Here is a 70363-nt window from a genome sequence, read left to right on the forward strand (position 1 = left end):
AACCTGACCACCTAAAATGTTTTCTTGGGCGCGTGGGTAGCTCAGTCAATTAAGCATCTGCCTTTGACTCAAGTCATGATCTCAGGGTTCTGGGATAGAGCCCATGTTGGGCTCCCTGCTTAGTGGGGAGTCTTCTTCCTCTCCTTTCTGCCACTCCCCCCTACTTGTGTGCTCGCTCTCTCTCGCTCTCTCTCTCTCCAAGTAAATAAAATCTTTTAAAAAATAAAGTACTTTCTTGTGTTCAAAAGGAGAAATCTTGTCCGAACCTGTGGAAAATTTGAGGTTGGAGATTAATCACTCAGATATAATATCATACCAGTTTGTGATGAAGAAAAGAAAGAACACATCTTTAACCAAGAAACTCAGCCAATCCCTCTAGACAGATGGGTTGTCTATAAAGAAGCGCTCTGACGAGCCCTCCCCCCAACCCAGGGCTGCTGTCAGCGTTCTTGCTCATAGCCAGGCAGTCTGAAGGCTTGCGTTGGGTGGAAAAAATTGCCTTGGCCTTGGTTCAAGTCTCTTCACTCTCTCTCGCTGACAAGTCTTAAAAAGAAATCAAGAACCAGAAAGAATGAAAGGATTACCCATTTTTCCCGATTCGAAGGGTTTACTGCTTCTAACATGCATCCTGAAGTTCTACTTTCGATCTTTTTCCCCCCGCACAAATCAATAGTTATTTACAAAATGCAAATAGTAATACCATTAATACATTAATAATTAGTTTTGGCAAATGATATCAACAGGGTGAACAAGTGTATAAATATATGTGAAAAATATATAAATATAATGTCGTATGTGTTCATGTGAAGCAGCAAATCAGCCGATTTACAAATACCAAATGCCAACATGAAATCAATTCAAGTCAGTCCAGCCATGAGCCAGGCTCCATGCTGAGGACAACTAGACCCAACCCAACGGATCCGCCAGTTCTGCAGGCAAAATAGGGTCAGATACTGGCATTTGACTATGATTCAACCTCAACAAAAAATGAAAGACACAAACCCGAGGTTCAAGGGGTTTAGAGGTCAGGAGGAATGATTAAGATGTTAAACACCCGGGGCGCCTGGGTGGCTCAGTGGGTTAAGCCGCTGCCTTCAGCTCAGGTCATGATCTCAGGGTCCTGGGATCGAGTCCCGCGTCGGGCTCTCTGCTCAGCGGGGAGCCTGCTTCCTTCTCTCTCTCTCTGCCTGCCTCTCAGTGTACTTGTAATTTCTCTCTGTCAAATAAATAAATAAAATCTTAAAAAAAAAAAAAAAGATGTTAAACACCCAAGATTGAAACAAGGACTTAAAAAGTACAAGCAATGTGCTAAGGGGCTGATGGAGGAAGCAGAGAGATGTCCCAAGGAAGTAGATTTTCAGCCTTTTATAGAAAATAAAATAAAATAAAATAAAATAAAATAGTAAAATAAAACAGGGGTGCCTCATTCGGTTAAACGTCTGACTTGGGCTCACATCATGATCCCAGGGTCTTGGGTTGAAGCCTACGTTGGGCTCCGTGCTTAGCAGAGAGTCTGCTTCTCCTTCTTTCTCTGCCCCTCTCCCTGGGCTCATGCTCTCCCTCAAATAAAGAAATAAAGTCTTTTAAAAAATAAATATTACACAAGTATCAGAATAATGAAAAAGTCCCTCATAGTGCGACCCTCCAAGGATAATTTACTTTATCAATAGTTTAGTATATTTCTAGACTTTCCCAACGTGTATGTTTCTATTTCTTCTACTTGTTTTTTAAGAAAATTTGTTCATACAACCCATATTGTTTTACTACCTTTTTTTTTTTCCATTTAAGTATATATCTGGAACATCTTTCTGTGTTGGATCCATCTCATTCTTTCCAAACTGCTGCACGGTATTCCACGGTGAGGCATTGGAATTTATTTCACTCTTCCTCGTGAATGGACAATCAGGTTGCTTTCACTTTTTGACTTTTAAACATGGTTGCAGTGAATATCCATGAACTTAGATCTTTGACTCCTTAAAATCACTGTTTTCTAGCTTAAAACCCTAAAAGTAGAATCGTTAAATTGAAAGATACAAACCTTTTACATCTAACGAACATTGTCAGATTAGAGGAAATGGATTTTATACTTCTTTTTTTTTTTTAAGATTTTATTTATTTATTTGACAGAGAGAAATCACAAGTAGATGGAGAGGCAGGCAGAGAGAGAGAGAGGAGGAAGCAGGCTCCCTGCCAAGCAGAGAGCCCGATGCGGGACTCGATCCCAGGACCCTGAGATCATGACCTGAGCCGAAGGCAGCGGCTTAACCCACCCAGCCACCCAGGCCACCCTAGCCCCTAGAGGAAATGGATTTTAAATTGACCTTGGAGATCAGGAGGAAAAGGGGGCTAGGGTTTCCAGACTGAAGTCGCTGCCTGGAAAAGGGCGCAGAGCTCTAAGAGTAAGCAGCATGCTGATTCCTGGAAACTATGATTTAGGGCACTGGTAGCTTGGGGCCGATTGTGCTTGGAAGGACCAGGCAGCCACAGCACCTCAGTAGGTCTTAGTTTCTGTCCCTGTGATTTTTTTTTTCTCAAACTCCCACCCATCTTTGTTGTCGGTGACCGAGCTGTGACGGTGCTGAGGACAGTGGCTGGACAGTGGCTGTGGCTATGGCCCTGTGTGAAGTAGTGTCTCTCTACTTCTAGGCAAGTCAGTAGGAGGGGGACTTCCCCATCCCTCCACTTGATTCTGAGCCACCTGAGCTCTGGCCCTTGGCTGCCCATCGGGAACCAGATGGCCAGGGCTTGAATCCAGCTCCGGATGCTCACTCCCACTAGGACCTCAGGTCAACCCGCTACCTCCCATGTCTCAACTGATAAGTGAAGATAATATCAGCCTTACACCCTGTGGTGTTGCCACAAGGACAGCATGAGATTTTACCTACAAAACCATCAGAAGAGGGCCTGGCATTTACAAGAGCTCCTGGACTGTAGGTTCCCGGGGTGATGATTCAGTGACAGGTCACCTGCAGCCCCTCTCCTCTCCAATGACAGTGCTCCAACATCTCTCAGTGTGCAGGGAAGGGAAGAGCAGGGGCTTTAGCAGCCAGTGGCCTCAGATGTAAAAGGGAGAAAACAGTCTCGATTTCTACCTTCAGGCTTGTTGCAAGAATCCAGATGAGCTACGTGAGGGACCTTGCGCCCAGCTGGAACTCAGTAGCGCCTAAGGGGAAATATTATTCCTATTGATGTTATCAGAAGTGCCAATACACTGTTGTGTACGTGTCTCCTTCGTCTTCAAGGAGTTATTAATTCCCTGAGCCTCTCCAAGTTGTTAGGCAGAACCAAAGTCCATATGTGATGCTACTGACCAAGCAATAGAGCAGAAATGTTTAAGGTGGACAAGAGCTATTTGGAAATCACAGAGGCAATGATAGGAACAGAAGCGAGGGGCCATATTCCGTGATGGTTAATTTTATGTGTCAACTTGACTCAGCCAAGAATATCCAGATAGCTGGGAAAACAAGGGAGCTGTTTCTGGGTGTGTCTGTAAGGGTATCTCCAGAAGAGACTAGCATTTGAATTTGCACACAGAGTAAAGAGATCACCTTCTCCAATGCAGGTTGGTACCATCCAATCCCAGAGCTTGAACAGAAAGACAAGATGGAAGAGAGATGATTTTTTTCTCTCTGCTTGAGCTGAGACATCCATCTGCTCCTGCCTTTGAACACTGGACATTGGTGCTTCTGGTTCATCAGACCCTTGGACTCAGACCAAGATTCTTGGACTTGGACTTACACCATCAGCTTTCCTGGTTCTCCAGCTCGCACAAGGCAGATTGTGGGACTTCTCAGCCTCCATAATTTCATGAGCCTATTCTTATAGTAAATATCCTTTTTTATCTATCTGCCTGTATCTATATCTTTACTATACTGGTGTTTGTTTCTCCAGAGAATCCTGACTAATACAAGAGCGGTAGGCAATAATGATAGAATTAAGAGAGACAGATGGAAGCTTACCTTCCTTTTGCTTGGAGGCTGTGGAAAAGGTCTTCCCTTGAATCCGAAGGGAGAGAAGCTGTTGAGGAGGAAGGGAATGCCCTCAGAAGTAGAGAATTTCAGAGACAAAACATATGTGGAGAGGAGCAATGTTTAAATGAGAGAACCTGAGCCCAGGAGTACACAAAAGCTTTCCAAAGTGTATGTGGGCACAAATGGCTCAGAGAAAATTAAGTTTCACATGCTCCATTTCCTTGCAAAGTCTCTCCTAGAATTAATATTCCCAAGAACACGTCTGTGGCCAAATGTCCCAGAGATTTTCCTGCCCTACCTTTCCTTTAACAAACACCCATTCCCCATTTTTAGCTATTATTTTGTTGTGGTAGTTGACTATTCCCTAGCTTTTCTATGTTGGGGCATAGATTTTGCCCAGAAGGGAGTCTTGTAAGATTCTCATGGGGAGATGAAGAAAAAGATATGATCAGTCAACATCAGGAAACTGGGAGAGGTGTCCTAACCCCTTGTGTGTGGTGAAAGATAGCCAGACCAGAGCTCTCATTACACTCGGTTTAATCCATGTATCAGAAGGGATCCTGATACACGGTGGGCTGTATTCTGTAACCGATGGGAAATCGTCAAAAACGATTTTTTCAATAAATTGCTGATGACATTGCGCTTTGAGAAAAATGACCCTATGTTCAGAAAAAAAAAGAATCTCATTTTTTAAGAGAAGCAATTGCAGTAGCTAAATATTTGAACGTAGTTAAATATTTATAGATTCACAACGTTAAATATTCAGGTTACCTCTGGTAGGCAGATGCTCCCTGGCATCAGTCACGGCCTCACAGATGCGTGTCTCTCTCATTACCTACTTCTTTCGTTATTCTTTTAAGCCCTTTCAAGTCACCTAATTGCTCCAGCAGCCAGGACATTTTTTTATCAACCCCTGTTAATTAAAAGGCTTAACTTGCAGTGCTCTGTGCCTAGAGCCAGAACTCGTCTGGAATTCTTCATCTTGGTCCTCGGCCAAGGACCTACTACCATGACCACCCACAGTACCTCCAGCCCCGTCCCTCACCTGTTCATTCCTGGCCCCCTCTGAAGCGCCTACTTCCCCTGCCCCCGCCATCTGGAAAAGAAAGGGGCAGGCTCTCCCTGTGGGTCTGCTTCCTCTGTAGGAAATAGAGGACAAATTAGGGATTGTCCTGTAAACCTTATGGGTTGGGTCAAAAGTAATAGGACAGAGCTCTGTCATCTACTTAATCATCTTCTGCGACCATAGGTGACTCGGAGGATTCTCCCCCTTCATCCCTCCCACTCCTTATCCTCCCCCCTAACCTTATATGTGCTGCTGTAGCGAGTGCTCCTTCCACCTTACCTCCAAGTTGACTCCCAGACAGAAACTAAATGGGATCCAAATAATGCCTACACAACACACAGAGCTGTCGCTCTCTGTCTCTGAGGTCCTTGGGACTACCCTGGATAGTTCGTCTTCCTCCTCAGTTCTACAAATGTGTGTCCTTCCAACAAACCCTTTTCTGTCTCAGCTGGCTTGCACTGCGTTTCTTTTCACACACACATTCATCCATGAACATGCCTACAAATATAGAAATTTCCGATTCTTTATCATCACGTTGGTAGAACAAGGGGCCGCAGTTCTATTCTTCCATAAAACGATAAGGCTGCTCTGATAGGCAATACATACCAGGAATGCACAGATGGATACCATGGCCATTCACCAGAATCAACAGATGTTTTTGAGTTCCAGATAGAAGTCACTGCCCCCACGAATTTGCTATCCAAAGAGGGCACTCACCACTAATTTTGACAACTGTTATGGAAGAAGGGCCAAACTCTTGCCATGATGGTTCAGGACAGGAAGAGTATTACCCCATTTGGGGACAGGGGAAAGCCTTTGTGAAAGAGAAGCCATCTTTGCTGTGCACTGAAGGACAGTGAGAGTTCCAGCCGGCCAAGATCCCAGAAAGGAACATTCCAGCCAGAGCACTAGATACAAAAGCAGAAGAGCAACTAAAGGCAAGTAGGGAAGCAGCGGCCATGGTGTGCCTGCCTTGTGCGAAGCCAAAACAGCGTTCTCTTAATTTAATAAACAACCAGAAAAAGTCATAAAATGTTTCTGAGCCAAAGAATGACACGATCTGAGCTACACTTTAAGAAGATTAATCCAGTGGAATTATGTGGGATGATCTCAAAGGCAGAGAGAAGGCAGGCAGAGAAAGGAGTAAAAAAGCCAAGGAAATCATCTTAGGCGGCAGATAATGAGGGATTGAATTAGGACAGTGGGAATGGGAAGGAGGGGGTTGATGGACGGAAGGCATCCGGCAGAAGTAGCAACTGACAGGCTTTGACAAATGTACGCATGAAATCTTTCACCAAAGTGTATATCGCTCTTATTTGGTGTTACTTAGGGTAGTCGAGATTATAGACCATCTGTCATCGATGCTAAGAAATGAGACAGATTTGGGGCACCTGGGTGGCTCAGTTGGTTAAGCAACTGCCTTTGGCTCAGGTCATGATCCTGGAGTCCCAGGATCAAGTAAGTCCCACATCAGGCCCTCTGCTCATTAGGTAGCCGGCTTCTCCCTCTGCCCCTCGCCCCTTTCATGCTCTCTCTCTCTCAAATAAATAAAATCTTAAAAAAAAAAAAAGAAGCGAGACCGATTTTATCCCCATCGAAAGCTGGCTGTTAGACACTCAGGGGCCCGTGCTTACAGGGGGTACAGCTGGGAAATATCACAGGGCAGGGCATTTCCAGGGCCGGCCACCGACTCAGTGCGATGTCAGGGATCACATCAGACTCCTAGGCCCCCAGCACCTCCAGAAGCGGAACAGCCCATAGGCAGCTGAATTATCACTGAATTCCTAAGTTGGCTGGGGATCCTGTTGGGCTGCACTGCACTCAGAGACTAGCCTGCTTCACGGTGCCCCCTGGGAGCAGACCCAGGACTCGGGACAGGGACAGAGTTTCTATGTTAGAGGACAGTGAGTGAGGCTGCCTGTCTCTCACTGGCATCCCAAGCACCCAGCACACAGCCAGCATATACATAGAGACGCCCAATAACTGAACACATTAGGATTTCTAGAATGTCCAACCCTACTATGGAGTCAGCACCCCCAGCTGCCACCCCTCTCCTTCTGCTAGCATCCTGTCTGCCCCCGCTCCTCTCCTGAAGCACCCCAGAAAAACTGAGCTTCCTATGGCTTCCGCTGCAAGCTGAGAGGGGCCAGAGCACAACCCCCACTGCAGGGAGAGCAGCAGCGGGAGCAGCAGCGGGAGCAGGAGAGAGGGCTGGGAGAGGGCCGGCTTGCAGAGACAGGAATCCAATGCAGCCCCACCCCCGTCAACTGGGAAGGCCATAACAGTCGCTCTCTCAGGAGCAGACTGAACAACTGAATACATTAAATAATCATTTTTTTAATTTGAGTCGGTAAAGCATTTGGGAATAGCAACAGTGTGAACAACCCTCACAACCCAATAACATTCCAGGCGGACACCGCGGTGACTGCTTGTCTCAACACTTGTTTCCCCCTCTTATCTCTCTATTGCTTCCAGCCACGATTTGATGAATCTCTGTGCCAGGAAAAAAATAAAACTTATTAAAATTATGCTGTCAAACTGTTGTAATTTTCTTTTATCTTGCTCTCAGCTGTTTAAAAAAAAAAAAAAGAAACAACAAACTGTTCCCTCCCAGGCCCCGGAGACCTTGGAAACAGTATGGGTTTCAGGTCCTTCTGCTTCTGCCTTGCACAAACAGGGGGATGTCTCATGTTCTAATGGGGGTCTACAGAGGTCTAGAGAGAGAAGCCCCTTGTGGTTCCCCTCCCCACTGCTGACTCTATGTGAGTCGTCATTACATATGTGTGAGGCATTTTGAAATAGAGAAGTTATAATGATCAGAATTCTGCCCCCTGCCCCACACACAAACATACGCATGTTCAGGCAAAAAGCCTTGACCTCTACTGGGCGGCAGTCATGCCCATGATCTTGGTCCTACAGATGAGGTCAGTGGGAGCTACTCAGGAACTGCTGAAGCAATTACCTGGACTGTGGAAGGTAAGGGGCCTGCCAGTCTTCTTTGGGGGACAGGCACCTTCATCAAGGATGCCCTCCCTGGAGATCACATGGCCTGGTGAGCCTCAGCCTTTCGTGGCCAGTGAAATGAAGACCACAGAGGTGGGACCTGCCTCAAGAACGAGCTGGTGAAAGCACCTCCGGGAAGCACTTTCAGCCACAGGCAGGGAAAGAAACAAAAGGTTTGGGGTCCTGGCAAGCAGCAGCAGCTATACCGGTGGAGCGCAGACCTTTCCTGAAGCTAAGATAAAGAATCGACTCTCTGTGGTCACATGCATCGCCTCAACTCTTGTATTTCTGGGTTGTATGCTTTGGATTCACCGCCCATGCATTTCCTCATAAGATTCTTTGGGGGACGGTCCATCCTCACTGCAGCTGAACAAAGGGAGTAGAGGGTATAGGCTGCTGGACCAACGTACCCATGGGTGATCAGGCTACTGCTTGGCCACTTGGAGGAGTGGTGGCCAGGGCAGGCGCCCAGGTGGAGGCCAGGTAGGTGGGCGGGGGAGTAAAGTGAAATGTGGGGGCTGGAGGTCAGAGACCCGTCCTCCTGGAGACAGCCTCCATTCCCGCTTTACCTCCTCTGCCTTCTCACCTCCATTGGCTGTGCTGGAGAGTGTGGCTGGGGACTGGGGAAAGAGGCGTTTAGATCAGGGACTTGCATTTGGACAGAAGGGGCGCAGCAACTCACTCTGCCAGGGTTGGCTGAGGGACCTGGGACAGGATATTGAATAGCTCGAAGCCTCAGTGTTTTCATTTGTTAAAAGGGAATAATGTTTTTGTTGCTGTTGTTGTTGTTGTTGTTGTTTTTAAAGATTTTATTTATTTATTTGACAGACAGAGATCACAAGTAGGCGGAGAGGCAGGCAGAGAGAGTGAAGAAAGCAGGCTCCCCGCCAAGCAGAGAGCCCAATGTGGGGCTCAATCCCAGGACCCTATCATGACTTGAGCCAAAGGAAGAGGTTTAACCCACTGAGCCACTCAGGCGCCCCAAAAGGGAATAATGTTAATGCCTACCTCAGGGGCAGGTTGGTGCTGGAATTCAGTGAGATATTCTATGTAAAAACTGAGCAGGATTTCACTGCCCCATCAGCACATCACCCCCTCCACACCTGAAAAGCACCCTTCCTCTTTCAGGGAACTGCCTTTCCTGACCCCTTCACTCGGGTGGCCACATGCGAGTTGCTACCTTTAACACGACCTGGACCGCAGTGACTGATGGAGAGGCAATCACCCTTTTTCAGCCATGCCAAAGCTAATAGACACCCTACAACTATAGTCATTGGTCCAGAGAGGGTGTGTGTCCCTAAGCAAGTCATTGGAACTCTTCAAAAGGAACAGGGAGTACAGATGTTCAAGTCCTTGGTTCTAGTCCCCCGCCTTCTGTGATTTAGCTCTATGCTAATTCTTTACTTTTATTATTATTATTTCCAGTTAGCCATTGTATAGTATGTCATTAGTTTTTGATGCAGTGTTCAATTGTCGTTAGTTGCACGAACAACCAGTGCTCATCTAATCCAAATCATGTCAGGATCAACCAAAGAATCCTATAAAAACCAGAAGTGGGATTTTTTTTTTTTAAGATTTTATTTATTTATTTGACAGACAGAGATCACAAGTAGGCAGAGAGGTAGGCAGAGAGAGAGGAGGAAGCAGGCTCCCCGCTGAGCAGAGAGCCCGATGCGGGGCTTGATTCCAGGACCCTGAGATCATGACGTGAGCTGAAGGCAGAGGCTTAACCCACTGAGCCACCCAGGCGCCCCATTTTTTTTTTTAAGATTTAAATGTCTTTAGTAGTTCTTTGCTTGTAAATTTTGACTCTCTTTAGCACCATGTTTATTTTAAAACCTCTTAAACAGTCTGCTTACATAACCGTACAAAGAAATTTCTATGAGAAAAGTAGTTTTTCGTAAAAAGGAAGAGGTTGGGAACTAAAGGATTCCCAAAAGGGTCACTGGGTGGGTGAAGGTCAGGAGAGTGGTTTTGACATTCCCTTGAAACTGGGCCGGTCTTGGTGACTGTCTCCACAAAGCAAGTGGAACGGAGATGACACTTTGATTTCTGAGTTTGGGATAGAAAGAGCCACGGAGCTCCTGCAGGTTTATCTTGGGACACTCAGCCTGGGAGCCTTCAGTTGCCATGTACAGAGCCCAGAGCGCTAAGGCCACCAGATGGAGACGGCTCAAGGAGAGAGAGTTGCCTGAGGAGCCCAGCCATTGGAGTCTTCCCAACCAGGCAAGCTTGTGGGATGAAGAAGCCTTTGAGATGACCCCAGGCCCAAGTGCTGTCTGAGGCCGTGGTCAAGAATGACCCAGTTGAGCTCAACCTCCAGAACCAGGAGCAAAATAAATAACTGTTATTGCTGTCACCACTGAAAACTGAGGTGGTTTACTGTGTAGCAACGGATGGCCAGAATGGCAAATGGAAGGCAGTCAGCATCCCTTCACTCTGCTAGAGATCTTACCTGAAGAGTCAAGTAAGCTATTTGTTACCAGATTATCTGCCAGGTCTGGGGACTCAGCCCACTGAGACCAGAGCTCTAGGGGCTTGAGTCAGTTGAGAAAGAGTAATTGTTCATACTGCCTGTAAGTTTCAGAATCACAAGAAGCTACACCTGGGGCACCCGGGTGGCTGAGTTGGTTGAACGTGTGACTCTTGATTTCAGCTCAGGTCATGATCTCAGGGTCCTGAGATTGAGACCCACAGAGGGCTGCCTGCTCAGCAGGGAGTCTGTTTGTCTCCCTCCCCTTTCTGCCCCTCCTCCTGCTCATGCTCACTCTTTTCTCTGACTCACTAAAATAAATAAATCTTAAAAAAAAAAAAAAAAAAAGAAGCAGCAGCAGCTACATCTAGAACTAATGAAAAGGAATGATGTATAGGAGTGGACATGACTTTGAAACATTGCAGAACGTGAAGGAAAAAAGCATGTTTGTGGTTTTGCACAGGTGGATGCATTTTGTGGTTTTGCACAGATGGTGCACATGCACACCCAGGTACCGAAGAGCCAATGGCATATGATAGCAGACTTCCCTACCATGACCAATCAGGAGATACAAACGTGGCCCCCCCGCGAGCCATCCCAGGGCCTTCCTGGCCATTGTTCATGCTTGAGCTGGGATGAGACTAGTGGGGCAGAGGGAAAGACCCTTCCTGTCTAGACGCGAATCTATAAAGACAGAGGATCAAATCTGACCGTGGAAGCGGTTCTAGCCTCATGAAGAAGGACGCCAGCACACAGAGAAGAGAACTGGTGCAAACCGGGGAAGCCCATCTGGGGCTTGAGGACCTGCGTTTTCCACCATTATTTATGCCGGCCAAAAATTCACTGCCAAAGCTGTTTAACTCAATCATCTGCAACCAAAAGAACGTTTAACACCATTCCAGGGACACAGAAAGCCCCAATAAATGCTTTTCACACGTAGCTGTTGCCCATTGCTGTGCTTCTAGCAAGAAGGGTAGAAGTCAACTATGTATGAGGAATGTATTCAAAGCCGCACCCCATTGGGGCTCAGTGGCCCATGAAGTCAGCTCACCTCATCCCCCTACTGGGAGCCCGTTAAATACAGGAATGCCCGGATCCCGTCTCACACCCCTTAATGAGAATCTTTAGGGATGGGGCCTCGGTGTCTGTATCTTGTTAAAATTCCATTATTGGACTTCTGATTATATAAACACAGGTGTTTATCTCTACTTCCTCCCCAAACCTGATAAAATGACAGCAAAAGAATTAAAGAGCTAAAAATATGCAAACAAACAACAAACAGAAGAAGACCAAACAGATGAGAAATGTCAATAACATTTTGTACGGTGGAAATTGTATGGGAAAGGCAGCAAAGAAAGCCGAATCCAAGTGCCTGCAGGGGAAGGCAACCAGAGGCAAACCTATTTATACTCCAGGACCCCGGAAAACTCAGGAATTCATAATACTAGGTTCTCCTGAAGGCAGAGAGGCACAAAGCAGGTCCCCATGAGGAGGTCTGTGTCCCAGGGGCCTGCCCCACCTTGGTAGCCAGGCAGGAGCCCTTACCCTGCCAGGAAGAAGATGAGGTTCATTCGGAGAGGATCAAGGAGCCAGGTGCTGGAGTCTGGGCCTTAGGCACACTTGAGGGCAAGAAGAGCTTCATCCAAGAAAAGAAGAATGAAAGGAAACACCACACAGACTCTTAGAAGCAGAGAACCAGCTGGTTTCCAGAGGGGAGGGGGACCCAGGGAGAGGCAAAGAAGGTGAAGGGGATTAAGAAGTAGAGTCTTCCAGTTATAATATAAATAGGACATGGGGATGTAATGCACAATATGGGGAATACAGTCAATAACACTGTAAAAACTATTTCTGGTGACAGATGTTAACTGGACTTACCAGGGTGACCATTTCTATGTTGTACACATGAAACTAAAATAATACCGTATGTCAATTACACTGCAGTAAAAATTAAAATAGGAGGCTTGAGGGCTCAGTTAGCTGAATGTTCCACTCGTGGTTTCCATTTGGGTCACGATCTCAGGGCCATGGGATTGAGCCCCAGCTCTGTTCCACACTCAGTATGGAGTCTGCTCCAGATTTTCTTTCCCTCTCTTCCTCTGGAGCACACCCCCCCTCAACTCCCTGGCACATTCTCTCTCTCTAAAAAAAATTTTAATAATATTAATTAATTAATTAAATTAAAAATAAAGGCAATACTGCAGGCTGAATGGAGAACCTTCTGCCCCCTTCTATTCTTGCTCCTCGAGCTTAACTGAAACTCTGAAGGCAAGACTAGAAACAGTGTTCCATTCTGAGAAAACTGCTAGGATCCAGAGAAGGACGCACAGAAGAAAGCGTTTTTATATCCCCAACAAACAGCCAAGTCCCCATCTGTTGACCATACCAGTTCGCAGTCCTGCCCACGCACAAAGAGCTATCACTTCGCTTGTGGGGGCCTCACACTCCAGTATCGGTGACAGTCAGATAAGTGAGGAAAACCACTGCAAGGGAAGAGAGGCCAGAAGCAATACACAAGACAAGGAAACCTGGAAGAAATAAAGACAATGCAGAGACTAGAAGAAAGCTTCTGTAGTATTTACAAGCATGTGTGTGCACACAGGCACACACATGTGCACGCGCACACACAGGGATTGTCCCTTCCTCTCACTTCTTCAGTAGCTGCTAACAAGTTTTACTAACTGCTTTTTTGGGGTTGTTATTTTACTTTTCAGAAAGATTTTGTCCTTTCTGCCGCTTCACAGTCTCAGTTTTCAAATAAATTGACCATTTTCTGCTTTTCATTTGGGAGCTCTGCACACAGAAAATGTCAGTCCTGGAGTCTGCCATAACCACTCTTATGGCCCTTTAACCTCCCGTCATTCTTTGGAAGTCAAAATCCCTAGAAGAGACATGCCGGCTTTTGTCCATTTGACTAGGTAAGGACCTGCTCGGGAGGGCTCTGCGGGGACACAGACAAGCACAAACGCGGGTACCTCACCTCCTCTGTGAAATGCAGAGACCAGCTTGGGAGCCAATATTGATAGATCTCGGGATAGGAACAAGACCACCTTTCACCAAGGAATGTTTCATTTGAAATTACGAAGACAATGCCAACAGTGCCTGTCTGTGGGCTTTTTCTGAAGAAATGGTATATATTCAGCTGGGCTGAGCCAACCCTCTCCTCATAAAGGCAATGACAGAAACTTTCAAGATGCGTTGGCTGTTAGGCACAACATAACTGTGTTAGAGCACTCATAAAACGCCCCTCAAAGGGTACAATGTTGCTGCACAGCAAGAAGAGGATTTTCTTCAAAAACGCAGATATATGCGATTTCTTAAGTTCTATCTCTCCCTCTACGTGATCTCAACATGTTGGTTTCGACAGTGTCTCGAATGCCCCCCTCCCGCTCTGCAGAGGTCCTGAGCAGCTAATGCCCAGTTTCTAGCAGAGATCACCTCTTCCAGAGGAGCGATGACAGAATTAGGACTGGCTCCAGGCCGATGTGGCCACCTGTATGTCGCTGAAGCAGACAGTAGAGAGATTAGGAAGCAGGGAGACATAACTACCCAAAGGAGAACTGATGGGTACAGTGACGGGCCAGTGTTCATGAAGCGCTTCTCCTGCGAAGTAGTTAAAAACAACTCTGTGGTAACATGAGAATAGTATTTTCTTCAGCCATTAAATTGTATTTATGCCGTAAACCACTTTATAGATTATTAGAATACCGGAAACCACCTGTTGATCAAAAGAAACAAATGGCAACATTCAACAAGCAGTAGAAATCATTAACTCATCCCAAAGTGGATAATATTCCAGGCGTTTCACTTGACTATTTTAAAATTGTTCTCAATTGCTAAAATAGCAAAGTCTTTTGTCATACGCCTAGTTTTTTCCCCATCATTTCATTTTAAGCCTTACCATACTTTTAGGGAATGAATAAGGCCTGCTATTACGCTCCCCAATTTACGAAGGAAAATAAGGCTCAGGAAAGCTAGGAGGTTGTCAAAGGTCCCGCAATTAGCAGGAATAATACCTAACTCGGTACAGTACTTTGTAAGACGCAAAGCACCTTCGAAAACATCAGAGCCCCTGGAAGCCTCCCAACAGTCCTGTGAGAAAAATGTTACTAGTAGGTTCATTTCTCAAGCAAACAGAGGCTCTGAGAGGTGAGAATGTTCATGGGGGCCAACCCTGTCCACAAAGACCCAGATCCCAAATCCTAATCTCACCCTCTTCCACTTGAACTCAAACCCAGGTCTATCGCCCACAAGGCAATTGCCCTTTCTGGTAAGTCATCTGCCCTTGAAGAAGATAAAGAAATAAATCCTTCTCCTCCTTGACTGGCAATAGTTTAGCCAAATGCTTTGAAAGCCTTAGCGTTCTTGGGTGCTACGATGACTCTTTCAGCAAAGTCCACCCAACAGTCCGTGTAAACTGATTTACAAATAGAGGACTCCTGAGAACTTGTAGAAGTCTTAACATGTCCATGGATAGCACAATATTTGGCATTTTAGATCCAGCCAAGAAAGGCTGTGGCTTTAGAAGAGCTAAGTGTGTCTTGGCATGCCATCGCTAAGCCCTGAACCAAGCCTATGTCCTTGAAAAAGCATAGGTGAGGTAATAATAGCAAACCAGGCTATATTAAGTGTCCACCTGCAAAATGTCGAGCTGTCTGTGTGCCCCAGACACCCTCCCTCCCCTCTTCACGGTAATCTCAGTCAAGGTCCCTGTGGGAGACAAGGTGGCGGGGAGGGGGATGCGTCTACTCACAAAGCCCAAAGGTCATTAGTCTTCACTTGGCATTTGGTTCATTTGGTTACTTCTCTTATTTTTCCATTCAAAGCTAACCTTAATTTGGCACTGATTTGGGTGTCTAACATATTTTCATTTTTCAAGCAAAATTTATTTATTTTTAATATTTTATTTATTTATTTGACAGAGAAAGAGATCACAAGTAGGCAGAGAGGCAGGCAGAGAGAGAGGGGGAAGCAGGATCCCCGCTGCACAGAGAGCCCAATGTGGGGCTCGATCCCAGGACCCTGAGATCATGACCTGAGCCGAAGGCAGAGGCTTAACCCACTGAGCCACCCAGGTGCCCCTCAAGCAAAATTAAATACTGCCATTTCTACACCCCTTGTCCCCAGTAAGAAGCAGCTTCAGTGACAACTTTTTTATGAAAGTTCCTCATGACCCAACAATGGTGCTTCATTCATCTGACTTGAAAGACAGGGTTGTCAGAAAATCTGTAAGCTGTTTCCACAGAAATCCCCGAGTGCTGTGAATAGTATGTCTGTCCGGCTCCAGCTTCAGCACAAAACTTGGCTTGGTGGAGTTCATAAAACCAGTCTTCAGATGCCATAAATGCCCCATGGGTTTTGTGTTGACTCTGGAAATGCCATACTCTGTATTTAATCTTTCCACACGACGTGCTCATTAGTTCAGTTTCCACATTCCTGAAATACCAGAAGTTTCTCATGTGTTTAGGGTGCACTTTTAGGAAATCAAAATGGCTTACTGCTTTTTAAGTTTTGTATAAATATTAACTACTACTTCTCCTTTCAACATTTTTACTTTTCCTAAACAAAGTGAAGGCAAAAAGAAAGAAAAGAACTGAATACTGCTTTGCAAAAAGTCCAAAGTTTTTCCGTTTTAGTTTATCGAATTCTGATGTCACTAAGAAAGTAGTCTTTGAATTAATACTGAGTCTCAATGTCAGTGGAAATCTTGGTCCCAAGAGAATTGCTGGGGCTTTAAAACAGAAAATAGTTCACATGATAGATGTAACTGCCATAAATCTGAGAAGGCAGCTTATTAGGGAAGCTTCTCTTTGAATTGCAGCATGAAAGACTGATCTAGTTAAGAGAGAGATCTTGACTTCGAAGAGAGAAGGTAGAGTCGGTGCCTATGGTGATTCTCAGATTATGCATTTGATTTTTTTTTTTTTTGCAATTAAATAAAAATGTAGGAGCCTCTTGATTGCTCATGTTTGCTTCTGTTACAGCTGCTCCCTGGGGAAACGGTATTTTCGCCATCTGTAAATTGGCAGTAACTCCCAGCTTTTCTTTATGTCACAGCATATGTTATCAACAGTTTTCTGTTTCGCCTGCACTGGATCTGCTCCTTTAAATCCTTACTTAAAACTCACTTTTCCTGTGCTTCCCTGTGTTAAGGCCCACCAGCCTCCTTCAGTCTGTCACTACCATGTGTCTCGTTCCTTCCCATTTAAGTTAGCACCTACTACATGCCTGCTTATCACCCAGCTCTCCACAACCTTCATGGTTCTGATGTCCCAATTTTACAGATGACCAAACTGAGGTCCCGAGAGATGACAAATAACTCATCTACAGTCACAAAGGTTATTGGTGGGAAAAGTAGGGGGGCTATAGACCACAGAGCCTGGCCCATTCATTCCAATGTGCTCTATGTTAAATGACGTGCCACGTCACAGCACATGAACGTCTAAGACCCTCAACACCTTATAGAAAGGTCACACTGATCATGGGTGAGACTCATAGACTCAGCAGGTCCTTGAGATCATCAAGTTCAGACTTCTGATCAGCACTCCAATCAGCAATTCTCTCTGCAACAAGCCAGATATATGATTTCCCAGTCTGTGCTTGAGCTGTTTTTAAATTAAAAAGAAAAAAAGTGGAGAATCACTGTGGATTGGATCGCATTTATGTATCAATATCCATCCAGTGGTTGAGTTTCCGCAGCAACGTTGCGCTTGGGAACAATTGTGCAAATGGCCCTGCTCAGGTTGGATCAAAATATTCCCACCAGCAGAGCCAGGCACCCAGGAGAGACCTGGCAAGTGAGTGGACAGCGACACATGTAGCTGTTCATGTGCCTTCCAGGGACCGACGCTCTCGAAAGTGGGCCCCCAAAGAGCTAAACAGCATCCTTTCAAAACGGCACAAACAACGTGATAAACACCAGTTCCAGAAGATGAGGAATCCCTCACGATCCCACCAGCCGAACTAATCTGTTTTCATTCTTCTTGCTTCCTGCTAGTCCTTACCCACATGTAAACACGATGTTTAGAGTTGTAATCAAGTATACGTGCAATTTGCTCTTCTGCTTTGCGTGCTTGACATTATATCATAGCCATTTTCTGTTGCTACACAGTCTGCATAATTATAATTTTTAGTGACTGTACAAGAGTCCATCAAATTGGCACAACATAATTTCCTTAACTGCTCTTGTTTTAGTTTTTCTTTATTATAAATTACTCCACTATGATCATCTTGATTTTTATTGACTTTTCCCCCTTCTTTCGGATTATCTCCTTGGAGTCAAAAATTAGCATACTCTTTAAAAAACAAAGTCAGTGCAAATGGCCTCTGTTTTGAATTTTGTGACATGCTAAAGATCCCTGTCCTTAGCAGAACTGACATCAGGTATGGCTGTTCTTTTATGTATTAATACTTAGGTGTCCCACAACTTTGTGTCAGAAAGAGATAAAACTTTGCACTCCATGAGCATACTTTCTAAAAGAAAATAAAAAGAGAACTTTTTAAAGAAGAGTAAAATTATTTTCACGTCTTCCCCAAAAGAAAGTTTTTCCAAAAGTTTTTGTTATCTTGGGGTGCCTGGACGGCTCAGCCATTAAGCATCTACCTTTGGTTCAGGTCATGGTCTAGGGTCCTGGGATCGAGCCCTGCATTGGGCCCCTTGCTTGGTGGAAAGCCTGCTTCTCCCTCTCCCACTCCCCTGCTTGTGTTCCCTGTCTCACTGTCTCTCTCTCTGTCAAATAAATAAATAAAATCTTTAAAAAAAACTTTTTTTTTATCTTTCCCTTTTTAAAATCTGCTACATTCACCTCCTATACTCTTCAAACATGAGTTTTTAAGCAGGAGCTTGAGGTCACTGGATTTGTTATTCAAGGAGATCACTTGGTCCCCAACATAGGAGGTGGCTTAGACAGAGTTGAGGCATAGCTGGGGTCCGGTTGGGAGATCCCAGCAGTAGGTCAGTTAGGATGGCGTGAGGCTCCGAGGTAGGCATGGTAGATGGAGTGGGGAGGGCCAGAAAGGGGCAAATGCTGGTGACACTTCTTAGAATGGTCAGGACTTGAAGATCAATTTGGTGTGTGCATTGGACAAGCACACCTGTTGGCCAACTCTCTGGAGATTTTCAGAAGAATGATCCTGTCCCAGGCTCAGGTTAGGAAAGCTAGATCACTGCTAAGTCAGAATCATTTGAAGCACTTGCCCAAAATGTCTCTAGAGAGAGTCATTCATTGAAGGTGACATCCTGCCTCTCCGTGGGCCTTCAATTACAAGGCAACCTGCTCCTGAATGAATGACGCACTGTGACATGTTTCCCAATGTGGTGAGGAGGAAGCACTGGGCTGGGGAGTCAGAGAATGGAGTCCTAGTCCTTCCTGTGTGGTCATGGTAAGTCACTTGATCTTGCCAGGCCTCAGTTTACTTAGCTGTAAAGTGGGGATAATGAGGACTGTCCCACCTGTTTCGCAAGCTGTTTTTGAGTATCATGTGAAATCACCTGTGTGAATCTCTTTGTAAACTCTGATGTGGGATGGCCTGGGGAGTAGAAAGAGGCAGGAAGTTGATCACATCACCGGTTGTTGCTGACTGATAGAAAGCAAGGCCTTAAATGAATGGGACATGGGACAAGTAAATTTTGGTGAGTGTGCCTGAAGGGCTGTCTCTGTCTGCTTGGGCTGCCATCACAAAATATCACAGACTGCATGGTTTAAACAACAGACATTTATTTCTGAAAGCTCTAGAGGCTGGAAAATGCAAGATCAGCTTGCTGGCAGATTCAGTTCCTGGTGAGGGCCCTTTTCTCTTCCTTGCCAACAAACACCTCTTGCTGTGTCCTCATAAGGTAGAGAGAGTGAGCTTTGATGTCTCTTCCTCTTCTTATAAGGGCATTAATCCCAACATGGGAGCCACACCCTCGAGACTTTAATCCAAACCTAATTACCTCCCCAAACCCCTACTTCCAAATGTCATCACACTGGGGTGGGGGGGATGGGGGTCAAGGCTTCAACCTCTGAATGTGAGGGGGACACAACATTCAGTCCATAACAAGGGAGAACACAGCACTGACAGGAACAGACCCACACAGGAGGCTGATGGAACTCGGAATACCTAGTACAAGAGGATGCCTGAGGACAGTGAATGAGGGTGTGAGTCCCAGCTCTGTCCCTTTCTAGAGCTCCATGATATGGACAAGTTACTAACTTTGTCATACCTCAATTGCCTCAACCAAAATGAAGCCTGGTTCCTTCACCAAATATTTTATTGAGTAGCTACTATGTGCCTGACAATGCTCTAGGTGCGAAAGATGAAACGGTAAACGAGACTGGCCACATCCCTGCCCTTGCGAGGTGCCCATGACCATGGGGGATAGGGGTGCTCTGGAGTCCTGTGGGGGTCCTGTGGGGGTACTCTGAGGAGTTCCTGGTATAAACTACATGGCACGGTGGTTGTCAGAATAAGTGTTCTAGAACTGTTAGGTTCTATTATCATGTGTCATCATTTTTCCAGGGTTGGTCCTGTGAAGACACTATATGAGTAGAACAAATGAATAGAAATCAGGGGCATTAACCCCGAGATCCATTCATATATTCCCCTCTGTTTGTATTTGCTGTCATGGGTAGAACTTGCAGGGTCACCCCCACACCGCTCCTTCCACTGGGGAGCCAATATCTGCGCTACTTAACCATTCATTCTCTGTGCTTCCTTCTCCACTGAGTCCAGAAGGGCATTGCTTATTTAGAAAATGACATGTTCCGAGTTATTAATACATTCCAAATATTAAAATTTCAGTGGAAGCACTGGGAAAATCGTGGCAGGATCATAATTTAGGAAGGCCAGGTGGCTAATGAATGCTTGGTGCCCAGGAATATCTTGATTCCTCTGCCCCTCTCTCCCAATTAACAAAGGCGCTGATGATCTCGGGGCTGCTTCTGGCCAGCTGGGATAAATCAGCCTGCTGGCAGCTGCCCAAATGATGTATTTTAAGGGCACGGGCCATGTGGCTCTCTATTGCAAAGCAATTGGGGTCACCGTGTTTGCATATGGATTAACTTGCTGTGCAAGGATCCTACGCACTTACTGAGCTCGCTGTGGGTTGACATGCGGTAGCGATTCAACAGTGATAAAGAGGAGGCAGACCTAACGACCCTTCAGAATGCCCCCATTTTCATTTCTCTCCATTCCTATTTTTAGGACTTCTAGCAAAGAGAATGCAATTGACTTTCCCTATCTATTTTCTCAGCCCCTATTCTTAGAAAGAATTTCCCACAATTGACAGAAAAAGGTATCTGGATGAGCATGGATGGAATAAAGAAAACCCATAAAGATCCATACAGATGGGACTTGAAAATTATCAGCATGGCCCATATTCCTAGTGATTCTAAAGCAAGTACGTTAAAGTTATGGTCATGTTGAATACACTATTAACTGGAGGAGTCATTCTCCAGGGGTCCCCAGGGCTAATCCCAGTGGGCTCAAGTGGTAATTGCTCTGTTGTGAACAGTCTAGAAGTCCCTGAATATTTTGTCTCTATTCCCCTGAGCAATCATGTGTGACACAGGGGAGATGACTAACTTAGTCCTTATTTAGCCATTCAAAAAACTTTTATCAATGACCTACTATGTCCAACACACCATACTAAACATTAGAAGGATCCAAAGACATAGGAGGCAGTCCCTAGCAAGCCAGAAACCTGCCATCATAGAAGAGCAATTAGGAATTCACAAAATAACCACCACACAAGGTCATACAGATCGCATGCCAACTTTTCTGTGATTCCTGGGACCTGTGATCATAGGTCCCAGATTTTCTGGGCTAGTTCTGACAGTTCATGATCTATGTCATTTTCCCCTCTAAATCTTGGAGGTACTCCCAAAGTCAGAACCCAGCCTCTATTTCTCAGACTGCCTCTTTGATCTGGAAGCAAGGCAAAAATCCTCTGATTCTTAGCTAAAAATTGTGGTCACTAAACACACGAGTAGCTTATACCATAAGGCGACTGACCGTTATTAATTCTGCAACAAGCACTTAATGAGGAGCATGAGCCCTTTCAGCAAGGTTTTCTGAACCATGACTTGGCAAATGTTTTCGATGGCCCTTGTACTGCTTTTCTTTTCATTTATTAATTAAGTATGCATCTGCAAATGAACAACAGTGAATAAGACACAGTGTTGACCTCGCAGAAGCTTAGGTGATAGTCTAGTGAAGAAAACAGACTCCACACACACACACCCCAAAAAATAGGGAACGATGTTCCTGGGGAAATGGCCAGAGCATCTTCCATGCATTCAAGGACTTTTTTTTTTTTTTTTTTTTTTTTTTTTTTTACAGATTTTATTTATTGGTTTTTTTGAGAAAGAGAGAGAGAGGGCATGAAAGTGGGGGGAGGGACAGAGGGAAAAGCAGACTCCCTGCTGAGCAGGGAGCCTGATGGAGACCTTGATCCTGGGACCCCAGGACCCTGACCAGAGCCCACTGCAGACATTTAACCAACAGAGCCACCCAGACGCCCCTCATTCAAAGAGTTTAGACTTGACTCTGATGGCACCGCCAGCCACTGTGGGTTCCTCCTAAGCTGAGGTGTGAAGGGATATGAGTTGCACTTTCGAAGAGCGGATCTTGAGAGGGTACCAAGAGAGAAGCGGGCAGGGTCGGAGGGAGGTGCGAGGTTGGGGAGGACTCTCTCGTATCCTCCTGGGGATGACGGCCACAGAAAGCTCCACTGAAAGGGACAACAGCTCATGAGAGCGGAAGGCCGAGGTGGAGCCAACCAGCCATGAAACAGCCCCTGGGGGGGGGGGGGCAGGAGCAGCTATCCCCCTAGTTACTCACCCACAGTTCAGTATCACTATGCTCTGAGCACTTTCCCTACACTTCGGCATTTAGCTGAGGAGAAGGAAGCAGCCGCAGAGGGATGAGTAGTTAAAGATAACTTGAAAATTAACTGATCTATGTGGGCGGACACAAATTTGAAAGCCTCAACATTGGCTAAATTGAAGGGAAGGAACCCTGCTTTGATAATCCCCAAAGGCAAACAATCCCTGGTACTTAGCATTGGAAGAGGACGCTTTTTTTCCTCCAGTGCATCTACCATCAGTGCAAATGCTTTTTATTATGCCGATACAGGAGTACTTGCTATATTCACTCCAGACTGGCCAGGTAGCAGAAAATGGGAAAGGAGAAACAATAGGACCCGCGAGCCAATTAGTTCATGAGTGCCGGGATACAGGGACTCTAGAATAATGCACTAAAGTTAATTGTCCATGATAGCTTTACGTCAATGTCCTCTTCGTCTCTCTAAGCTGGGGAGTGTCACCATCAGAAATTTCTAGGGAGAATCCTGCCACCTGTGTGGAGTAATTCCGTGTTAGTGGCTCTGTGGAACCCCCCTTCTGTCTTCGACGACTTGTCCCTAAACCGCTTGCCTTCTCCTCCTAAATGACCGAGTGTACAGAAAGAAGCCGCGGCAGAACTAGTGGGTATGATGCCAAGCATAATAAGTCCGTCAGAGAAAGACAATTATCATATGATCTCACTCATATGCGGAATTTAAGAAACAAAACAGAGGAGCGTAGAAGAAAGGAGGGAAAGATAAAACAAGATGAAATCAGAGAGGGAGACAAACCATGAGAGACTCTTAATCATAGGAAACTAACTGAAGGGGAGTGCGGGGATGGGGTAACTGGGTGATGGGCAGTAAGGAGGGCACTGGGCATTATGTAAGACTGATGGATCACTGAATAGTACCTTTGAAACTAATAATACACTATATGTTAATTGATTGAATTTAAATTTAAAAAAAAAAAAAAGAAGTAGTGGCAGAAAGCTGTATGTAAAGTCCTGATGTCAGAGCTCTGTGCCCTTTTTCATGCCTCTTCTGGAGGAGGGAGGCTCTGCGGCCTCCATGCCCCAAAGACAAGAGCAGGTTCTGATTGCCCTTGTCCATTCCAGAACTTCGTCTCACCATGTTCTTGCCACAGGCTTTTCTCCTAAAGTTCCCACAACCGTTCATACGGCCTTTGTCATGCTCTCGTCTCTGGCTAGGGAGTCCGTGGGGAACATTCTCCTGTTTTCCTTAACTACCTCTGCAATTCCTTCAGGGTTTTCCTTTGCCATCGAGCCTACTTGCAACTTCAAAACCCACAGGGACTCTGAAGCCAGACTTCAGTAGCCTCAGGTCCCGGAAGCCATCTCTCCCACCCTGCTTCGTCACCAGGCCTACACGTTAGACCATGTTCCCACACGGAGCCGGTCCGCCTATAAGATCTCAAAGTTGATCTTTGAGTTCTCCCTCTGTGGTTATCTCTGGAGCTCTTCCTTCTCCTGTCCCTCAGACCACCGCCATCAGGCCAGCTCTCCCCTCTCCTCCCAGTTCACCAGCCCGTCCCTACTTCACAACCTCCCCTCCCAGCCCACACCCTACAATCACCAGGCCCCCCGACCTTCTGCCCTTCCTAAGACCATCTTCAATACCCAAGGTGATGGTTAATTTTTTTTCTCAGCTTTACTGAGGTACAGTGGACATATAAAACCGTAGAATATTTAAAGTGTACAATGTGAAAATCAAATAAATAAAAACTAAAGTGTACATTGTGGTGATTTGATATACATATACATTGCGAAAGGATCCCCCCACCCCCACTGAGTTCATTAACACACTGTGATGGATAATTTTATGTGTCAGCTTGACTGAGCTTAGGGATGCCCAAGGGGGCCAGGTAAACATTTCTGCCTGCGTCTGTGAGGACATTTGCATAAGAGATTAGCATTTGAATGGGTAGACTGAGTAATCATTGTGTGAACCAATTCCTCATAAGGATCTCTCTTTCTGTATTCCTATAGGTATCTTATTGGTTCCGTTTCTCTGGAGAACCCTGGCTAATACACCCAATTTCCCCCAACATCATCCATCATCCTCTCTCTTGCTCTGAGTTTGTTCAGTGCCAGTTGGCCAATAGCCAGTTGGTGCCAATGTCTTGTTCTCCAGACGCAGAGGATCATTGCATTTGTAAACTCCATATTGTAGCTCTCATATGTTATCAATTTCTCCCATACTTTGTAAGCCCTGCTTGGTCCCCCACCTTTCCATCTCAGCAGATGGCCTTCTCTGCCTCTTTACTGTTACTAGGTATGACATCTCCCCTTGAATTTTCATAGCTCTCAAACTTAATGGACCCCAAACTTAGCCAATGCTTCCTATTATCTACCTAGTTGTTTGTGCTTGAAATGTGAGGGTCATCTTGACATCTCGCTCTTCCGTGTACCTCACACTCCTCAATCTCCAGAGTTTGTTGATTCTACCAATTAAACAAACCTCAAGTCTGTTCTTCCCGCCTCCATCACTTATGATTGTTTTAGCCACCATCATCCTACTCGGATGCCCAAATGATGCTTTTAAAATGCAAATCTGGGGCGCCTGGGTGGCACAGTCCGTTGAGCATCTGACTCTTGGTTTCAGCTTGGGTCATGAGCTCAGGGTCGTGAGATCAAGCTCCACATGGGGCTCCGCACTCAGCACTGAGTCTGCTTAAGATTCTCTCTCCTTGGGGTCTGGTGGCTCAGTCAGTGAAGCATCTCCCTTCCGCTCAAGTCATGGTCCCAGGGTCCTGGGATCAAGTCCTACAGCATCAGACTCCCTACTCAGTGGGGAGCCTGCTTCTCCCTCTCCCTCTGTCTCTCTCTGTCAAGTAAGTAAATAAAATCTTTAAAAAACAAAAACAAAAACTCTCTCCCTCTCCCTCCACCTCTCTCAAAATGAATAAATAAATCTTATAAAAAAATGACTTCCCATTATTAGGAGGAAAACATTCAGTATTTTTAACATGCCCTAGCAGACCCCATTTGCTCTCTGGAGCCTGCTATTCTTTCCTTCTCTGCAATGCACACTTCTTTCCTTCTTTCCAGTGGCAAACTCTTCACCACCACATGGTAACACTCTGTCTCTCCACACTTCCCACACCTACACTCATCTTCCCCTGGAAAATTCCTATTTGTCTTTCAGTTCTCTGCTTAAATGTCACTTCCTCAGGTGCCGCCTGCCTTCCTCACCCAGTGGAGTTAGATGTTATTTTGTCTTCAGTACACTGGGCTTTTCTCTCACATTGTTTATCACAAATGTAATGACACCATTATTTTGTGATTACCTGCTTAATGACTGTCTTTTCCACTGCCCTAGAGGCAGCTCAAGAGCTGGGACCCTGTCTCATTTGCTTGTTGCTGTGTCCCCAGACCTGACACAGTGCCTGACACAGGGCAGAGTTGGGCTGTCACCTCCAAGGAAAGAGCCTATGAATCAGGTCCATCAGGAGGTGGGGGAGAGGAGCAAGTCTATGAAATGGGCACCCTTTGACCCCCTTCTCCACAGGACTCCCCTGTGCTGCTCCTCCCATCTTCTCATCACTGTTGACCATCTTCATGTAAACATATTTCTTTAAAATTGTTGAAAATATGCCACTTCAACAGAATGAGCTCAGAGGGTGCCAGTGGTCTCCCCACCCACTGCTTACCCCCATTTGTTGTAAGAATGAGACAGAAACTTGCATTTCAGGGGAGGAGCAAGATGGCGGAAGAGTAGGAGACCTAAATATCATCGGGTCCCAGGAGTTTAGCTAGATAGTTATCAAACGGTTCTGAACACCTACAAAGCCAACAGGAGATTGAAGAGAAGAAGAGAAGCAATTCTATGAACAGAAAAGTGACCACTTCCTGGAAGGTAGGATGTGCAGAGAAGTGAATCTGAGGTGATATCAGAAGATAGACCACGGTGGGGGATAAGGGGGAGGTACCAGCTTCCAGTAAGTGGTGGAGACCCAGAGCACAAAATCAGAACTTTTAGAAGTCTGCTCCACTGAAGGACGTCACACCAGGGGCTAAGCGGGGTTGGAGCCTTCACGGGGACAGTGTGGTCTCAGGTCTCCGGGGGTCACAGAGAGACTGGGGGTGTCTGAGTGCAGTAGAGCACCCAGGTATCGGAACAGGGAAGCCAGCTTCAGAGACAGAGCCAAGGAGTGACCTTTCAGCTCGGGGTTACCTTAAACTGTGATCCAAGGCACAGTCACGCCACTGCTCTTTGGGCAGGGACCCTACAAGCGGCAGAACCAGGGAGACTCACTTTCCTCCTCCAGAGGCAGGGAGCGGCGCATGAGCAGGCTACAGGAACCGGCAGGGGTTGGAGACTCCCAACGGGGCTGTGTGCCTGTGATAGAAACCCTCAGTCACAGGCCAGGGGAGCACGGAGCATGGGCCGCAGACCACAGAGGCAGGAGGGATTAACCACTTTTCTCCAAGGGCACACTGAGGAGTGGGGCTCCAAGCCCTCAGCTCCTCCAAGCCAGAGATTGGGAGGCCGCCATCTTCATTCCCGTCCTCCAGAACTCTACGGAAAGTGTTCAGGGAACAAAAGCTCCAAGAGCGAACCCAAGCAGATTACTTAGCCCGGCCCCTGGCAAGGACAGTGCAATTCCGCCTTGGGGAAAGACATTTGAGAAATCACTGCAACAGGCCTCTCCCCCAGAAGATCAGCAAGGACAACCAAAAAGCAAGCTCACTCATGAACAAGAACTGCAGAACAGCAGTGTTCAGGGAAAACACCACATAGAATTCATGACTTTTTCCCCAGGGTTCTTTAGACTTTCAAATTTAATTTTTTTTAATTTAAATTTTTAAAATGTTATTTTTTTCTTATCCTATTCTTTTTTAATCTTTCCTCATTCCTGTTTTAATGTTTTTTAACTATTTTATCTTATCAATACATTTTTATAAAAATTTTAAAATTTTCATTGTTATAGTCATATTTTATCCCTTCATTGTATTTAACTTTATTTTTTGTATACATATAGGTTTTTCTTTCTTTAAAATTTTGGGATACGATTTCTTCTAATAGATCAAAATATACCATAAATCTAGAGGACGGCTTTATTCTAGTCTCCAGCCTGATCACATTCTTGTCTCTTTTTTTTTCCCCCTCTCTTTTTTCAACCAACTTCTTATCTTACCAATTCCTTTTCTGAATCCTTTTTAATTTTCATCTTTACAGTCATATTCCATCCCTTAATCATGTTTGCCTTTATTGTGTGTGTGTGTGTGTGTGTGTGTGTGTGTGTGTTTGTATGATGTTTTTCTTTCTTTAAAATTTTGGGAGGTAGTTTCTACTAACAGACCAAAATACACCCCAATCAAGTGTGCGGCTCTGTTTTAGTCACCAGTCTAATACACACACACACACACACACACACACACACACACACACACATATATGTTCCTCCCCCTTTTTTCTTCTCCCCCAGTTTCAGTCTCTTCTGATTCACTTAGTATCTATATTTTTCTGGGGTCGTTGCTACCCTTTTAGTATTTTCTCTCATTCATCTATTCTTATCTGGACAAAATGACAAGGTGGAAAAACTCACCACAAAAAAAGAACAAGAGCAGTACTGACGGCTGGGGACCTAATCAATACGGACATTGGTAATACATCAGAACTAGAGTTCAGAATTTTGATTATCAAGGTTCTAGCTGGGCTCAAAAAAAGCATGGAAGATACTAGAGAATCCCTTTCTGGAGGAATAAAATCCTTTCCTGGAGAAATAAAAGGACTAAAATCTAATCAAGTTAGATTTCAAAAAAATCAAAATCTTGCCATTTGCAATGATTGCAAATGGAACTAGAGGGTATTATGCTAAGCAAAAGAAGTCAATCAGAGAAACAGTTATATATGATCTCTCTGATAAGAGGAATTCGAGAGGCAGGGCAGGGGGTTGTGGCGGGTAGGCAGGGAAAAAATGAAACAAGATGGGATCAGGAGGGAGACCAACCATAAGAGACTCTTAATCTCTGGAAACAAACTGAGGATTGCTGGGGTGTTGGGAGGCAGGGAGAGGGTGGCTGGGTGATGGACATAGGGGAGGGTATGTGCTATGGTGAGTGCTGTGAATTATGTGAGACTGACGATTCACAGACCTGTACCCCGAAGCAAATAATACATTACAGTTAATTAAAAAGGGGGAACTCATTAAAAAAAAAACCCTGCATTTCTCCCCTACCCCTCACTGTTCCCTAGTGCACCTCTCTACAGAGCCCATGTGTCCCCAGAACATCCCTGCCGTCTCTTACTCCTACCAGTCCCTCTCTCCTCAAGCTTTATCTTCCTGCTTGCTTTGGCCTCACCCTCTCCTTCCCTATCTTTCTGTCATCTCTTTCCCTGTGGCCTTCAAACGTCTTTCCAGCTTCGGGAGAACTTTCTTGATCCTCTAACTCCTTTTTTTTTTTTTTTTTAAGATTTATTTATTTATTTATTTGACAGAGAGTGAGAGAGGGAACAAAAGCTGGGGGAGTGGGAGAGGGAGAAGAAGCAGGCTTCTCGCTGAGCAGGGAGCCCCACAAGGGGCTTGATCCCAGGACCCTGGGGTCATGAACTGAGCCAAAGGCAGATGTTTAATGACTGAGGCACCCAGGCACCCCTATCCTCCAACTCCCTTGACCCAGCCCCCTTACTTTATTTTTCCCCAAAGTTCTTGAAAGAACTGACTTCGTGTGTTACGTGCACTTCCTCCCCACCTCGCAGTTATTTATTATTTCATTCACTCATTTTTTGAAGTAAGTGAGTGTTCTCAATACAGAATTTGAACATTCCAGAAGACACACAATGAAGTATCTTCCTTTCATGGTGTCCCCAAGCCACCCAGATCTCCTCAAGGGCAACCCCTGCTGTCAGTATCTTGTGTATCTTTTTAGAGAGCATATACATACATATAATCTTGTTTGCATTTTTTTTGATACAAAAAAAGGCATTTATACATATTTCCAACTCTTGTCTTTTTTCACGTAAAATATGTTAGGAAGTGTTCTACATCAGGAAATCCAAAGCTGCTCCCTTCTTTCAAATCACTGCCAAGAACCCTCTGTGAGGATGCGCCATAAATTCTCCACTGTGGACACTCAAGATGTTTCCAGTCCTTTGTTCTAATGAAGATGCTGCAATGAATATCTTTGCATATATAGGATTTTTCCACCCTTGTGAGTGTGTCTGTGGGATGAATCCACAGAAATGAGACTGTATTTTGCATTTTGGAATTAAATTATTTTCCATAAGGGTCGTACCAGTTCACTCACCCACGACATTAGATGGGAGACCCTCTGTCTCTCCAGCCCAACAGCTGCCAAGTCCTACAGATATCTTCTGTGGGCGCCGCTTCCATTCTTGCCTCCTTTCCTGGCCCCACTGCACCCTGCTTGGCACACGTCCTCCCTCTCCAGCATCCCAGAATGGAACACTTCCTCCTGCTGCCGCCCTGCCCATCCAATCTCCCTTCGGTCAGGACACCTGGGTTCCTCTCCTGGACCCTTGCACCTGGTGACTCAGCCAGCAGAGGCCTCTGCACGAAGCTAGAACTCAATATGAATTAACGAAGCTTGGCTCCAAAATGAGGTGCTTTGTCATCCTAATACTGGCAGATAGCATTTCCAAAAGTGAAAAATACTTTCACTGTTCTGCTTTTTAAAAAAAATACATGTTTTAGGTATTCCTTTGGACATAATGTTTTCGAGGTGTGTGTGTGTTGCCGTTGTTGATTTGTTTAACTCAGGAAGTCGACCAAACATTGCACTGTCATTCTGGTCTCCCCAACTCCTTCCCTCCAGCTTCCTCTGCTTGGCTTTTGATTTGGCTAGCGCTCTACCCTCCTCCTAGACCTTCTAGAGACATGGGTGACCAGGGCCATCTCCCAGTCCTGCTCAGTGCTCTAGTCCCAGGGACCCTCCAGCAGTGCCAGACTCTCCTCTCCACTCTGTCCTGTTCTACCAGCTTCCAACCCACACACAAAGTCAGGAAAAGCACCTCCAGCACCATGTCACAGCAGGGTCCTCTGACATTGAAAGAGATCTTTGGATGGTAGAAAGAGTCTTGGCACTGTCACATTTTTGCGATTGCAGGACTCAATATCCTCTACCCAACCCTCCCCATCTCCATCCCCACCGTGACACACTAAGGGCGCTGGGGCGGGGTGGGGTGAGAGGTAGGAGACTCAGGAGAGGGTCCGGAATGCAGGATGAGCTTAGAGCTCACACAGCGGCTGGGGCGGGAGAGGGAAGGGAGGAGAGAGGTGAGGCTCTGGAAGGGGTGGGGACCGCTGGGCTGGCCCGGGCGGGACAGGGCACTGTGTGTGCACGGCGTTGAAATGCCCAGCACGTCGGGGCAGCGGGACAGAGCCCAGGGCGCGCGCGGAGACTGCCAGGGTATCGCTCCTCAGACCACAGCCATGATAGAAAACTCCGACAAAGTTCCCATCGCCCTGGTGGGGCCTGACGACGTCGAGTTTTGCAGTCCCCCGGTGAGTAGGGCTCGGGATTCCCGGTCCCACTGCCGGGACAGTGGACACGCAGGGCCCGGCTTTTGCGCGGGGGTCCGAATCCACTGCCCGGAGTCAGGGATTCGCGCCACCGAATCTGGGAGGCTGGTGCCCAAACCCGCGCGTGTGTAGGGTTCTCGGGGCCCCAGACGGCCGTGAAGGGGAGGGTGGGACCGGACGCAGGAGCAGGCGTCCTGTGGCGGGCGGAGCGTGCACAGCCGCGGGGCCCTGGCCCTCCTCGGGCAAAAGTTTGCTGATCGCACATCCACGCCTGAGTACAAGGGACCTTCGGGACGGAGCGCGGCGAAAGGGGACGCGCCGTTTGCCACCTCCACGGGAGGTGCGGGGGTGCGGGCGGCGCCGACGTGACCGGTCCCCCCTCCCCGACCTCCCCGCCCCCGGCCCGCAGGCATACGCCACGGTGACCGTGAAGCCCTCCAGCCCCGCGCGGCTGCTCAAGGTCGGAGCTGTGGTCCTCATTTCGGGGGCGGTGCTGCTGCTCTTCGGGGCCATCGGGGCCTTCTACTTCTGGAAGGGGAGCGACAATCACGTAAGTCCAGAGGCGGCGCGCGGGCTGCGGACCTGAGTCTGGGTGCGCGGGGCGGGGAGGCGCGCGGGGCAGCGGCGTCCTCACTGTCACCCGCATGTCCCCCCCTAGGTGGAGCCAGAGCGCTGGGCCGCGGGGGGTCGCCCGCCGCTGCCCGCGGGCCCTCTCGCCCCTGCCCCCGCTTTTCTCTCGGTCCCCCGGGGCACCTTCTCCCTTCTTCATCCAATTCCACCAGCTGCTTTCCGCTCTTGGCAACTTCGTTGAGAAGCAAGTCAGAGTTTTAAGGGAGAATATTAAAACATAGAGTAGCGGGAGAACGCAGGGGACAGTTGGAGGAAGGCCCTTTCCCGCGGATCTCAGCCTGGCGCTTGCCGCCAGCTGCCCTGAGACTGTCGGTGAGGCCCCTCACCTGTCTGGCCTTGGCCTTGGCGAAGAAATGGAGCTAAATCATCTCCAAGGCCCTTCCCAGCCGAGAAAGGCTACTAATTTAAGAGCCTAGGACAAAGATGGACCTGGGGAATAGTCAGAATAGTCAGCAGGGATGAACTTGACCTTTCAAGAGTTTTTGTTTCTTTCACTGCCTGTGACCTGTCCATGAATGCGCCCTTCTCTCTTGCGCTGAGGAAAAGAAATGGGCTAACTTCGTTAAAGGTGGCAAATCTCTTTAAAAATCAATTCTGGCCTAGTCACGTGTGATTTAATGGTAAATGTTTCACTAACTGCTGTCCTACTTTCTTTGAATGTAACTATTTATTTTAAAGCTCCATTGGCTCTCAAAGCATATACAAAGCGCTTCTAACATGACTGGGCAGAATTCCAGGGTGTTCTTAAAGTACTCTGAATTTTGTTCACCTCTCTAAAGGGGCCGGGGTGGGGGGGCATTTTATCTTGATGACCATTGCCAGGCCTGGTATAAGCTTATTTTCACTAATGGAAAAGAATTCCATCTCCAGGATGCACACAAAGGGCTTTTTCTTAATCACTACCCTCCGAGGATCTGTGACTGCTGTTTGTCACCCCACCCCTCTCTCCCACCATGAAATTCAAAGCATGAACGAATTCCAGTACTTAGAGAAAATGGTGCTGAAAGCAATTCAACCATTTTACACATCACATCTTCTGCAGTCACTGCATAATTTGTATTTTTAACTCAAATGCCTACTGTAGATAATCATGCCATTTAGCACTGAGTCTGTTTGAGAGACTATATCAAATTTACGAGCATCGATTTGTAAGATCAGAACTGCACAGTATTTTGTGTATATTTGAAAAGTGCCTTAATGTATTTGTATTTTAAATATAGAAGTTAGGCCAGATTCTCATGTTTGAAAGCAGCAAATCCGAACAGGAGAATGATTTCAAGATCTCCATCTCCATTAATAGCAGGGTTGAGATTGTCATCCCTTGGGAAATTGTATGGTATTCCACTGTAAATGCTATCTTTTAGATGACAAAGCCTCAGTGGTATAGGTCATTTGGAGATAAAAATAGCTTTGCTTTTTGTGGGGGGGCGGTAGGGATTTTAGACATGCTGTAAATTCAAATGAATACTATTTGGCATTTAATTATTCAAGGCAAATACAACTAACTGACAAGCTTCTAAAAAGAGAGACTGAATGATCATCCTAAGTGAGGCTCCGTCTTTTCATCTCATACTTCACCACAAGAGTCTGGTTCAAGAGAGCGGTATTAAATTCTAAGACTACAGAGGAATAGTGAATCACATTTTATTGCCAACAATCAAAGTTATTTCTATTTCCTGTACAGGCAGAAGAATGCAGAAAATCATGTTTTGTTTTGTTTTGTTTTGTTTTGTTTTACTCCCAAAATATTTGGTGCTGCTCTAGATTACTTAAGTCTGAAAAACAAATCACGAAACACGAGATCGGGTCCATTTGGCACCCTCTCCGCGGAGCACACGCTCCGGTGTGCTTTCCCTGAAGACAAGTATAAATAGCCCAAACAAAACATAAATCCAAAGAGGTAAGTCTCCATCAGACAAAAGACATCCACCACTAAATGGACTTCCCCACTCTTCAGGAAGGATCCATGCTCTGCTTTTCTATATTAGTTTTTTTTTTTTTTTTAAGATTTTATTTATTTATTTGACAGACAGAGATCACAAGTAGGCAGAGAGGCAGGCAGAGAGAGAGGAGGAAGCAGGCTACCCACTCAGCGGAGAGCCCGAAGAGGGGCTCGAAGAGGGGCTTGATCCCAGGACGCCGGGATCACGACCCAAGCCGAAGGCAGAGGCTTTAACCCACTGAGCCACCCAGGCGCCCCTCTATATTAGTTTATAGATGAGAACCAGCTGTCATTCCCCTCCTCTCCCTTTCATATGGGCAAATCCCCTCGGGACAGGTTTATGGGACAGCTGGGGGACTAGGAAGCATGAGAGTGCTCACAATTGGGGGACACGTGCCTGAGCTCAAATATTGAGGCCAGGTCTCAACCAAGTGACTGTACATGGAACAGGCATTGAAATATGAGGAAAGTCCCACTGAGAAGAGAGAACCAGCAACCCTGCTCTGTGGGAGGAGGGGATGAGATCAGTGCTTGAGACCTTTATTCTCAGACTGATGTTTCTAGAGAGTGTCCCAAACATGATGTCATGGATCTTATAGAACCCAGGCTTCATTATAAACTCATTAGCAAATATTCCTGGCCGCAAAAAGCACTGATTGGAGCAGAATTTGGGCAAATAATAAACTCCCTTGTATTCAGAGAATCTCCTGAGGTGCCCATGACTCTGTGGGCTCAGCAGACAATGTGACCACTGCCCCACCAGCCCAGCCTCCTGAGCTCAGGGTCCAGGACTTTGGAAAGAGCTTTGGACTGTGGACTCTCCCACCATTCACTTCACCAGGGCACAGGACTCCCGCAGGGCACCCCCTCCCCGCCCACCCCCTCCAGCACAGTGCGCTCCTTCTGTACCATGATCGGCTGAGCTACTGAGCTACGTTACAAAAGATGCAGGTCCTCTGCCTGGTCAGGGAGCTTCTTTCTGGGCAAAGGGGGTTGGAGTGGAGGAAAGGAAAATTAGGACCACAAATCACTCTTCTAATATTCTAATTTTGTCTCCTTAAGACCCACTAAGAACTTGGAAATGGTTCATTTGTGAAATTTTGCATTGTCTTACGAGTAAAAGCTTATGTGCAATGTTTTCTCAAACACACACACACACACAGAGCCTCTTATTGTACAAGTGAGGGACGCTTGTTGCAGCAAGAACTCACACACATGTGGTCTGCCATACTCCCTCTGATGGTCACGCTTAGCCCGTGTGAGTGGTGGCTGCCCAGAGAGCCCAGGGACAGAACAGAGCCCGCTTTCTAAAGCTTACCTGCAGAAAGCACTGGCTCAGCCAAAGAAAACAGGTTTCCCAAATTGGGCTGATCACGAGGACCCCCTGAGATGCAGAGGCAAACAGACTGGTGGGCTCTGCTCCAAATTCTGGTAAATCAGAACCACTGGAAGTGGTTCTTGTGATCGGGCAAGCATTGGGGACAGCATACTGCAGGGATCCCAGTGCAGGGCAGAAGGAAGGGCACTGGAGAGACGGTCGGCTGAACTTGTGTGCCAGGATTTTCTGTGCTGCGGAATAAAGGCTGTTGCCCAGAAGGGGACTGCTTTGCAAAGCCATTTCTACATCTCTGCTGGTAAAATAAAACTGTGCTCTGTGGGTCTCGTGATAATGAGTTTTCTACAAGTAATGATCTGGTAATAACAGATACTTCTTCCAGGGTCTGTCCATGTAGCAGTCTTTCTTCATAATGAGGGAGAAAATCAGACTTGAATTGAATCTCAGCTATTTGCAGTTCTGACCTACTGACCTGACACTAAGTAGCAAGTGTCTCTTATCAGTTCTTGATCTTTCCTCTCTAAAGATTTTATCTTCTATGTTACATAAGATATATAGAGATACGCACACATACATTTGCTTCTAAGTGAGAAAAAGAAAGAGGGAAGGTGAGGGAAGAGAGGGAAGGTAAGACCCACCTATTACCCCACAATACAGAGAGAGAGTTCAAGCAGGGTAGCCACACACTGAGCAGGAGCAATGGGAGTGTTATTTTGTTGGCGCACTTACACGATGCCTGAACTAAGCCCTTTGGGTGATCTAATTTAGTTGTAAACTAAAAAATATTTCATGGAGTTATTTTTTTTAAGATTTTATTTATTTATTTGAAAGAGAGACAGTGAGAGAGAGCATGAGCGAGAAGAAAGTCAGAGAGAGAAGCAGACTCCCCGTGGAGCTGGGAGCCGGATGCGGGAATCGATCCTCAGACTCCGGGATCATGACCTGAGCCGAAGGCAGTCATCCAAGCAACTGAGCCACCCAGGCGTCCCCATGGAGTTATTTTTCTTGAGATTTTACTCAGAAATCCAACACATAACACAGATAACAAGCAGAGCTGCTCTAGTTAAATTGTAGGTCGACAGGAGAGAAAGGAGGACCTGAGTCATAGTCCCATCTCGTCTGCCACCGTCACCTCTGGGCCATCTCTGTGAAGCCTCCAAGTTTGAAGGACAGAAATGAACACCACCTATATGGTCCAGCTTCTTCATTTTATACCCAAGGCACCTCCCAAGACCCAGGGATAAGTGGTGCAGCCCCTCGTTTTTCTGATTCTTGGACCGTTGCTCTTCTCCCATGCCAAGTCTCCCTCCCTTCTGTCCTCACAGTCTCCTAACAATATGCCCTACAACACCATATGCCTGTCCCCAAGTCATTAAAATGACTAACTCCCACTTTGAGCTGAAACAGATGTGCACATTGACCTTGATCTCCACAAGCGCTGCTCTACATCCGGCATGTCCCAGCCCTGCCCGGACTCCTCACTCTATACCAGAGGATGTTGTAAAAATCTTTCAATTGAGGTGCCCCTGCAGACTTGTTCAGTTAACAGCCCAGTTAACCATTTACCCATCGATGGCTCTCAACTTTGACTGCGAAGTAGAACTGATCTAGGAAAAGAAAGATCTACATCCAAGCCCCATCCCCACAGGGTCTGATTCGACTCGTCCAAGCAGGACACGCATGCGCGGTAGCTGGAGCTTCTACCCAGATACCTGTAGGGCGCAGCCAGGATCGCAGATTACTTCGCTATTTGAATAAGTATCCGAGACTACCAGAGCTTTCAGTTTTAAGGCATTTTTAAAGAAATCATTGTATTAAGTGATCGGGTGTACAGATGAAGCCCTTATATGTAAATATATTAATGATGATCCGGTATATCTCTAACAGATGTGAAAGCCACCTCCTATACTGCAGGTCTAAAGATAAGCCCTGAATTGCTCTAAAAAGGAAGCGTCACTGACTCCTGTGTTCCCTTCCAGATTTACAATGTCCATTATACCATGAGTATCAATGGGAAATTACAAGATGGGTCAATGGAAATAGATACTGGGAACAACCTGGAGACCTTTAAAATGGGAAGTGGAGCTGAAGAAGCAATTGAAGTTAATGATTTCCAGAATGTAAGTATATTTCATGCATTTAGAGAGTTTAACCAGGCAAGCCTGCAAGGCTCTCCTAATCCAGGCAGAAGCAACAACTCTCACACACAACCAAACGGTAACTGTTCTTTATGGCAGTCGTGGCGCCACTAATTCACATACATTAGGCAGCATATTCTCTCTGAGAAAAGACCACTCTTTGTCCTTTATATTTTCTAAATGAAAAAAACAACACCTTGGCACTGAAAAGAACAGGTACTTGGAACTCTATAAAAGTCTTGGCAGAAGGACTCGAAAGAGCTATTTCTTTCTGAGCAGCTTTCACAGTGTATAAAGTGCTCAGAGCACCCCCAGAATGTTCCCAGGTCTGAAATGGGAGCCTGCGGAGAGGAGGGAAGTTGTAATGACCTGGCAATCTCATCAACAACTGGTGGGATCTACTTACGTACTGCTCTCCATTCTTCAGATTTCCCATTTAATCCAGAAAATTAGCATGGAGAAATTCCCCTGCCATAATCCTATGTTTTCTGACCATGGCCACTTACAGATAAAACATTCAAGTCTCCTTTGAAAGGGGCAAACACGTTTGTTTTCATAAGTTTAATTTACAGGCAATTTGAGACACCAAGCTCTGTGACCGTGCTTCAGCGTAGGACCTCAACACAGCGGCCCTCGGGGCCCTCTCTCCTCTTGGTCCACGTAAATATTTTATTCTCTTCATGTTCAAAGATGAGGAAAAGGCATTACTGTTTGTGTTCTCCTGTTAAATCTGTAGATGGAGTAGGTGAGACTTGATAATGAAAAAAGGCACTTGAAAATAATGTCTCTTCTGATACTTTATTGGCCTATGAACATCTCATCGACCGGCCTTGCTGCAATTGATGAGAAAAACTAGAGATGCTTTTCATTTGAATGAAAGAACTCCCCTTGCTGTTGCCAAAAGGCATTTCACAAGTCCCTTTGAATACCAAACAGATGCTAACCTTGGAGCCCCGGGGATGGGTGATGTTAGGAATAGGATGGGTGATGTTAGGTATTCCTTGCTGTGACAAGGACTGGCTATGTTCAGAGTCCGGTCTGGCTGGGGGTTGGGGGGAGGGGTGGGCTTTGCAGCCCTGGATGTGACCATTTAGTCAGAGCTTGGTGAATGGTTCTGGTCAGTACACAAAGATAATTTCTCTGGATGTATTAAAGGCTTTTACTGCTAGACCCAGGACTAGGTAAAAGCATTTTTTCTTTGTACTGCCCAATGAAAGATGACAAAATGTAGCTCCCACACACACATCATTCAATCCAGAACAGAACTGAATACCTAGGATGTGTCACAAGATCAAGATACGCAAAGGGAGCTACACAGATGAATAAGAAAAGATCTATGTCTCTCAAACGTGCATGAATCAGGAATACACTTTTAAAATATTTTAATCCCAAACCTATATTTCTGTTTTATAATCCTTCGGTTCTAATAATGGTATTGATTGTGTTTTGTTCTCGTAGGCCAACAGGACCACAAATATTTTATAAACTGATCAATTCTCTTTGATAGCTTCCACATTTCTCTAAGTCAGAACTGGTGAGTAGGACATTTTTTTGATGGATGGAACCTGTTAGGGGTTTAAACAAGCCTGGACTTTTGAAAACACATGAATCAGACACTTTGGCACCTGCACTATTACTTTCTCCTATATTTTAAACCATCCATCAGATTCAAGAGGTGTTTATCGAGGCCTACTGTGTGCAAGGGACAGTGCTAAGCACGAGGGATGCTCTGACACTCGGTCCCTCCCTCAAGGACTTTGCAGTCTAGGCCAGGAGGCAGACATGCCACGCAGAAGTGACTTCAGGCCCACCTGGGAAATGTGATATGACAGAGCTGTGAACAGAATGGAACATACCAGTGGTGCGGGGTGAGGGGTTGGGGGACAGCTGTTGGCCACTTGGAACTGAGGTTTTACAGAGGTGATGACAGCTGCATCAGGTTTTGAAGAATGATGAGGATTTCCACCAACAAAGAAGTAGGGGCAGGGCTTTCCAGACCCAGAGAGGAGTCCTGAATACAAATGCACAGGCCCACTCTTGAGTTCTAAGGAGCCCAGAGTGGTGGAAGGTGCGGAAGGGGAGCAGAGGGGTAGAGCCAAATTAAGAAAGGCTCCAAATTGTGAACAATGAACAGTCTCCCCTGCTAAGCTAGGACCCCACCTAGGTTTTAGTAGAGCCATTGGGGGAAAAAGCCCTTGCGAAAGAGAATAGCCCTGCACAAAGGGCGCTAAGCTGTATACTGTGAAAGAAAAAATTACCCAGGCCACTTGTTAAAAAGGAGAAGGCAGGCCATATTCAAAGGAAGCTACTACAGTGGGGTTTTACAGTAGGGGAGAGAGAGATTGTGTTCAACTCTGAATTCTGAATATGATAAGGAAAAGTGAGCGTTTATAACCAAGGAGGAGAGTAGGGGTATTGGTGGATAGAAATTTACTAAGCTATGGAGTAGTTCTTTACTAAACTGAACCAACAGGATTGTTGCTAAAGGCAAGCCAGGGTGATCAGGTATCAAGGGTGGTCAGATCTAGGCTAAGTCAGCTGGATTCTTGCTCAAACTGGAATAAACTGACCAAGGCAGAGCCCACAGTTGGGGCCTGGTCAAAAGGAGGACTCAGAGGAGACTGACTTGAGGTGAGTCAAGGAGGGTCTTTGTCAGTACCCTCAAGGAATACAAAGAGGGGTTTGTTCAGAGTGTATGAGTTACATTCTAAAACATTTTACCCCTCAGAAGTATAAATGCTGTGGGCTTAAGCCAACACTTTCTGGCCTAATGACTCATTTATATAATGTAAACCCTGGTTAGAAATTAAGATAGACTCAGCTAGTGGGTATATAAAAGTGTTCACTCCCCAATTCTTTTAACTTTGTGTATATTTGAACATTTGAATTTAAAAAGCCGAAGGAAAGAAAAAAAAATAGCACAACCTACCTGGTAGGTAGGTAGGTTAGTGATTTCAAAAATCAATATAACCTTTCATCAAAAAATTAAAAATGAATATACCATTTGGTGCAATAATTCTAGTACTAGGTATTTACCTAAAGAATATGAAAACATTAATTCAAAAAGATATATACACCCCTATGTTTATTGCAACATTTTTTTACAATAGCCAAGATATGGAAGCAACCCAAGTGTCCATCAATAGATGAATAAAGAAGATATGGGGTGTGTGTGTGTGTGTGTGTGTGTGTGTGTGTGTGTGTAGTGGAATACTACTCAGCCATGAAAAAGATGAGATATTGCTATTTGCAGCAAGGTAGATGGACCTAGACAGATTGATGCTAAGTGAAATAAGTCAGAGAAAGATAAATACCATATGATTCCACTTACATGTAGAATCTAAAAAACAAATGAGTAAACAGACAACAACAACAACAAAAACCCAAAAAGCAGAATCAGACCTATAAATACAAAGAACAAACTGATGGTTGCCAAAGGGGGCAGGGATGAGGGGATAGGCAAAATGGGTGAAGGAGAAAGGGAGATACCGACTTCCAGTTATGAAATGAATACGTCACAGAGGCGAAAAGCCCCCCACAGGGAATATTTTGTGCATGTAATAGTTTGTACGGTGACAGATGGCAGCTACACTCGTGAACAACACCACATGAAGACTTGTTGAATCACTATCTTGCACACCTGACACTAAGGTAACATTGTCAGCTATACTAAAAAAAAAGTTTACAAAAATCAATATGGCCAACTATAACATCAAAGAAACATAAGACAAAAGCAATTCATACTATAACTGGGACTTCCGTATGCAAACGCTCAGCCTGATGCATTTAGAAACATCATGACGTCACGTGCTTGCTCCAAGAGGTGAGTATCCCTCGCAGTGCCACAGCCGAAAATACGGACTGACTTAAGTGTGTGTTGGCAAATTAAATACCAGGTTATTTTCTCAAACAGTGAACAAACCACCATTTTCTGTCCGTGATCACGGTAATTGCATTCCTCAGAATGTCCTCATGCATTGAGACTGTGCCGGAAGTCATGTTGTGTCGATATGTAAAAGCATGTTAGATTCTAGGCACAGATCCTTTCAACCAGGTTTTCCAGCCAGGCCCCGGGGCACTCGGTACTGCAGGACTTCCCTGGGCTCTGTGGGATCCGGCCCCCCTGGACCCTGCCCACAGGAGGCCAGGAGAGCCCCCCACCACCCCGTCTTTGTGACAACCAAAAACTCCCTGTAAGATTTCTAAAGTGCCCTCTTGAGGGAAGGACCCCCTTCTTGGAAACTTCTAGTTTAACCCGCAGAATTCCATTAGATCCTCTAGACAGAAAAAAAAAAACAGGCAGCTAAAATGAGATCGCTGACTCTTATTTTTAAAAAAATGCTAGAGCATTGGACTCTGCACTCATCATCTTTGCTAGCAAATTTCTTCATTAGCACCAGCTTCTAAGGCCTTGTTTGTTTGCAGAAACAGGGGTTTGCTTGGCTTTCCTGTGCTTTCCCATTCCCTCTGTTTAATCTCTTAATATATCTGGCTGCTTGATATGGATTTGTAGCCAGACAAGTTGGTTAATATGTGTGAATTCCTTCCCACAGGACCCATCCCTGTGGGGTTTCAGTTCTCTTTGCAGCGTGTAGACTGTCAGAACTAGCTCAATACTAGATTCACATTCAGGGCTGCGAATCTTTCAATACACTCAGCCCTGTCCTTTGGGGATAAGGTTGTGGCGATATGGTGTTTCCTCCCTTGCAATTTACCTTCAGAGAATGTGGGGCTTGCAGGTGGAGGGAACATATCAAATGAAGGCGGCAGTCACCCCCCCCAGCCCCCAGCCACCACCTTCTGTTTTTCAAACGGTGAGCCCTAGATTCACATGCAGAATAAGAGCAGCAGGCCTTCAAGGAGAGAGCAGGGAGCAGTGGTTCTCAAAGGTGTTCCCCGGGCCACCAGCGGCAGCAGCACTGAAGAGAGGAGCGTGGCCCCCATTCAGACCTACCACGTGAGAAACTCCGGGGGTGGGGCCCAACGTGGTTTTTATTGATCCGGTCTTCCGGGTGAATTTGATGCCAGGGGCAATTTGTGAGCCGCTGGTACAGAAGAAACTTGGATTCGAAGGCTGTGTCTTAGTCTGTTCAAGCTGCTGTAACAAACTCCCGGAGCCTGGGGGATTTCTGAACACCAGAAATCGCTCACAGCTCTGGAGGCCGGGCAGTGTGAGATTAAGACACACCAGCAGGTGAGCATCTCTTGGGGGCCTGCTTGCTGGTTCGTAGTTGGACCATCTTCTCATTGTGTCCTCACAGGGCAGAAGGCGTGAGGGCGCTCTCCGGGGTCCCTTTCAGGAGGGCACTGATCCCATTCTTGAGGGTGCTGCCTCGAGGACACCCTCACCTGCCAACGGCCCTCCCTCCAAATCCATCCCACTGCCAGGAGGTTTCAACATAGGAATCTGGGGGAGGGGACAAAAACATTCCGTGTAGAGTAGGCTATTTCAGTCATTTAACAACTTTGTTATCCGGAGTAAGTTCTTTTCTCCCTAAACTGGTGCTCTGTCACCCTGGCTGTACCTTCTAACCATGTGGGGAGCTTGGAAGCTTGGAGCTTGCTGATGGGCCCTGGCCCAGGCCAGTTATGTGGGAATCTCTGTGGAGAGCCCCAGGCATCGACGGTTTTATATCTCTCCAGGTGGTTTTGGTGTGGGGAGTCCCTCCTCCTGGAGAGGGCAAGGAGATTGCTACCCCCTCTCTCTGGGTGAGAGGTGATGCTAGGACTCATGTGTCACATATGTGAACAGGGCCCATGAGGCCACAAGGCAGAGCACGAGGGGCTTTAGGAGCAAGGAGCCTTTCTTTCCCTGTGCTCCGGCACATCGCCCCTCAGCCGTAGGGCTGCTGGCTCTCGGAATACATACAGGAGAAATGGCCATCAATGCCCTCTGTTCTTCGTGGAAGAGGGCTGAGTCCTGAGTCAAAACCCCGAGAGATTTCTGAGTGCTTTTCTTCCCCCCACCCCCTGCAGCATTGATGCTGGAACAAGTCCTAAATCTTCTTGACATTCATCTCAACTGAACAGAAGATTAACAAATTGAGATGTTTGGATTTCTGTGGGTGTCTGTTGTTAGGGCATAAAATATGTAGGCGTTTACCTCTGTTTTTGGCCACTCACTCATCGTGAAAGCCACAGGTTCTCCACTTCCATAGGGTGGAAGTAAACACCCTTGGGACAGAACGTGCTGTCAGGTTTCGTGCACCTGCCATAGATTCGGGCCTGAGCAATGAGCCAAGCCTGGAGTCCTGCGGCTGATGTGGCCCCGGAGGCTGGTCCCTAGCGTGACAAGCAGGAGACACTGCTTGTGTCTCACAGGGGACAGAAACAAAGCATCCAAGTCCTCCGGTAAGGTCTGGGAACAAAGGTCAGCTCCTGGTGATATAGGGAGCTTTGCTATTTCCCTGCCTCAGTGACTTAGCAAAATCTGAATTCCTGGAATTAATAAATTGGGTGCACATCTTTGGAGAACATCTGTGGGATCACCAAAAAGAAAAAGATTCAGATACTAATGTCAAGAGGCTTATAACTGAGTTGGGACAGAATCTTGATATAAGGAGTGGCATGGGGTTCTAAGCGCCAGATGCGGGGGAAGGAAGGCTTGTGGAAGGCAGAGGAGGAGGAGCCCGTCACACCTGGGAGTCTTTTCTGTTCATCTCTATACCCAGTTCCTGGAACAGGGCCCATCTCGCGGTTAAATACATTGAATGAACAAATGAATGCATAGCAGGATGGACAAACTTTTCTTTCCTAGGGCATCACCGGCATCCGTTTTGCTGGAGGAGAAAAGTGCTACATCAAAGCACAGGTGAAGGCTCGCATTCCTGAGGTGGGCACCATGACCAAACAGAGCATCGCTTCTGAGCTGGTGGGTACCGGTGGCATGCTTTGACAGACAAAGGGGCTTGGTCTTCACATGGCATGTTTGCCTAATGTTGGGGAGGGAAGGGATTCGTGATGAAAACAATGTAAAGGACTTCTCATGATAGAATCTTCAGGAAAGGGGCCTTGGGAGCTTTCTAGCCTCAGTTCCACTCAGTGTGGGAATTCCTCCTGGAAATCTCCAGCAGCCGATCACCACGCCTGTGCTGGAAAACAGCGACAGGCCTTTCCCTTCCCTCAGCACCGGGCAACTTTGCGGGGGGGGTTGGGGGTGTGGGGGGTTTGATTAAACCATTGCGCCTATTCTGAGCCGAGCTGGTTCCCCCTACAGTTTCTTCTCCTTGGTTTGAGTTCAGCCCAATGAAGCTCCTTAACATGTATTAATTCCTTTCCTATGTGTCAGACTCGTGAGATTTTTTAAAGCATAATTCTTCCATTTATTATTAACAACTTGCCTTTGAGCTTGATTTTATAAAAATTTACTTTAAGAACTGCACAGAATTCTAAAGACACATCTACTACCTTACATTTACTCGATGCTGTAGGGCTTACAGCGTGGTCACACACGTCATCGTCTTCTACTTAAGCTGTGGCAGGGTATGGTGGGGAGAAAATCAAAAAGCGAAAAATATGGGTTCAAATCCCAGCTCTGACACTATGGATGTGGCTGCAATTCTTTGAACCTCAGTTTTGTCACCTACAAACTAAGGGTCTGCCTCCTGTCCCCAGGGCCTTAGAACCTACTGGATAATGACTACACAGCTGCTGCTATAAATTACTAATTCCATTATGATCAGCTTTGGTCCTCCCTGTATCCCTGAGAGGGAGGTAAAGCCAGCACCAGCTCCCTTAAGGCAAAGGAAGAAAAATAAGAGTAAGCAGAGGTGCCTGGAAACTGCCTAATTGTTTGCTGTCATAGGAGCAGCAGCAGGTGTCTCAAAACAAAAGCTACAACAAACCGTGAGTTTTTAAAGCTGGCCGTAATAGTACATACTATAAAAATGACACCCAGACCTCCTTTGTTCTGAGCCTTGAGCTTCTCTTATCACATTACCATTTTGTTAACAGTCCTAGCACTCCGTTTCTGTAACACAGAATCCTTTACATGTTCTCTGTAAACGGCCGTAGAAGCAGTTCTCCTCTCCTGGCATCCGAAAGGGCCAGCTGTCCAGCCACAGCAGACCGAGATCTAATCCTAAGTTTGCAGTACATTTCCGGGGCTTTATAAAAACAAGTAGATTTTTTTTAAAATTTTTATTTTTTAAGGATTTCATTTATTTCTTTGAGAGAAAGGAAGAGCACAAGCAGGGGAGGGGCAGAGAGAGAGGGAGAAGCAGGCTCTGGGTTGAGGAGGGAGCCCTATGTGCGGCTCAATCCCAGGACACCGGGATCATGACCTGAGCTGAAGGCAGACGCTTAACCGACCGAGCCACCCAGGTGCCCTGTTTTTTCTGATTTTTTAAAAATGGTCATTACAGAAAATTTGGGAAATACATAAAAATACATAAAAGAATAGAAAAGAAAATCACCCACAATTGCTTAATCCACAGATGTTCATGTTAATACTAATGTTAATGTTTTGGTGAATTATTTTCGTGTGTGTGGGGGTGTGTGTGATACTCTTCATGATTAAAATAGTTATATTGCTCTGCGTTCTTACTATCTTTAGTTCTAAAATGTAGATTATAATGGATATATCATATGTCATCAACTGGTTATAATTTAAGTCTTTTGTTCTTGAATACTTCAGCCATCTTCTGTTTTTCACTATTTCAAATAGCAATTCAAAATAATTATTTGAATATAGAAATAATTCATGGTGATAAACAGTTTAGCATTTTCAAGCTTTGTCTGCATCTGATTCTTTTCTTTAGACCATAGAAGCGAATTATTTTTCCTGTGTTGTTTCTATTGTGCTTGGTGGGTCCTCTGGTGGACAAAGCCAGATTCAGGCAACATGTTTGTGTGAATTGGGAATATGTCCAGCTGTCAGTAGCAGAAAACTACACTCAGAGTGACTGAGTTGTTTTTCTCCATAGTAGGCAATGTTAGGAGGGGGCCAGCATTGCTGATGTTTTTGGGCTTTCCTTCCCAGCTCCAGCCATCAACCACACATCAAGGAAGGAAGTCAGGAAGAGGTTGAGCAGTGCCAACCGTGACTTCCCTTTCATCAGGAACAGAAGGCTTCTCAGCCCCCCAGCATACTTCAGTGTGAACTGCTGGGTTTAGAACTGGTCACATGGGCAGCCCTAGCCACTGGAGGATCTGAGCAAGGGAGCAGACAACGTCTCTCCTGGGGGCAGGGACACTGCTGCCTCACACAAAAGCAGGGCTGTGTGGCAGGGGCGGGAGAGGTGAGGTGAGGTGGGCAGCTGGGACTATGTGCTGCAAGCTGATTGCACATCGCCAGCTTGTAAGATGCCTAGGTCTGAGCACCCCACGCTTTCCCTGCACGCTTTAGCTTATGATGGGGTAGATTTATGCACCACTTGGTCTTATAAATTTTTCATCAGTTTTGTATAACTTTAAAATGCTGCTATACCCAAAGAGCATTCATTTCCTGGATGGAGCCATTTAATTTAAGGTGTGAATAAGTGGATTACCTGAGTGTTAGCCTCCTCCAATAACTTTAAGTTGTTTTAATGCAGCCATAAGCCTGGGGGAGAAGGTATAAATGAAGTGCTGCTTTTAGCTAAAAATAGGGAGAAAACATTTTAATTTCTCCAACCTATTGCAAACTAATAAATACATGAAAGGAACAACCTGGCAAAATAAATTTGTCTTCTGGGTTATCAGACGGTTCTCAGCATCTCGCTGTAGAAGAAAATCCAGGGTTTAGCTTTGAAATCTCAGTGGTGTGGTTGATGCGAGGGACACCTGAAATGTGTTTTGTTATAGCTGGGAAATGTAGAAATGGTTTATGTTAAATAATACTTTGAACTGAAGACATTAAAGAACCAATCACTTGCTTTTTTCCATTGTTGTTCAGAAGCTGCAGAACAAAACCCCAAAGGATTTTCACTTCAAATGAAGGGCTCCTCTGTCCTTTATAGGATTTCAGAGACTATTCAATTGCTTTTCCTCAAAAAATCTTTGATCAAAAACATCAGATTAACCTAAGTCTCAAAGTTGGTATCAAGTAATTTTCACTTCCACTCAGGACACTCAGTATTCACACATTTCAGTTATCCAAAGGCAGGGCGACAAGAGAGGCAAAGACAATATTGTGCAGAGAGTTACAAAGATAAGACACACACCACACTACACCCCCACCCCCCTACACACCACATACATACCACATATATTCCTCACAACCCCACACATACCCCCTACAGCCACCCTACATATCCCCCATATACACCACACATCCCAAATCCCCACTCACCACACACATACCACATACACACCCCACCACCCCACACATACCCCCTACACATACACACCCCCACACCCATCCCACGTACCCTACATGCCCCCCCATATACACCACACACACACACACACCCCACACCACATACCCCAGATCTCCACACATCACACAGACACATCCCACCTTACACACACCACATACACACCCCACAACCCCACACACACCCTCCACACTTACATACCTCCAAATCCACCACACAATCCTACATATCCCCCCACATACACAAATGCCCACGCATACTACAGACACACACACACACCCAACCCCACACATACCCCCTACATGTACACACCCCCACACCCTACATACCCCATACACATACACAACTCCCCGCCATCCCACACACACATGCAGTTCTCATTAAGTTTTTATTAGGTTAAATAATCTACCAGCACGTGACTCTAAATACACAGCATGCTTCGTTGTCCTCTTTGTTCAATGCATTTCATTTTTACTTACTTGCAGGAAGGCAAGATCATGCCAGTTAAATATGAAGAAAATTCTCTTATCTGGGTGGCTGTAGACCAGCCTGTGAAGGACAACAGCTTCTTGAGTTCTAAGGTCTTAGAACTCTGTGGCGACCTTCCTATTTTCTGGCTTAAGCCAACATATCCAAAAGGTAACATTTTAAATTCTCTTAATGCTGCTGGGAATTTCCCTGTTTGGGTGAGTTTCCTGTGAGCCTTCCACAGGCCTGAGCCTGCAACAAGGAAGATACATCGGGATGCGTGCCGTGCCATGGTGTCTCAGTAATTGGCAAGAAAGATCAAAGAGAAGGAAGGTGACAGCCATGAATGTTTCCGGGAAGGGACTGAGCAGCAGGGTTAACAGGAAGTGGGTCACGGAGACAGAATACCACGGCATTATCTGCCGTTTTTACTTATGACGCTCCCCCCCCCCCTTTTCTGCTCTGCCCCTTAATCTAAGTTGTTTGCGCTTTCCAATTTTCCAATTTTTTTTTAGTTTTTTATTCCTATCGCAGAGAATCAAGGGACTAAGAAGCCGTCATACTGCTGAATCTTTATTATGTACAAACCTAGAATTATGGGACAGCCAAAAGCTGCTGTGGGTATAGTCTGAGATTCTTCAAGTTCAAGGCTCGAGCATCTGGCTTCCAAGTCCCTTGAAAAGTAATGAAGGGCCCCTCGGGTTCAGAGCTAGCTTGGAACACACCTTCGAGCTCTCTGTGGGTGGCGAAGGCCAGGTGAGCCCTGAGGGCCAACTCTGCCCTGAATTTCTCTGTACCCAGGGGTCCTTTCACTCTTCACCACCAGTCGCCCCACTGCCCCCCACCCCACCCCAAAGGCCTACTTTGGAGCTGTGGCTCAAGAGTAGAAGAAAGGCCTTTCTCCCGGCACAGCTGAGATATACTCTGTCTTCTGAAATATTTTATGGGCTACAGAAGAGAGCAGCATGATAATAAAATACAGGCACTAAAACCACCAAGCTTAAAAGGGACAAGGGGCAGTGATTATTGAAAGGGAACAGTTACAGTTTCACAAGATGAAAGAACTTATGGAGATAGACGATTGCACAGCAATGTGAATGCACGTAGCACCCCTCAACATTAAAAATGGTTATAATAGTAAATTTTAAATTTTACCCCAATTAAAAAAAACAAAAAGCAAAAAACAGACAAACAAACAAAAAACCCTCACTAGGCTTAGAGAGTCCAGGCTTCTGATTCTGTCACCCCTAATTTATTCCTACAGGTCACAAGTCTCATTATGTCCCAAAGCTTGCATAAGATAGTTACTTTCTGGCCCAGGCAAAGCCAACAGGATCCAGTTTATAAGCCACTAGCAGTGGCTTCCTGGAAGAGTGAGTTGAGAAGGATCCTGAGGCCACATGCAGGCTCAATCAGGAATGGCAGGAGCAGTGGCTATCACCATTGGAGGGACTGGAGAGGGCTGCCAAACCGAGTCACTTTTGCTGTCCCTGCTCTTGCTCCGGTGGGCGCTTGCAACTCACAATCCTATGGTCTTTTGCCAAGAGCGGGCTTTTGATTCCTCACCTGCCCCCACATGCAACACGCCTTCTTGCTTTCCACCTCCCAGGAACTACCCCAATACCTGTCCCTGGTCCAGTCAAGGACAAAAGCCTCAGACTCTGCTACTATGTAGAGCTCTAATCACTTTCTGTTTGAGGAAAAGCCTCTTCTTACCCAGGAGCTCATTCATTTACTCCACACACTTTTCTGAAGGCTTACTCTGTGCCATTTACTAGCTCGAGGTAGTTGGGATGCATTGGTGCAGAACAGACAAGACTCCCTGCCCTCAGGGAGTTCATGCTGTAGCAAGGGGAGACAGTAAACAAACACTAAATTAAAATAAAATCATATGGCAGCCTATGCAGTGCTATGGGAAAATAACAGAGCAGGGTATTGGGGGGTGAGGATGTGACTACGGAGTTAGTGTGACTGATGGGATGAGAACCTTCACCCTTTGGCAAAGCAAGCTCTGTACTTCCGAGATGTTGCTTGGCCCCTCACCGCCCAAAGCATTCAGTCCTCACAACACCCACCCAAGAACTACATGTTAAGTCCAACACCAGAAAAGTGGAAACCACCTAAATGGGGTAAATAATTGTTGGGGTCGCTAGAGGGCAGAATATTACACACATTAAAGATGGAGGATATTTTTTCCCCAGTCTTTCATAAATGCAGTCACATTTAACAATAAAATCGAGGAAATGAGACCCGCTCTGAGGATGCCTGGTCCCTAACACCTAATTCTAATAAAAGCTCCCCAACTCCAAGGTCCAGCAACACCTGTCTTGGATCCTTAAGCAGGCAGGTCATCAGCATCACACGGCTGTATTTTCAGAGACAGTGGCGGCTGGACACGGTCAGGGGGAAGGCTGAGCACTGGCTGGGGGCCAGCGGCCAGCCACTGTGCTACAGCTCAAGGCTTTATCCTCAGTCATTTTTTACCTACAACTGTCCAGGTAATTACAAATATCCCCATTTTATAGATGAAGAAACCAAGGTTCACGGAGATTTAGTAACCTGCCTGAAGTCATTCAGTTAGTTAAAAATAGCGCTGAGATTTGAATCCAGGGCTCCGTGATGCTTCTCCAACCATGAACTCAGAAACCTAGAAGCTATCTGTGGAAGCTCACGTGGCCGTAAAGCCCATCTAAGTTCTCAGAACTAACACAGCATTATGTAGTCATCACCACCTAACATTTCAGTACTTATATGCCAAATGCTATGCTAAAACCCTTAGACACAGCTCTATTCTCTATCACTACTCTGTGAACTGAATACATCACCTCCATTCTACAGATGAAGAACGACTCAGACACCAAGGCCAAAGCTATGTGCGACTTCCCACATGTTATTCAGCAGCCATGGGTCATGCCACAGGCCCCCTGTGGTGGTGTGAGGAACTAGAGCACTGGGCTGGGAGCCAGAGTTGTTCACCTTTGGCTCCTGTTTCTGTCACCCATTCTGTGATCTTAGCCAAGTGTCTTGGTCTTTCTGAGTCTTGATGCCCTTATGTATAAAAGTATCTGCTTTTTCTATCCTCTTACAGGATTTCAAAAAAAATTAGCCAAGATAACAAATCTCCTAAAAACGATAAAGCTTCATACACATACAGTCTACTCAGAATGCACAGGGCTAGGGTACCTCATTGGCTGAGCTGGTAAAACATGTGACTCTTGATCTCAGGGTTGTGAGTTCAAGCCCCATGTCGGGTGTGGAGCCTACTAAAATACAACAACGAAAGAAAATGCTCAGGACTGCAAGTAACAGAATACCTGATCATTGGTGGTTTCAATAAATACAGGGTTTAGTCAGAAGTCTGGAGGTCGGTTTCTGACATTAGCAGCTACTCAGCGATATCACCAAGGCTCTTTCCTAGCTTACTGTTTGCTACCCACAGCACACTGGTTTATCACCCTTGCGCCTATCCCTTCTGGTCACAGATTGGCTCTCATAACCCAGATATATCTATGTTCAAGAAGACAAGCAGAGAAAGCTGTTTCAGTCCTCTTTTATCAAGAAATCAAAAGCTTTCTCAGAAACTGCACCAACATATTCTGCTTACATTTCACTGGCCAGAAATGTTCCAACTGGTCTCTTAATTGGAAGGGAGGCTGCGGAAACAAGTAGTATTTTACTTCCTCAGTCCCTATAGTAGAAGCATGTAAGGAAACAGAGAATTGAGAGTGGATTTTTGTCAGCTCACAGGGTCTCCCTCAGTTAGGACTATAAAACCAAATCTTGGTTATCTGTATCTTTAAGTATTAACCTAAGACTCTGAAACTATTAAAAATTCCTCAATACAAATTTCAATAATGAAACAAGAATGTGTTTTGATACCTCTTTATGCTTTTACCTTGATAAACATAATACTTCCTCAGTTATCCAAATAAATGAATTAACTTACAGCAAAAAAAAAAAAAAAAAATTTTTTTTTAAGAAATCCAGAGAGAAAGAAGAGAATTGGTAAGAAAAATTGTTACAACTACTACAAGAAGACCACACAGCGGACCACAGGGCAACCCAGGCCCTGGAGGACCAAGTAATGGAACCATACCTAGTGTTCAAGAGGATTCAGAACACTTTAACCCAGACAACCCTTACCATGTACGTACTGCTGTTTTCATGACTGCTCAGACATATCCCTTGAACAGAACATTGAAGTGGTGGTTATTTCTACTTGAGGTTTCAAATGAGCACTTAATAATCAACTTGGATTTTTATTCAATTATTTAAAAAATACATATGAATTTGTCACAAAGTTTATAAAATGAGGGTAAGACACTTAAGCATGGTCTCTCTAGTGCGAAATCCAGTTTTGTTGTAACCCTTATTCAAAGTTTTTCTGTGCTCTCCCCTTTATTGAGTTGTAGGCAAATCCGTGAAGACAAATTCGTATCAGGAATTTGATTATTCAAAATTTATTTCCAAGAATGTGCCCTGGGGACAGTACATGGAATGAAAGTATTCTCTTCCCCCCCCTTTTATATCCACTTTATTCATCCATTCAGCAGACATTTGCTGAGAACCTGCTCTTTTCCAGGCCCTGTGCATGCAGAGAGGAGTTGGCTTCTGCCCTCAGGGGCTCTCAGTCCAGGTCGGGGACAGACTCATACACACAGATAAAACATTTCAGACTGAAACGCTGGGCACTGCTATTTATAAGGATGGCACTAATGTGCTAAAGACTTCTCAAATCTTCAAAAAAATTTATTTACCGTAAGTGAAGGGAGCAAAAGAATAGCAAATTTTTGTAACTAGTATTTTAAACAATTTTTTTCTTTTTAAAGATTTTATTCATTTACCTGAGAGAGATCACAGTAGACAGAGAGGCAGGCAGAGAGAGAGAGGGAAGCAGGCTCCCCGCCGAGCAGAGAGCCTGATGCGGGACTCGAGCCGAAGGCAGCGGCTTAACCCACTGAGCCACCCAGGTGCCCCTGTAACTAGTATTTTAAATGAAAAAATAATTCATGCATTTTTTTTTAAAGTTTATAAAAGGGTAAAAAATTTGTTACCCTTCCATTTCAGACACCTTCCCGACAGCCCAGTTTTCTTTGCACAAGAGTGTACCGCACTAACACATTTTTAACACCATAGAGCATACAAACTTCTATACCTTGTTTTCTTTCCAGTCACAGTATTTTGGAGATTGCTCTGTCTCCTACATACATATACCTCATTCATTTTAATGGCCACATCATCATATTCCATTGTGTGGATAGATGTACAGAAATTTAATTAGTCTTACTTTGGTGGACACGTAAATTATCACCCTATCTTTTGCTCTTAGAAAATATCGTTAATAGTACACAACATTGTGTATGCCCCACACAGTCACGGGAAGGAGTACATGAGGTAATGCAGGCAAAGCTCTTAGTGCTTGGCACACAGTAGGCATCACCTTGCTCGGTTTAACTCTTAGTCATATATGTATATCTCTTGTACATGTGTGGGAATTTTTTTTAGCATAATACAGATGTATGGGTCTACTGAGTCAAAGGAGATGGTAATTTTACATTATTTAATGGAGGATGCTAAATTGTTTCCCAAGGAATTACACCAGCTTCATGTCTTCAATTGTAATGAACGGGTCTCATTTATTATCAAACTTAAAAAAAAAAAAATCTTTACCAGTCTCTTGGACTTGCGGTTTTTAATTATGTGTAAGGTTGAGCATCTTTTCTTAGGCCAATTCATCTATTTTTTCCTGTGTACCCTCTTCAGTTTTATAGTGTTTCACATGTTGCAAATTTATTTTCCAGTTTTAGACTAACATATTTTAGAAAGATTTAGAACCAAACATATTTTTTAAAATGACCCAAGCTTATTGGAAAATTCAGGACCACCACAGCACTTCATTCCCTAAAGCTCAAATAGTAAAAAGAGAGAAATGTATCTGAACAGGCAAACAGAAAATTTAATATAGTTTAATCTCCAGGTAGCTGAGCTAGGTAAATCTGGCTCAAGGGAGAGGGCATCAGCCCCTTCACAGGGGCAGGATGTGACTTTGCCTGTCTTGCTTCAAGACTTGAGTGATCCATTTTCCTTGAAAAACTCCAATTCTTTATCAGTTTTTCCTTTATTTTGTGCTCAGCTTTCAGAAGAAACATCTCCCTACGAGCTCAGTTCCTTTCAGGAGATATCTTGGGGTAACAACCTAAGATTTCCTCCCAGCTCTCCAATCCTAACAAACCTTTGTTGAACCCTCAGATGAGGAAATGCCTCAACCAACAGACTTTTGACTTCTCCCACCCTGGAAAAATCAGCTATAATCATTTAATGAGGTGGTTTTCTTTTTGCTGTCCCAGATGAACCTAGTTCGAGAGATAAGGAGGGGGAAAATGGAAAGAGTCTGAAGAATAAAGAAAAAAATGGTTTAAGAGTAAGGGAAATATTTTGACGATTAAATCTGAACGTAAGTTCTATCAGATGGTGTTAAGGAATTGTCAATTTTGTTAGGTATGATAATGGCATCGTAGTTATGTAGGCAAATATTGTTTTAGAGGCACACCCTAATGTATGTGTGAAATGTCACAATACCTTCAATTCTCTTGAAAGTCATTTCAAAATTTAAAATACTTCAGAAAAGATTAAGCAACTTTGACAAAAGGTTAGTGGAACTGTCAAAACTAGAAGTTCAGTTCACATTTTTTCCCCTTTCCAGTATGTTTGATATTCCCATAATAAAAAGCCCCCCCCCACCACCACCACCGAAAGGTAAGACTTGTTGGTATACCAGAAAAGGCGACAGCATTCCAAGGTTCACTTTGCTCAAGCCTAAACTATATTTGGTGCTGCATCTCCCCAGGTTTGAGTCCCTCAAGGAGAGATTTCAAGTGAATTAAGAATACACATTAAGGGCTTCTTGGCAATGTAACTCAGTAGCAGAGAATTCAGAATCTAACCCCCTGGGAACCTATGAAAGGGAAAACCAGATACACAGACTTGGCAGAGGTCAGCTTCCTTCCAGTTCTGTGATATCTCCAGCAGTGAAAATGGGGATTGTGTAGGTGATTTTTACTGCATCCATAATTTTATTTAGGTAATAATAATGGCACATAGAAACTAGAAAATAAAGTTTAAGGTCTTGAATTTTTAGACATTATATGGTGCCTTTTCCTGAGTGTTACAGAACCCTTAAGGTTGAAATGAAGGCAGAAATCTAAATGATGCCAGCATTCCCAGCCAGTGCAATTGTAATAGCAATCTATCAGCCCAGATCAATGAATTTCTGAGACCTGGAAGTCATCAGTACAAAATGACATCAGGGTTCCACTAACTTAAAGTCAGTAGTTACAGAAATGTTACTTTTCAATGTCTCGTTTTTGTTTGGCTAACTTAAAACAAGCTGAATCACTAATGGGTGGGAATCATGGCTCATTAAAGGCATGGAGAAACTTTGTAATATTAAAAACAAAAAACAACCTTCCTGCCAGTGACAGATGGAGGTTCCTTGGTATTTTAGAAGGAATTCTGAATTATAAGGGTCTAATAAGATTGAAAACCTCTTACAGAAAATTATGCTACAAAATTTTTATTATGAAGGAAACAAAATAATTGCCTTTTATTTCACAGCAGCAGGAGGGGGAAGGCATGACATTTGACCCTAGACTGGATCATGAAGGAATCTGCTGTATAGAATGCAGACGGAGCTACACTCATTGCCAGAAGATCTGTGAGCCCCTGGGGGGCTACTACCCATGGCCTTATAATTATCAAGGTTGCCGTTCGGCCTGCAGAGTTGTCATGCCATGTAGCTGGTGGGTGGCCCGCATCCTGGGCATGGTGTGAAATCACTTCATGTACCTGGGGTTTGTATCATAAAAACTCAAGAGACAACCAGAGTATGAGGCATCTTGATGCTGAAGGGACCACAAAGTATTTCATACTCAATTTGAGCAATGTTACTCAAGATACCTTTCCCAGAAGCTCTCAACTGTTTTACAAAACTTTATCCAGAATGTGCAAATGTACTGAAAGGGTAGTTTAAAATGTCATAACAATTTTTTTATTACTTGCTGTTTTTTATCTGCTTTGCTTTGCAAATAGGCCTACTTTAATAACACTAACTTCCCAAGCTACTTTGAAATAAACATGAAAAATCACTTACAATGTCAAAGATCTCAGTTGTACACTTGAGTTCATTTTAATCAAATCACTGAAGTAATTGTTTTTAGTTGCTATTTATACAGAATTCCTCCATTGTTCTTAACCTTTATTGTTCTTCCCAGTCTTGCAAATGTGCTCCAAAGTTCCCACATAAAAATACATACAAAAGAGTAAAACGGGACATATAATGGAATTTACCTGAAAGCAAGCAGTGTCAACTTCAAGGTGGAGCTCACAGGAAATCTGTAATTTATAGCTTGTGCAGGCATGGGATTAACAGGGGGCTGCCCTATGTCAGGAGTCACCCCATGGAAAAGAGCATTAGGATAGAGAGGGAAAATGAAGATAAATCTGACTTGTGCAGACGGACTTTCACTAACATTCTGAAAAGCAAGTCTTCACACCCTTTTCAATCTGTTCAGTGGTCAATGGGCATGAAGAAGCAGAGTGGTATCTACCTTTATAGTACAAATCAGGCTGGTGAGGTACTCTCATAGGGATAGGACTGACAGTGCTGCCTGGAAGATCTGGCTGAGAGGAATGGCTTATTTATAATGACAGAAAGGCTCTTAGGAACAAGGACTGTCTTTAGAAACTGGAGTATTACATCAGGTAAATGGGCAGGTATTTTGTATTTTTGACATTTCAGTTTTGAATCACAGTTTGAGATAAATAACTTTCTTAAGGAAAATAAAAGCTTTTTAAATACAATGATTTGGAGAGATGACAGAAAGGTCTTGATATCATGACTCACACCAGTGCCATATTCTAAATAAACCATATTACTATAGGTCTAGTTTGCCAATTTAAGTTGGTAAAATCTTAACAGTTTCTTAAACCTGGTTATCAGATCATCATTCAGATGTCTGCATTTAATGGAATATACAGTTAAGTTAGGTCTCTACATGAAAAAGATATGAAGGAAAGACACATGCAGAATTATATGTCCAATGGTCACATTGTTTTCAGGCAGCGGTGACTTTTGGCATAGACAGGAATTTTACATGTTTAGTCTTTAAAAACGGTTGTTACTCTATTCACTAAGCAAATGTGTGTCAATGGTTCTGCCTATCATCTCCAACCTCACTGTCCAGCAACAGGTACTTGATTCTAGAACTAAACAAAAAGGGAGGGGGGGAACCACCACAAAGACCCAGTGATCCCAGCCCACAAGAGCTTGTGGTCTCAGGAGAGACAGAGATAATCAGGACTCACAGTCACAAGCAAGCCTTGGCAAGGATGGGAGCACTGGGCTTCTTGGAGGAAGAGAATGCCTTTGCTAGGTCTTCAAGGATGAGTAGGGAGTTAGTTGGGTAAAGGTGACAGAGGAAGGAGTTCGGTAAAGTCAGAGGTATTAAGATGCATGATATAATCAGGCAAACAAGCATTCTGGTTGAGGAAGAACATATTAAGGTAGAAATGTAGATAGAAGAAAGTTTGCTAGCACAGAGGGAGCTGATGAGGTCTCCATTTTTAGATGGACCAACCTTGGTAGCTTTCCTTGAGAACGGAGCAGGTGCCAGATTTAGTAAGGAGCAAAGCATGTCTTGCGAAGGAAGGCTGTCTCTTGGAAAGGTACTCTCTTTAGAGTACCATAATTAAACAGAAGAAATATGGAAAGTGAATAGTCTACTTCATAATTAATAATAGAGTTATGTTGTGTTATGAAAAATCACAAAATACCCAAGGAAGTCAATAGAAAAAAATATTGATTTTTAAGGACAGAGGGGAGATTCAAGGTTGACTAAGGGTAGAAATGACAGACTCAAATAAAATGAAAGGCCTACTTTGAAGGAGGAGAATGAAGTGTACAAATGAAGAACATTTAGTAAAGGAAGACACACCAGAATATAAACTTTTCACAAACTGGCACTAATCCCCAGATTACCTTTAACCAGGCCAATCTAAAAGCTGCAAATGTAGCCCAGTTTGCTCTGCTGAATCTTTTTTTTTTTTAAGATTTTATTTATTTGACAGAGAGAGAGATGACAAGTAGGCAGAGAGAGAGGGGGGAAGCAGACTCCCTGCTGAGCAGAGAGCCCGACACGGAGCTCAATCCCACCACCCTGAGATCATGGACCTGAGCCACCCAGGTACCCCTACTGTACTGAATCTTAACTCTGTGTGTACTCTGTGTATGTATATATTATATAAATGATACATGATATTTTATTATTTTACAGGTACTCATTTAATTTTCAGCATTGTTGTAAACCAATCCTATGGACATCACAGGTTAATATTCAAAGCCCTCATTTGACTCAGACTGGAAGGACTACTATAGCCTTAGGTGTGATAGCTGCTGCTACATATGCACAAAGAAAATGAAGAATGGTTATGGTGGGTTCCAGTAGTTTCTTTCTATGTTACATTAACATATCTCACGAAAATATGCCAACATATGTCCACTGCAATTTTAAAAACTTGTCAAAACTTCTTCCTCCTTCCACCACCACCACCTCAAATAAATGACAAGAGAAAAGTAAATACATTCAGAATAATCACTTAACCCACTCAACAGTTGTTTCTTACACCAGATTTTATTGCACTCTGATATACAAGCTATATTCTTACAAAATAGAAATTTCTTGTGTGTAGGGGATAAATTTCTGTATAATTAATTTATATAATATAAGCTATATAAGCTGAATATGCTGATGTTCTGTGAAAATTTTATAGAAAGGGTCACAGTATTTTTTAGAGTTAACTGCCTTACTGAGCGGGGGAAGAGGGAGTGGACAAAAGTCTACATGCATAGATAGTATTGGTAGCGTACCTCAAACAGGAAGGTATAAATTTGAGTCGATGCAAATGTTAGCAAAAACATTTTACAGGCACAGCTGAATTTTAGTGTTTATAAAAGGAAGGTGAACTCCTTCTGAAGGGCTTCTGTACATATATGCATGCTCGTATCCTATATGCATATACAGATTACACTTTGAAAAAGCCCAATATAGTATTCAGAATCAAATTTACAAACAGTTTAAGTTAGTGTTGCCTGACTTTTAACAATAAAAGGAATTACTACAGATTTTATTTAAAACTGTTTACATTCAAAAGTAATCAATTTCCATATAGTTTTTAGGTACTTACCCCGTAGAGGTAAGTACATCTAATATATACATTCATTGCATGAATGAGCTAAACCTAGCAAACAGCCAATTTTAGGCTTCCTGACTCTTTTCCTTATCTTAATAGTTTTTAAAGTCAAATATATACGAGTCAGTCATTATTAGGGTATATGTTATCATCAAAGTGATAAAAATCAGTAATGGGACCGGAAATAGTACATCCACTAAGCTATAACTAAGTCCTTAGATTAAAACATCAAATTATTTAAAAACTATTTAAGAGGTATTCCCCACAAAGTTCCTTATATGAGCTTAGCAGTAACTTTACAGATGTTCTTGTCATACTCCTATTCTCTCTGTGCCTGCTCCTTTACAAAAAATTCTCTTTGCATCAAATTCCTACAATTAGAACCCCAGAAAATTCAACCTCTTTTTTCTCAGATGGCTACAAAAATTTAAGTAACAATGAGACAGATTGAAATAATCTCTATATACTTTTTAAAAACTAGGATTGTATTTGTAAATTCACTTGCAATTACTTAAAAAACAAACAAACAAACCAACCCACAAAAAACTCCAAACATGATTGTGGTGGTTTCCTGTCCTTCAGACTTCCAAGGTGTGGATTATTTCATTGCAAAAAGTTCTCTTTTCAACTGTTATATTCCATTAACCTAGACTATTATCCATTTTTATATAATGAATTCACTTTATACTGACATAGCTAAAGACCTTGGAATAAACTAGTCAAGCATAAACTTTCCTTTCAGAACATAATGCTTTTAAATGCCAGTTTTCTTTTCAATTAAAACCATATTCCTGCCTGTTACTGAGTTAGCTAGACAACTACACAGTAAAAGAGATCTCCACAGGATATAAGATACTCAACCTAACACACATGATACTCAACCTACTCAACCATCCCCATAATTTTTAATATTCACTTAGCACCTATGCATAATTAGGCAGCATCTGAGAACATTCCAGTTGCTAAAGTAGAAAGTTTCTCATTATACACCAGTACTATGCCATTGCTCTCAATGAATACTGAGTTTTCTAACACTGTCTGCTCAATTTTACTAATATCTCAGCAGTGACAAGTTAGCATCTTGTCCAAATATTCTCAGTTTGTTTCACTTCGAAAAAGATTTCCTTTCACCAAGTGTAATACCACACAGTTACATAAATTCAATCAGCTTACCATAATGACCCTAAGGTTCTAATGACAGAGGAACGAAAATAATCATTCAGCGTCTCTCCTCTGCCTTTACATCCACCTAAGAGGGAAACAAATTCTACAAAGGAACAAGCACCCAAGCAGCTGAAAATTATAGGAAATAAGGCATTAGAGAACATTAAGTGCTAACATCATTTCTTTGGTCTCTCCTCTACCCCCTTGAAATCGGGTGTTTAAGGGCAGTGCCCTTCACAATTCAAAATTACCGGGTCGTTAAAAACATGAATTTTTCCCAGCCCTATTCCAACCTACAGATTCAAAATCTCAGGAGGGAACCAAAAAAAGGCTATATATTAAAAAACAAGCTTCCCAGGTGAGGGTTATTCACCACTGAGAACTACTATGCTATGTATTATACGGAATATCTGACTACTGCTATAATTTTGAATTGCCTGATAACTTGGGGCAACTGCCAGAAAGTCAGTACATGTTAGGGGAAATAAAATTTTAGGTGAGTTAGATTCGGATTCTGTCACCAACTATGTGTGTGTGCTGTGTTAATGAATTGTTATTTAAAAAAAAAAACAGTATTATGAGTGCACTCTGGAAAAAAATGCTCCAGTAAAACCAAAGGTTTGGACTAGACAGTATTTAAGATTCATTCCAGCTCTAAAATTCTGATTTCATTTTTCTTTGCTTTGTCTCCTTGTATTGACAGGGGATGAAATGCAAAATACATGTTTAAGGGAGCAATAGGTATCAAAGCTATTTCTAGTCTTGGCAAATGGGCCATAAAAACATGCCCTGCTGATCTGATTTTTACAATTCTATTAAAACATAAAACCACATACCACACTTATTCTTAAGTCCCTGTTCACAACGAGGCATTTTATCTAATTCAATTTTGACTCTGTATCTACTCTGCTATAAACTATACTTATATTCCAGACAAGAAATAGCTTTGCTAAACAAAGATTACACTGAAATGTGATATTACTATAATTTAACATGTGAGGAGAAAAGGGCAGGTGAGTTCGGAGACTGAAGGATTCCCATACACCCATTAAGTCATATACCAAAATGGAAATTCATTCGCATCAGTACTTCCAGATATTCAGAGTAAGACTCCACAATAATCCCTATTAGATTTATAAAGTAAATTTAACTTGACTGTATGAACATTTGGTAAAAATAAAATTTTCAAAAAGAATGACAACTGACAGAATTTTGAGTGAGGACAACAGGATTTTCAGCTAGAACAAGCTCTGGCTTGGCAACCATCGTCTCACCTGTACTCCCTGCAAGCCCTACCCAATCCAGACTTCCCCTCTCTCCCTTGTCCCCCCAGTCAGGAATCTCAACCCTTTGTTCACTCCTGCATTGGGCCTTCCCATCTGCCATTCCTTCTGCAGGGGGAGGCACTTTCTCAAACATCTGCACAGCTCCTTCAAGTCTGTGTTCTAATGTCACCTGCTTAGTTCTTACTTCATCTTTTATCTCAAATTTGTTCTCTTAGAATATTTAGTTTTCTTCCTCAGCACTAACATCACTTAATATACATGTTGATTATTTATCTCATGAGCAAAGATCCATGAAAGGCAGGGGATTCGGGGTTCCTCACCAGTGTGTCCCTACTGCTTAGAACAGTGCCTAGCACATGCCTGGCATTCAGTAAATTAATCAACAGATATATCCTGAATTATGTATTTTTCACTTTCCTATATTTTTCTAATACCTATATTAAAGTGAAAACCCACTTAAAAAATACATAGCTTTGGGCACCTGGGTGGCTCAGTGCGTTGAGCCTCTGCCTTTGGCTCAGGTCATGATCCCAGGGTTCTGGGATAGAGCCCCACATACGGCTCTCCACTCAGCGGGGAGCCTGCTTCCCCCTCTCTCTGCCTGCCTCTCTGCATACTTGTGATGTCCCTCTCTGTCAAATAAATAAAAATCTTAAAAAAAAAAAATACATAGCTTTTGACAGAAAGACCTCAAGGGTGTTCACACTGTTAAAAAATAAAGTACACAACCCCCACCAAAGACCGTCATATGATATTCAATATCTTAAAACTTCTTTGGAGGTTTTGAGGGAAAAAAATGTACAAATAGTTCAAATTTTTGTATCCAGAAACTGGTATGTTTATAAGTGAAATTGCTGGACTCGCTCTTGGTTTCCAGACCCTTCCATATGCCCAAACCAATTCCATGCCTGGCTTTATAATCTCTGGCCTCTCTGCCTCTTTAACTCTACCCAAGTTTGCTGGGCTCAAGATTCTTCTGGAAGAATGACTAACCCAGTTAGAAAGTAAACTTCAGTCCCATCTTTAAGAAAACATATATATTTTGGTTTTCAAACAATCAAGACAAAAGAAAAAGAAATCTGAAAAATCAATAACAAAATAAAAAACACATGGATATCACCTTGGTTTTGATTACTTACAAAATAAGTGCTATTCCCTCTAGTAATATAGGTAAGTTCAAAACAAATTAGATTTAGCTCTCATGGCCATGAGTTAAAAACCTACTGAAAAATTACTATTTTGTCTATACTGATGAATAAGTGAAGTGATCAATTTTAAGGGAAGGATATAAAAAAGTAAAATTTTTAAAACTAGTTAGTTTGGGGGAAACAGCAGTTCCAATACTTGATTATCTACTATGTGAAAGGCACGGAGCTCTGCATCAGTGATCCAAAGCTAAGGAAACACCACTCTGAGATCGACACACAAGGTGAAAAAGGTAACTGGCAGCGGATCCTAAAACCAGGGACCATGAGAGGCGCCGTGAAAGGCATCAAGGCACTTCCACATCACAGCTTGAGTGGCAAAGAATTCCTGTAGAGGACATGGAATGGGGCACTTCATAAGAGTACTGACATTCTCACTGGGGACACTTAAAGAATAATTGGGAAAAAATAGGGGCATTCTATGCAGCATTAAGACCATAAGCAAATGCATCCATCATTCAATAGGTTAACAACATTCCACAAATTCTGAGGCCCACTTCCTATGTACCAGGTACAGCAGATACAAAGTTGGAAGCCACCACCACCAACCTCCCCCAAGCAGCTGTCACACAGGAAGAAACAGGTCATGTATAGTGACTTAATAATAAAGAACAGATCTGACTCAAACATATTTGTAAGACAGTCACATAGAGTAAGACTCTGGCCTATACACAAAAGCCCATGCATGATTATGACAACCAGCTCCAAACCATTTATGAAGAGAATTCCAGTCTTCCTTTAAGTCACTGAATCCACCTGGGTTGCCTTTAAGTCTGTTCATTAATGGGCTGAACTAGGATCATCTTCTAGTTAAAAGGAGCAGGATGGAATAGAAAACTATGCCCACTCCAGATTTAGTTAATTTAGCAAGCCAGCTCACTTGCACCTAGATGACTTGACTAAAAGGAAGACCACTAAAATCTTTAACTTTCATCTCCAACAAATGGAGGCCCCTTAAAAAAAAAAAAAAGAAAAAAACAACCTTCCTGGTCTCTGCCATTACTGTAAAAGGCAAGCAACTGGAGACAGTTGCAAGCTTACGTGCTCCAGGCACCTGCAGCCCTCTAACCAGCCTTGTCAGTGCCCGGTCAATCCCCAGTGTTAGAACTCCAAGCAACTACAGAGGCTTTTCCCAATCCTTACCCTTCATCAGCTCAAAGAAACCACTCTCTAGTTAAGACTGAGTATCTCGGGGCACCTGGGTGGCTCAGTGGGTTAAGCCGCTGCCTTCGGCTCAGGTCATGATCTCAGGGTCCTGGGATCGAGTCCCGCATTGGGCTCTCTGCTCAGCGGGGAGCCTGCTTCCCTCTCTCTCTCTCTGCCTGCCTCTCTGCCTACTTGTGATCTCTGTCAAATAAATAAATAAAATAAAATTAAAAAAAAGACTGAGTATCTCTATCCTTACTGACACTGAAGCTACACTTGGTGCTCAGCTCCAATGTTATTAAATAGCTCCTGCCCTGAAATATTAAAGTAGTTCAAATAGTATGGGTTTCCAATAAAACTCAACAAGTTCCTACCTCTAAACCTATTCCCTTTTGTTTAGGCCAAGAGATATCCACCCTTTACTCCTTAGCTCTTCTGCCTCCCCTTGACTGGGGGGATATTTCTTTGAAAATATGCTGGAATTTCTCCTGAAAGGGGGGAAATAATTCTAGAATTTGAAAGCAGCAATCAAAAGAGCCACACAGGTTAACAACATGATCCTGCAACGTTTTATTTATTCTGTCTTGATGGCACTAGAACTAATTATAAGGACACTGATCATTTGTCCCTATTGAACCAGCAACCACTCTCCTTATGGGCAAAACCCTCAACTGTTATCGGCAGAGTGTCACAGTGCACCTCCTATTAAGATCCCAATAGATCTCTCAAAGCCTCTCCCTAGAATTAATCAATACCCTATAAATAAGGAGGTTCTCTAGGGTATTAAGCTCACAATGGAGGACTATATAGACCTGGGGCCTCATTATCCCCTGTACTAGTCCCTCTCTATTTTACCTGTTTAAAAAAAAAAAAAAATGGTTGCAGAATGGAGCTTTGTACAGGACCTCCAAGCCATAAATAGTACGGTGGTCATCCTTCACCACCCAGCTGTTCCCAATCTCCATACTCTCCTTTATTGGCCTCTATCCCTGCTGAAAGCAAGTATTTCACCATGGTTATCTTCTTTAGCAACTCAGTAGATAATGCCAGACAACATCTCTTAGCTTTTACTTGGGAAGGACATTACACCTAGATGGTACTCCCCCCAAATTCTCCTGAAAGTCCTTTGTACTTCTCACAAACCTTAAAAACTGATCTAGAGGGGTGCCTGGTGGCTCCGTGGGTTAAAGCCTCTGCCTTCAGCTCAGGTCACGATCCCGGGATCCCAGGATCTCGGGGTCAAGCCCCGCATCGCATGGGGCTCTCTGCTCAGCAGGGAGCCTGCTTCCCCACCCCACTGCCTGCCTCTCTGCCTACTTGTGATCTCTGTCAAGTAAGTAAAATCTTTAAAAAAAACAAAACAAAGCAAAACAAAAAAACTGATCTAGATCATATAAAATTTCCTGAAAGCTCTGCCCTATTGCAATATGTAGATTACTTGCTTCTCTGCTTTTCCATCTGTTAAAACTTTTAGCCTTATAGGGACACGAAGTCTCCAAGAAAAACCTGCAATTCGTTCAAATTCTGGTTTGGTATTTAGAGCACCTAATTTTGGAACAGGGGCTATGATTACATCCAAACAGGTGTCACGGCATCCTACACTTCTCAAAAACCAAAACTAAGCACCAATTACAAGGTTCTCTCTTGGCCACTCTCAAAAATTCAATTCCAAACTTCTTTCTTATGGTGCAACTCCTGTATGTTTACTAAAAAACAACAAACCTGATCCTATTATTTGGTTAAAACCAACATAACTGAGTCTTTAAAGTCTTAAACAAAAGACTAACAAATCCCCCTGTCCTTAGACATCTTGATAATCAATTTCCCATTTTCCCTTTTACATAATGAAATGGAGAGGAATGTCCTTGGGGTACTTGCCCCAAAACATGGGAAACACCATTGGCATATAGGTTATTACAGCCAACATCTAGACCCTGTGACTTAAAAGCACACTCCACTCTCTGCCTCAGAGCCATTCCTGCCATTGTTCTTTTATTCAAGGTCCCTGAAGAAATAATCATGGGATCCTTTCTTACTAGTCGTGTTCCCTGTTCATAGAAGCCCTTCTAAATTCTCCTCATACTCAATTCCTCTGTTAGTTGCCTTACCTCCCATAAAATCCACTTACTAAGTACTCCTCACAGCAGTACCCTTTACCTGTGGTTTCACTTTCTAGCAGAGTTGGAGAAGTTGTTTAAGGAGACAAGACAGTATCCAAATCAAGTGTGCAAATGCAATGAAACTGGGCTCTTCTAAAAGAAGATGGCCAACAGAACCTACATTAATAAAAGAGCAAAAGAGGCAGTACAGCATAAAAGAGGGAAGGACAGATTAACTCTGATACCATGTGACACTGCTGCAGGTATATGATACAGCCAGGTGGAGCATACAGAGGAAAGAACCCATGTGCTTGCAAAAACAAAAGCAAATTATCTGCCTGACTCCTGGTAACATAATCACAAAGCGTGGGTGACAGCCATTTTATTTATGTGATGGTTCCACAAATGCTTCATCTCAGAAGTGAAAAAATACTCAGAAGAGGAAGAGTTGGAATTTAAAGTCCTATTTAAATAGGACTTGGCTATCCTGAGTCTGTTTGCTATTTAAATGAAAATGCTGAGGCTATAACTCTGACCTCCAAATATAACCTCACTGATTAAGCCCCCTGACCAAAACATCTTTAGGTTTGCCAAGGCCACATACACCTGCCTTGAATTTGATCACATTCCATTGGCTAATCTGGACATAATGCAATGCTGGAAGTCATTCACTATTGCTGATATAGTAACATTCATAAAAGTTGCAATGAATGAATTAAAACCAGAAACTATATATGACTGCTGGAAGAGCTTATGGAATCAAGTCATGAGTGACTTTAAAGGCTTGCACGGGACTGATGGAGAAGTTTAAAAAAATCCTTCACATAGCAAGATAAATAAGTGGATTAGAACTAGCCAATCTATTTGATGAGTAAGTTGAAGCACATACTGAGGAACACCTAGAAGTGTTACCAAATGAGGCAGTGAAAGAACTTGTTGAGTCATTTACAAAGGAAGAAGATGAAGAAACTGAAGCAGAAAATAAAGCAGAACCAGCAATGTGGTCATTAGCAAAATTTGCTGAAGTGTTTTGAATTGCACAGACATAAAGCGACAAAATCACGGAATATGATCCTCAAATGGAACAAAGGACTAAATTCACCTGTATGATCCCTGAAGGATTACAATCTCTGCAGCAACACTCTGACAGTTAAAAATAAAGAGACAAATTTCAATTACAACGTTCTTCTAAAAGTTTTAGGCAAAAAAAACTCTACAACTTTTAAGTACCCCAGTCTTTGACACTGTCAAGGCTTGATGATCCAGGACCATCTGAAGGAGATGATCATCCTTCTGAACTTATTGTTAGAAAGTCTTTAACCTCATATTATTTTATTTTTTTTTTTAGAAAGATTTACTTATTTGAGAAAGAGAGAGAGACAGATGGCATGGGGGGCAGCAGTGGGTGGGAGGGAGAATCTGAAGCAGATCTCATGCTGAGTGTGGAGCCCAAAGAAGGGCTCAATCTCACAACTCTGAGATCATAACCTCAGCCAAAACCAAAGGTCAGGCACTTGACTATGCCACACAGGTGTCCCAACATCATATATTTTAAACTTTATCACAGGTATGTACATATAGAAAAAACAGTGTGTGTGTGTATATGTGCGTGTGTGTGTGTATGTGTATATATATGGTTCAGTACTATCTGCTGTCTCAGGCAACCACTGGTAGTTCTGGTAAAGCATCCCATGGAGGTAAAGGATGTGGGGAAACTACTATATAAATCTTTCTCACTATAACAATCTTCATTCTGCTACTCTTCTCCTCTCCTTTACTGATAAAACTTCTCATGACTGCTTATTATGAATGGACTCCCTCCATGAAGACTTCCAGGAAACTCCTTTGGATAGCACTGATTCCATGTTTTACTAATAATACTTATTTAAAAGGTGAAAATGGTAAATACTGTGCTGGCTATGCACTTCCAACTCACTCTGAAGTTATTGAGTTGGCACTTTGCCTTTGGCCACCTTAGCCCAACAGGCTGAACTGTATGGTCTCCCCAGGCCTCCAACACTGTAAATATGGGCATACCTTGTTTTACTGGGCTTCACAAACACTGTTTTTAAAAATTGAAGGTCTGTGGCAATCCCGCCTCCAAGCAAACCTGCTAGTTCCATTTTTTCCAACAGCATTTACTCACTTTGTGTCTCTAGGTCATATTTTGGGTTTTCACAGTAATTCAGAGTGTTGCATTACTGCTGTATATGTTACAATAATCTGTATCTTTTTTTTTCTTTTTTTTTAGAGAGAGGTCACATGTGGGTTAGCATGAACAGGGGGAGGGGGAGTAGGTGAAAGGGGAAGGGAGAGTATCTTGAGTAGGGTCCATACCCAGCAAAGACCCCCAACACAGGGCTTCATCTCACAACCAAGATCGTGACCTGAGCCGAAATCAAGAATTGGATGCTTAACCAACTGGGCCACCTAGGTGCCCATGACCAGTTATTTTGATAATACTATTACAGTTTGGGGGTAGCATAAACCACACCCATATAACACACTGAACTGAACTGGTAACTGTGTGTTCTGACTGCTCCACCAACCAACCATTCACCCACATCTTTTTCTTTAGTCCTGCCTGTTCTCTGAGACACAACAACAATGAAATGAGACAAATAACCCTACAATGGCTGCTAAGTGTTCAAGTAAAGAAAGAGTCACATGCCTTAATTTAAATGGAAAGCCAGAAATGATTAAACTTAGTGAGGAAGGCATGTTGAAAGCTGAGACAAGTTGAAAGTTAGGACTCCTGTACCAGCCAGCCAAGTTGTGTGAATGCAATGGAAAAGTTATTGAAGGAAATTAGAAGTGCTATCCCAGTGAACACAATGGGAAAGCACAACAGCTTTACTGATGATGTGAAGAAAGTTTAGTGGTCTCGACAGAAGATCAAACCAGCCACACAATCCCTTCAGTCAAAACCTAATCCAGAGAAAGTCCCCGACTCTCTTTAATTCTATGAATGCTGAGGGTGAGGAAGCTGCAGAAAAGTTTAAAGTTAACAGGTTGATTCAGGAGATTTAAAGAAATGAGTTATCCCCATAACATACAAGTGCAAGGTGAAGCACCAAGTGCATATTGATACAGAAGCTGGATCAAGTTACCAGATCTAGCTAAGATAATTAATGAAGGTGGCTACACACTAAGCAAAACATTTTCAATGTATGGTTGGGCCCTGATCAACACAGGCTTGAACTGTGTGGGCCCACTCACACACACATTGTTTTGTTTTTTAGTACATATACTGGAAAATGTTGGGGGGATTTGCAATAATTTTTTTTTTAAAGATTTTATTTATTTATTTGACAGGCAGAGATCACAAGTAGACAGAGAGGCAGGCGGATAGAGAGAGAGGTGGCAACAGGCTCCCTGCTAAGCAGAGAGCCCATGTGGGGCTCGATCCCAGGACACTGGGATCACGACCTAGGTGAAAAGCAGAGGCTTTAACCCACTGAGCCACCCAGGTGCCCCGGATTTGCAATAATTTGAAAAAATGAACAAACTGCATAGCCTAGAGATACTGAAAAAAATTAAGAACAAGGTGTATCTCAAGAATGTATAAAATACACATGATTACTAGCCTAGTTTATCATTTACTATTCATAAAATATACACACATCTATTATAAAAAGTTGAAACTTATCAAAATGTACACAATAGTAAACAGCATGCTACTAAACAACGAAGGGGTCAACCAAGAAATCACAGACGAAATAAAAAAAAAATAAATGAAGATAAATGAAAATAGGGGTACCTGGGTGGCACAGTTGGTTGAGCATCCAATTCTTGATTTCGGCTCAGATCGACCTCAGGGTCAAAAGATCTAGCCCCATGTTGGCTCTGCACTTAGTGCAGTCTGCCTGGGTTTCTCTCTCCCTCTACCTCTGCCCTCCCCACCTCCTCCTCTCTCTCTAAAGTAAATAAATCTTAAAAAAAAAAAAAAAGAAAGAAAAAAGAAGAAAAGAAAGAAAGAAAAGATAAATGAAAAATAAAAACACAAGTCCAAAATATCTAGGACACAGGGAAAGCAGTCTAAAGGAAAAGTTAAGGCAATGCAAGCCTCCCTCAAGAAACAAGAAAAATCTCAAACAATCTAACCTTACCCCTAAAGAACTAGAAAAAGAATAAACAAAGCTCAAAGCTGGTAGAAGGACATAAATAATAAAGATTAGAACAGAAACAAATGAAAAAGAGATTTAAAAAAAAAATAGAAAAGATTGATAAAACCAAGAACTGGTTCTTTGGAAGATAAACAAAATTGACAAGTCTTTAGCTAGACTCTCAAAAAAGAGAATCCAAATAAACAGAATAAAAAATGAAACAGGAAAGGTTAACACCACCACAGGAATACAAAGAACTATAAAATACCATGAAAAATTATATGCCAAAAAAACCTAGAAGAAATGGATAAATTCCTAGAAACATAAAATCTCCTAAAACTGAATCAAGAAACAGAGAAAATGAACAGACTAATCATTAATAACAAAACCAAACTGATAACCAAAACTCCCTTCAAATAAAGTCCAGGATTAGACAGATTCACAGGCGAATTCTATTA

At 43.9% G+C, this 70363-nt stretch overlaps 1 protein-coding gene across 2 annotated transcripts; it reads left to right on the forward strand.

The window, feature by feature from the left end:
• The first annotated feature begins 30597 nt into the window (after window positions 1-30597).
• CNMD (chondromodulin) lies at window positions 30598-55812 on the forward strand. 2 transcript variants are annotated; one of them, XM_059144679.1, is made up of 7 exons: window positions 30598-30825; window positions 31253-31393; window positions 36731-36871; window positions 43647-43760; window positions 47670-47823; window positions 51632-51798; window positions 55270-55812. In XM_059144679.1, exons 1-7 carry the CDS (start codon window positions 30673-30675, stop codon window positions 55480-55482), a joined length of 1083 nt encoding a protein of 360 aa, XP_059000662.1. In that variant the 5' UTR covers window positions 30598-30672; the 3' UTR covers window positions 55483-55812. The 2 variants fall into 2 exon arrangements, with proteins under 2 accessions (XP_059000662.1, XP_059000661.1); XM_059144678.1 differs by having other exon boundaries at window positions 30599-30825; window positions 55267-55812.
• The last annotated feature ends 14551 nt before the right edge of the window (window positions 55813-70363 follow it).

The sequence above is a fragment of the Mustela lutreola genome, chromosome 13, assembly GCF_030435805.1.
Source record: "Mustela lutreola isolate mMusLut2 chromosome 13, mMusLut2.pri, whole genome shotgun sequence".
Lineage (NCBI taxonomy): Eukaryota > Metazoa > Chordata > Mammalia > Carnivora > Mustelidae > Mustela > Mustela lutreola.

Bases quoted from the DNA above. Each gene is read 5' to 3' on its own strand.
- CNMD (XM_059144678.1), top strand. From the start codon at position 30,673: ATGCCCAGCACGTCGGGGCAGCGGGACAGAGCCCAGGGCGCGCGCGGA. The intron at 31,394-36,730 runs GTAAGTCCAGAG...GTTCCCTTCCAG, and splicing joins GGAAGGGGAGCGACAATCAC to ATTTACAATGTCCATTATAC. The intron at 51,799-55,266 runs GTACGTACTGCT...TTTATTTCACAG, and splicing joins ACCCAGACAACCCTTACCAT to CAGCAGGAGGGGGAAGGCAT.